Raw genomic sequence first — 70,161 nt, forward strand, 5'->3', positions numbered from 1 at the left:
GGACTTTGATCACTTACAGAATCTCTTACGTTGTTGGTGGTGCCGATAAGTGCTGTCCAGTCAGTTCTGATTCATAGCAATCTTGTATAGGGTTTCCAAGCTGCAGCTGGTGAATTTGAACTGCCAACCTTATGGTTCGCAGTCCAGTACAGATCTCACAGTGCCTCACCAAGAGTCCAGAATCACTTTTTTTTCCTTTTTTTTTCAGAATCACTTTTGTGGGTTTTTTTGTTTTGTTTTGTTTGGAAGGTGCTTTACACAGGTGAAAACTGAGATCAAGGGACAGGATAACAAACAAGAAGTCTAGCATGGAGAAAGGAGGACACACTAAAAAGTGGGAACAGGATGAGGTAGGCAGTATCTGTCAGACTGAACGTTTTATTTCAGCAGACATCCCTCCCTGACTTTGAAAAAACACACAAGGTGGAAGGGGGGAAGAGCGCGGGGGGTCAACATGTCATCACACCCAACAAGGAGCAAAACTCTCTTCCAAAAACTCAAGGCCCCTTCTGAGGCGACACTTGGGACTCTGTGCTAGCTTCTAGACAGGGAGGAGCTGAGTTTTCTAACATTGTTAAGAAAAAAATCTATCAAAGATATTCATTCTCACAGAGGCGAGGGTTGGGTCCTCAGAACTTGTTTAAAACAGATAATTGAGACCCACCCCAAACTTACTGATTCTTTAGGTCTAGGGTGGACCCTGAGAATTTACATTTCTAACATATTCTCAGGTGATGTTGATGCTGGTCTGGGCCCATATTTGGTCTATAAAGGAAGAAAACTTGTGATTTGTTCCTCAAATTGCCATCTGACCACACAGTCTCCTCCTCTCCCTACTTTCTACTGACCAACAAATTCTACCAATTAATGTGATAACTATGTTCTAAAGTCTTGCTAGATGCCACACACTATGATAAATACTTTATAAGAATTGTATCATTTAATTACCACAATAACCCAGGGAAGTAGGGTATCATTATAACCTACATTTTACAGATGAAAAATCTGAGGTGGTTGCTGTGGGCCACCGAATCGGTTGTAACACAGTGACCATGTATAGGGTTTTGAGGTTTTAAATCTTCATGGAAGCAGGAAGCCTCATCTTTCTCCCACAGAGTGGCTGGTAGGTCTGAACCATGGACCTTGTGGTTTGCGTATGGAGCCACTGTGATCTCAAGAAACCGAAGTTGTTGTTAAGTGCCAGCGAATTAGTTCCAACTCATAGCGACCCTATACAGGGTTTCCAAGGGGAGGCTGGTGAACCTGAACCAACAATATTGTGGTTCAAACTGACCTGTTAGAACTATGATAGCCACTTTGTGTCTCACACCCAGAGTCTTTGCATATTAACTACTCCTCATCTCACACCTGAACTAACAGGGAAGGCCCTTTTGCCTCGCTTGGCCTTAAGTGAGAGAGACATCAATAGTGAAGTTCTCCACTGCCCACTGCCAGTAAGTCTGTTCTGACTCCCAGCAACCCTGTGGGACATAGTAGAATTGCTCCATAGGATTCTTGAGGCTGAGAGCGACTGGCGGATTCCAACCACCAGCTTTTCAGTTAGTAGCCCAATACTTAGCGTACTGCACCATTCTTTGCCGGAAATCCTTCAGTGGTTCACCATGGCTTATAGGATGTTATACATTCTTTAACTGAGCCTTCAAAGACCCTCATTATCTGGTCCCAGTGCACTTTACCTGCCTTATGCCTACTATCTCCAGGTAATTCCCATTTCCCCTAATACTTCTCTTTAGTTTATGCTTTTGCAATGTTCTCACCTCTGCCTGAACTGCCCTCGTGTAAACTCAGCCTTCAAGATCTACCTTGTCACTACTGCTTAAATTCTTCCAGAGTCCTGGTGTGGTGCTGTATAAGCACTGGACTGGTAACCATAAGGTTGGCAGTTCAAACCCACCAGCCACTCCTTGGAAATCCTTTACAGGATCGCTATGAGTTGGAATGGACTCGAAGTCACTTCAACAACAACAATGGATTCTCACCTGCCATGTGGGAGACCCAGGATTGGTTCTCAGCCAGTGTACCTCATGTGCAGCCATAACCTACCTATCAATGGAAACTGTGTCTGCTGTGATGCTGGACAGGTTTCAGTGGAGCTTCCCGACTAAGGACTATGAAGAAAGGTCTGGTGATCTACTTTCAAAAATCAACCAAAAAACGAATCTTCTTCCATGTAAACTATCACATAACTCACAATAAAACATTCAAAATAAAAAATCAACCAATCTGAATGGTCGATCTTACAGTCCCAGAGTAGAGGACCCTGGGACCACCAAGGGAGAAGACTGGGAGCCGAGTGTGGTACCCTACCCAGAGAAGCAGCAATGTCAGATATGGAGACAGAGATGAGGACATGGAGAGATGGAGCAGCTGAGGATTCTAGACTCATGGCGGCCGGGGGCAGTGTGTGCCCTTTGGCTGTTTGAATGATTGTATATTCCTGAGTGTTTTGGTGCACATTCAAAACAAAACCAAAAATCAACCAATGAAAACCTTATGGCTCACAACCAACCAGGGAGATGGAACAGGACAGGACATTTCCTCCCATTGGGCATATCATGAATTAGGGACTGACTTGATGGCAGCTAACATTATGGTGGTGGTAGTGTGCCGTGGAGTCAGTTCCTACTCATAGTGACCCTGTATAGGGTTTCCAAGGCAGTAAATCTTTACAGGAGCAGACGCCTCGTCTTTCTCCCGCAGAATGGCTGGTAGTTTCGGACTGCTGACCTTGAGGTTAGCAGTCCGCGACTCATAACCACTATGCTGCCAGAGCGCCTTCCTAACATACTATCACCAAACTAAAGGTCAAGGTAAATACCTTCTCTTAGTATACCCAGGCAGCTCATTTGCTCATCCAAATAAGTGTTAAGTGCCTACTTTGTACCAGAGACAGTTCTAGGTGCTTGTTGTTATGTGCCGTGGAGTCGGTTCCGACCCATGGCGACCCTGTACAGGGTTTCCGAGGCTGCAAATCTTTACAGGAGCAGACAGCCTCATCTTTCCCTCGCAGAGCCGCTGTTAGTATTAACTGCTGACCTTGAGGTTCGCAGCCCAACTCGTAATCACTACGCTACCAGAGCTCCTTAATTGTTACGGTGAATAGATTTAAATGCTGTTAACTGTTGGTATATGGAAGGGATTGCAACCATGTAGTGAATGAAGCAAAGTGTGTTTAGATGCTTAGAGTAGTGAAAAACAGATATAATTACCATCCTCATGAAACTTACATGCTAGTGGGGGTGAACAAGGCAAATTACATGTTTGTTGTTGTTAAGTGCCGTTGAGTACATATTTTGTTGTTGTTGCTGTTAAGTACCGTCGAGTCGGTTCCGACCCATAGCGACCCTATATAGGGTTTCCAAGGAGCAACTGGTGAGCTTGAACCACTGACCCTGTAGTTCAAATGGCTTTGCAGTCTGGCGCCTTAACCCACAGCACCACACCAGGACTCCTTAGATGGTACCAAATACAAAGAAAAGTAAAATAGGGAAGTGGGAGAGGGAGTTTACACGGGACAGCCAGAGGTCTCACTGAGGTAACTTTTAGTAAAAACAGGAGGAAGTCATGTGGCTGGGTAGCTGAAGGAAGAGTGACCCACTTGGAGGGGACAGCAAGTGCAAGAACCTGAGCAGACACAGGCCAGGTTGTTTTTTTTTTATTAAATGTTTTATTGTGAATGATGTGATAGTTTACATGGGAGAACATTAGTTTTACATTCATTCTATCATATATTGTCTCTCATTGCCATGGTTACAATCCCCTCCATGCAATCCTTCCCCCGTACTCCCCAGGTCTTCAGCACACAGTCGCTCTCCCTCTCTGGATCTAAAGTCTCCAGCTGCTCCATCTCTCCACGTCATCATCTCTGCCTCCATTTTAGGCATCACTGCTTCTCTGGGTAGGGTCCCGCTCTCTGCTCTTCTCCCTTGATGGTCCTAGGGACCTCCGCTCCTAGACTGAAAAGTTAATCACTCCCCTCCTTGCTATAAAACGTCTACCTTTACATTTCCAACCCTCACAATCAGTCCTGATAACAATTATTCACTATTGTATCACAAGAGACCAGTCTGCATTTCATTGCATCAGCCCCGCCTAGACAGATTGAATACTACTCACTGGAGATTCTACCTTCCTCCATGCCCTCTGGATCTAGGTTTCCTCTTGAAAGCTTGTAAGCCAGTCACTTCTTGCCTTTGTAGCCCCCCACCCCCCATTTTGGGTAGCCAATGTCCAAGTTACCCCAGGCCAGGTGTTTTTAAGGGACAAGGAAGCCAGAATGGCAGCAGTGGAGTGAATAAGGAGGCTACTAGTACCGGGAAGCCCGATCCTATATGCCACTAAGACTTTGCTCCAAATGAGATAGGAAGCCATAGAAGGTTTTAAGCAAAGAACATGATATCATTTATGACTTATCAGGATCTACTGTGTTGAGAATAGATTTACCTGGAAGAAGGCAAAGGTTGAAACCGAGACATCAGTTACAAGATTACTGGAATAAAAAAGTGAGACAAAAAGCCATACTCAAGTTGTGGTTTAGACCAAGCTGTAAGCTTTGAAGGTGTTGGATTTGGGGTATTTTGAAAGGCAGCAGAATAGGCTTGACTGTCTGGAGTGAGACAAAGAGGTTCACTGTCAAGGAAAGCAGGATTTGGGTGCAAGTTTGAAATGCCTACTAGATATCCAAATGAGTATGCAGACTTTCCAGTTGGATATATTTTATAGTTAGAGGATGTGTTCACGAAGCCAATATAAATTTGGTATTGAAGTGATCACCATATTGTGTATATGTTCTCCCCATTTCCCTTGGTATTCCTAAACCTGGTGGTGGTGGTGGTTATATGCTGTCAGGTCACTTTTGACTCATAGGTTTCCAAGGCTGTAAATCTTTATGGAAGCAGAGAGTCTTATCACTATCCTGTGGAGTTGCTGGTGCATTCAAACTGCTGACCTTGTAGTTAGCAGCCCAAGGCATAACCCACTAGCTAAAAGAGCTCCTTCTTAAGCTCAATACTTCCTTTATACATCCTGGTGGAAGAGAGCTGAGGTTTTCTTAACATAGTCACACCTATTTGCTTCACATTGCCAGTACTTTATATTTTGGACTTTCAGGGTGGAGATAGTTTTTTGTGTTTGTTTTTAAACTTTGTATTGTGACTTGAGTAAAACTTTACAAAGCAGATCATCAGTTTTACATTCAACAAATGAAACACTTCATTTGCTCAATGACTGCAATCACCTCAAATGTAACATCACTTATCCCACTTCCTCCTTATGGTTCTTGTTTCTACTACTCTTCTTTCCTAACTCTTAGGAACTTTCTCCTTAGGTAAATGCTGCCTTTTTCTTTTTTTAAAATCTCAAACGCTGCCCATTTTATAGTATGCATACGTCACGAATGTTGTTGTTTCCCCTATGTATCTACTGCTTGGCTGTAAGGTAAGCTAAGCAATAGACCCGAAGGGTGACCAACGGTCATACTCTCAGTTTCATCAGTCTCTTTCTGTCCGATAAACTTGGTCTTTTTTATCATTTTGAGTTTTGTTCCACATTTTTCCCACTCTATTCAAGATCTTCTAATGTGATCCCTTTTAGAGCAGTTGGTAGTAGAGCCAGGCATCATCTTGTTTGTCTGTTCTCAGGGTCATGGATACTGATGTTCATGTGGTCCATTAGTCCACTGGACTAAGAGTTTCCATGTGTCTTCAATTTTCATAATTCTTTTTTCCTCTGGACAGGAAGTGACCAATAGGTACACTTTAGATGGCTGCTCATGAGCTTTCAACACTTGTAGTTTCTCACTAACGTGGGATGTAGAACATTGTCTTTGTGAACTGTGTTATGCCAATTAACCATGGTGCCCCCCCCCCCCGAGACTATGGTCCTGAGCCCCCAGACCCAGAAACTTATTCCCTCAAACTAATGTCTAAGTTTTCATAACTTTGCCTTCTGTATGCTCCACCTCATTCATGGATATATTTGCACCATATGGAAATACCCATGTACAAATTGTTAAGGGCTGTGGAGTCAGTTCCAATTCATAATGACCCTGTATAGGGTTTCTGAGGCTTTCAAATCTTTGCGGGAACAGAAAGTCTTAAGCGTTCGCCTGTGGAACAGCTAGTGGGCTCGAACCGCTGACCTTGTGGTTTGCAGTGCTTATATAGGTAGCCACTACACACTCCTCATGCACAAATATCCTCTGTCAAATCTTCATATATATAAAACAGTATTTACCTCTGTTGCCTTTAACTTTTGCACTCCTCCCTGTCGGGAGACCGTTTTAATTAGAGAGTTTCACAATAGGCTAAAGAATGTTAAGTCTTCCCATCTATACACACATTAAAAACAGCACATCATATAAGAGAAAACAATAAATAGAAAAATTGTCCACATGGAATTCTGAGAGCAAAACGACTTACTGGCTAAAAGTTACTGGAAATCGGACATACACACAACGAAAATAAAAAATAGGAACAAGTGGTCAACATTGGAGAATACCCTCAAGTATTCCTACACCTGGTAAAGCTACAAATCTCTTCATGAGCTTCCAGACGATGCTTAAGAGTGACTTAGGAAGGTTGGGGAGATGTCCTTTGGGAAAGACCTATTGGTAATACTTCATTCATCCCAGTGATGGAACTTCTCCTTTGGCAGCAAACATGGGTTTCCCTCCCTCTAGGAACCAGAGATACCTCCGTTTCTAGTTTGGACTCCTTAAAGACAAAGAACTTTCTCTCCACACTTGTGTGGATTGTTGGGGTATGTAGGGGGTGAAGGGTTCTACTCTCCTGAAACACACACAATCCCAAACTGGAGGCATCGGGGGCTGTGGGAATGTGTGGCCTCCGCAACCGCTCCTCTCTCCGCCCCCCCGCGTGGGCCCGGCCTGTTGCCAAGGGAAGGGGACGCCCAGCGCAGGCTGCGTACGTGGAGTGCTCAGCACACTTCCATGCTGGGGGAATCTGTCTTCTGGAGCCCCCTTCCTCCCTCTTAACGCTATCCTTCTCTCTCGGCTGCGTTTTCCCAGCGAGCCCTCGCATTCTCTATCTTACCCGTCGCCGCCCTCGCCTCCCCCCTAGCCCCTCCCCCAACTCACTCCTCCCTCGGCAGCCCACCTTCACCCAACTCCTCCGTCGGCTGGCTCCTTGGTTCTCGCCCCTTATCCCCGGCCTCCCCGCGCCGACCCCCGCGCCCCAGGCCCCTGCAACCACCACCTCCTGCCCCCCCGACAGGCGGCAGTGGCCCCTTTCACAATAGCGCGGCCCGCCTCCCGGTTCGCTCCCGCCCGCTTCCCTTCCGGCGCATGCGCCCTCCGGTTGGCGGCGGCTGCGGCGGTGGCGGCTCCGAGAGGCTCCGTTTTTTTAAAGGGAAACGCTGAGGCGCTGGGGGTGACTGTGGGGGAGGGGTACCCCGACCTGCGGAGACCCCCGGGGGAGGCGACAGACCCCCCCCTCCCGGAGTAGGAGGGCTTTGGGCGGGCCCATACCCCCCACCCCTTCCTAAGGAGGAGGGGGGAAAATGGAGGCTCGGGGCGGCTAAGGCGAGCTCCGGGGCGGGGGGCCGGGGCGGGGAAGGGGGGTGTGGGGTGGGGAGACGAGGCGGGCCTGGCCGGGCCAGGGGGGGCCGAAGCGAGCTCCGGGGATGAGCTCGGGGGCGGCTGGGTGCGAGCTCCAGCCTCTAAGGCGAAGGCGAAGGCGGCGGCGGCGAGGCCCCCATGGGCTGGCGGCGGGCCTCAGCCGCGGCCTCCACTTCTCCGCACGCCTGCGGGATGGCGCCGGGGCCCCGGAGGAGCCGCGCTAGCCGAGGCCTGCTGCCGCGCTGCTGAGGCGAGCCCGCCAAACTCCCCTCCCCCTCCTCCGTCCTCGACCCCCCGCACCTCGCCCCTTCCCCACCCCCTCCTCCGTCTCCGTCCCCGGCGCCGCTCCGGACCACTATGACCATGAGATCCGCAGTGTTCAAGGCGGCCGCGGCCCCTGCCGGCGGCAACCCTGAGCAGCGACTGGACTACGAGCGGGCTGCGGCGCTGGGCGGGCCGGAGGACGAGCCCGGGGCGGCTGAAGCCCACTTCCTCCCCCGGCACCGTAAGCTCAAGGAGCCGGGGCCCCCGCTGGCCTCCTCCCAGGGCGGGAGCCCCGCGCCCTCCCCGGCCGGCTGCGGCGGCAAGGGCCGGAGCTTGTTGCTCCCGGCCGGGGCCGCCCCGGGGCAGCAGGAAGAGAGCTGGGGCGGCTCAGTGCCCTTGCCTTGCCCTCCCCCGGCCACCAAACAAGCCGGCATTGGGGGGGAGCCCGCGGCCGCCGGCGCTGGCTGCAGCCCCCGGCCCAAGTATCAGGCGGTGCTGCCCATTCAGACGGGCTCTCTCGTGGCGGCGGCCAAAGAGCCTACGCCCTGGGCTGGGGACAAGGGGGGGGCAACTCCCCCAGCTGCAACCGCCTCGGACCCGGCGGGACCCCCTCCACTACCTCTGCCCGGGCCACCACCCCTCGCGCCCACCGCCACCGCCGGCACCCTGGCGGCCAGCGAGGGCAGATGGAAGAGTATGAGGAAGAGCCCTCTCGGGGGTGGCGGCGGCTCGGGAGCCTCCAGTCAGGCCGCCTGCCTCAAACAGATCCTTCTGCTGCAATTGGACCTCATCGAGCAGCAGCAGCAGCAGCTGCAGGCCAAGGAAAAGGAGATCGAGGAGCTGAAGTCGGAGAGAGACACGGTACGGGAGGGGTTAACCTTCGTCCCGGCCGAAGAGCGAGTTGTGCGCATGCTCGGGGGAGGGGGCCCGGAGGAGGTTAAGGGACCCCCTTGGTTAGGGGTAAAGGAGGTCGGCTACTAGCAAAGGAATATCTTAGGGACAGGGCCCTTGATTTAGTGAGCCCAATTCGCCGCCACGCTGGGTTGGAGGGAAGGGTTAAAGGGCAGCCTCCTAGTGGAGGGGAAGGGAGGGTTCAGATGCCAAAGGGTTAATTTAAAATGACAGCCCCAGACGGTGGGAAAAGAGGTTGAGAGTGGGGAAAGGACGTGACCTGTGAAGGGTTAAAACGGACAGGGTGGGGTGCATCTGTGATGGCTGTAGATAAGGGGTTAAACTGAGCTGGCTGCATTTAAAAAAAAAAAGAAAAAAGAAAAAAGCATGGAAGGCAGGGATCCAGCAGCTGTGGCCCCAGGCACTGCAGCAGCATCTTCTGAGAAAGGGGACAGGAGTAGGCCGTTTAGTGGACAGAACAGGAGTGGTGAATCCAGTGCAGCCCAGTTCAGTCTTCTCCAGTGCTGCTGGGAGAGCATCACTGCCTTTGCTGATGGTCCTCACTGGGAATCTGAGTTAGAAAAACATCATCACACTGATAGGTCCCTTGTAGAAGCCTAAGGGCAGGCTTGGGGTTTGAAGATAGCATCAGGGGATAGTAAACTTAATAAAGGTATTAATTAAATAGACCTCCCCCAATCCATGTATTAGAATCTTAAGGTAGTTGGCAAGTCATTTATTATTTCTTTGTATTTCATAAAAGCATGACTACATAGGCTTGTTTTGACTGCAGCAGTAGTTAAAGGCACCTCGGCATTCAGACATCTCCTTCCAGAAAACAGGAAAGCTGGGGTAGTGGGGTATGCGGGTGCTAGCTTGGTAACAGTCCGGCATACCTGACAGCTGCCTAAAAATAAACATGGTTTCTACAATTGTGTTCAAGCTGCAGCAGTCAGTTTCTCCCTCTCTGGCGTCGCGGGCGCCAAGGGCTGAACGAGGGAGCAGAGGGCTCTTCATTTTGTTTTCTTTCCAAATGAATCTCGGGCAGTGGCTGTTTTCGTGGAGAGAGATCGCAGTCTGCAAGGTGGAATGGGAGCTGGGGCAGGTCTCATGAAAACATCTCATGGTGTTGATTTGTGGAAGTTACTCAACATGGAGGTGGCACTGCTCAGCTACTGTACTGCAGTCTAGGGGTGTGATGGTACTGTAATTACAACACATCATATTCTTGCATGGGGTGGGGGGAGGCTGGAAGAGAAGGACCAGTGAAGGGGAAGATACCAAGGAAATGTCACCCACAAACCGTGGTTAAGTAATGTTGAAGCTGCGAATCAAACCAGTATCAGGAGATGACATGAGAGTTATGGCTGACAGAGGGGGCTCTCTACTGATTGTGGAGGTTTTTGCTCAGGTCCTGAGACCCTTTGCAGGCTTTCCTAGACAGGAAAAGTGGGGTGAGTTAAGGATAGCATGTCACTCTGAACTTGGCATTCACTGCTTCTGTTCTGTATTGCAGTCTTAGTGTTGCTCAAGCTTATTTCTCTTATTCTCTGTGTTGTTTGGCCTCTATTGAAATCTGTGTAGCTAAATGGATATCATGAAGGCATTACTATTCCTATGTCACTCAGATAAAATTCTTGTTATAGGATAGAAGTAGCACAGTCGACACCTTGTCTCAGAACATTTTATGATGAAGGTTTGAAAAGAATATAGCTCCATTTTCTGTTTGATTATGTAGTTCTGTCTGAAATTGAATGACAGGAATTACAGGTTTAATCAATATTTGATAACTAGGTATAATTATTTTTTGTTATTTCAAATGCAAAGCAATATACATGTGTCCTGATCTTTTGGATTTATGAGTACTGGTTTGTATTTTTCCAAGTAGAGCATTCATTGTTTTAGGAGTCTCCCTCACACCTCTTTCAAATAACACCGCAATCCCTAGTGACACTGTAGTGAGCTTTTAATTCTTTCTTAACATACTCTCTGGACCTTACCTTTGTGTATTGACTAAGGGTCTATTACACATACATGTTCCCGCTCATGTCTGCTAAATGAGCATCAGATATTTAGATACCTGAATACTGGTCATTTTTTGTGTATTGAGTTTTGGAGTGGAAGTGGAAAGGCTAGGATTTGGAGAACCTTAGGGCCTCCTAAAAGAAACTCCCAAACTGACTTGGAGTCACATGGTTAGCAGTACCAGAGACCATGCGATTAAAAGACATACTGTAGCCCCTCTCAATAGAGAGAATCTTTTTTTTTGAAGAAGGAGCTACAAATTCCCCATGCCCTTCTCCATTTAATTTAACTTTTAAAGTTAAATGATGGTATACCTTGCCTTCTGTGTCGTGTTTAAGGAAAATTATTAATGTCTGCCTTTTAAAAATACGATAAATGATATGATATGACTGAGGGAAAGACTGCTGGTTCCTAAATAGGACTCAGTACCTGTATTTTAATATGTGCCTATGTGTGTGTGTGTGTGTGTGTGTGTTAAGTCTGCATTTTGCCACTCTCTCCTCTAGCTCCTTGCTCGGATTGAACGTATGGAAAGGCGGATGCAGCTGGTAAAGAAGGATAACGAGAAAGAAAGGCACAAGTTGTTTCAGGGCTTTGAAACTGAAGAGAGAGAGGAAACCGGGCTATCAGAGAAAATTAAACTGGAGTGCCAGCCGGAGCTTTCCGAGACATCTCAGGCTCTGCCTCCCAAGCCTTTCTCCTGTGGGCGGAGTGGAAAGGGACACAAAAGGTGTGCTGATAACTTCATTACACTGCCTGGACATGAGAGGGACACACATTACCAGTGACAGAGAATAGCAGGTTGGGATTTATGAACTGGGTGCTATAAGCAACCTTATGCTGAATTATGAAGATACCATGCTGAGAAAAGTATCCTGAAACCTTGCTTAGGTGGTAAAACTTGGTTAGGAACATTTTGGTCAGAGTAGTAAGTACATCATAAAGAGAATAGGCAACAAATGTGACAGCTGGTTTTGTCACAGAAAACTAAAGCAATTCTCTTTAAGTTGTTGTTCAGTGCTATTAAGTCGGTTCTGACCCATAGCAACTCTGTGTAGGGTTTCTGAGGAGCAGCTGGTAAACTTGAACTGGCGCCCTTTCAGTTCACACCGACTTTGCAGTCCAGCACATTAACCCTCAGCGCCGTACCAAGTTAGGAAGTGTTCAGTTCCTTCACTGTGTTAGGCATTTAGCAGATGTTAAAAAGTAAGATAACTGACCTGGGATTGAAAGAGATTATCCTAGCTGTAAAGAGGGGCATTCATTTTGAGAACTCTAATACAATAAAAAATATGTAGATACAAACTAAATTTTGTAGGATTCAGAGATATTACGGATTACTCTAGCATGGCACTTAACAACAACTAGGAGCTCTAGTAGCATAGTGGTTACAAATCGGGCTGCGAACCACAAGGTCAGCAGTTTGAAACTACCAGCTGTTCCACGGGAGAAAGATGAGGCTTTCTGTTCCTGTAAAGATTTATAACCTTGGAAACCCTGTACAGGGTCGCGTTGAGTCGGAACCGACTCCATGGCATATAACCACCACCACCACCACCAAGGATTACTCTGAATTAGAATGTGAGGGAAAAAAAAACTTTTAAAAAGGAGTTGGATCTTGAAAAAGAAGTGTAGAATTTAGGTTAGTGAGCAAAGGAGATGGCATTCTAGGGATGTCTTGTGAGGAAGGGAGAGGAGAGAAAGTCTGCAGACTACAAGAAAAATGAAATGGAGAATGTAGTTAGCACGATTCAGGTTTTGGCGGGTAGAAATAGACTGGTCTCTGGTTGACAGGAGTGAAGGAAATAAACCACAGAGTAGTGAGTGGCACCACATCTTAGCTAAAATACCTTTAATCTAGTAGGTGATAGAACACGATTAGAGGTTTTTAAACATGAAAACTCATTTGTTCAGCAAATATTTACTAAGGGCCTGTTATATATACTGTTAAGCATGTTCCCACATATGTCTGCCAAATGAGCATCAGATATTTAGGTATCTGGATACTGGTCATTTTGGGACAAGAGAACAAGCTAATTCTTTTGACCCAAAATCAAACCAGAATTAATTCAAGAGTTGATCACTTTTAAAACATTTTCTTCCCTATTCAATAGGAAATCCCCATTTGGAAGTACAGAAAGAAAGACTCCTGTTAAAAAGCTGGCTCCTGAATTTTCAAAAGTCAAAACAAAAACACCTAAGCACTCTCCCATTAAAGAGGAGCCTTGTGGTTCCTTTTCTGAAACTGTTTGTAAACGTGAATTGAGGAGCCAAGAAACTCCAGAAAAGCCCCGGTCTTCAGTGGACACCCCTCCAAGACTCTCCACTCCCCAGAAGGGACCCAGCACTCATCCCAAGGAGAAAGCCTTCTCAAGTGAGATAGAAGATTTGCCGTACCTTTCCACCACAGAAATGTATTTGTGTCGTTGGCACCAGCCTCCCCCATCACCGTTACCATTACGGGAATCCTCTCCAAAGAAGGAGGAGACTGTAGCAAGTAAGGCATAGAGAACACTTGCTCTTATACCCTAGTGGTGGCGGTCAAGCTAACAAGTTTGAAAATGCCTTTGGCATTTTTTTAAAAGTGCAATCAATAAAGCAGAGTTCTGTCAAGAATGAGTAAGTTAACAGCCAGAGACAGACACTGTGCAGGCATTGCAAATAGATGGAATTACAGCAAAATGTGCTCAATGTATTTGCCTGCTTACAACACTGGGAGATGTGTTTGCCAGTAAGTTGCTCATCACAAGAGCACCAGACTTGGGGGTGTAATCTCCGGCAACTTGCATGCCCTCTGAAAAAAGGGTTTTCTGTGCTGTGAAATGCATAGAACTTATACTTTGCCGTGCACGACTGTTCCTGCAATTGATATTGTGTGAAATCTGGGAGGGTGGTCTTTGGGTGTTCTCAGGGGCCAATGGTAATTTTGGGTTTGGGGAGCCAGGTTGGGTGGGGAATTTCACCTGGGCCTCCACTCTTTAACTATATAAACATTTATCTGTATCTCTTTGTCCCGGTCTGGGGGGCAGGAGGAATCTGCCAAAGACCAACAGTCTTACTTATCTTACTATACTTCACAAAGGTTCTAAAATGTGAAGAGTTTATTTGGATTGCAGTAGCCCATTGGTTGTTCATATATTTAAATAAAATGGTCTACAAACTATTTTTCAAACAATAAGGACTATCTTGGGATATCTGAGCTGCTTGGGGAGGGTGTGGGGTATGGGACCTTGATCTTCATTCCCTTTTTTTCTTTATGGCTTCCACACAAGAGATGCTTCCATTATTTCCTGCATCAACCAGTAACGGGATTGTGCCTTCAATCATGTTAGTCTGTGACAGTCACTGTGGGGACTCCAGGGTGATGGTGGGGAGTCTTTTTGGCTAGAGCTGCGGTGCTCAGTTTCTACCCTGTGTCTTGCCCTAGCCGGGATGGGGATGGGAATCCATTCCAATAAGACAAGACTATTCTCCAGACTTTGTTTTGCTGTTCTGGTGACAAAATTAAGTGGGGGAAGGTAGATTACTCTTCTTAATTATCTAAAAATTCATTAGCCCTCATACTTGGAGTACATGAGATAGACCAGGATCCTGATCTCGGTTCAGGTTTTTTGTTGGTTCAGTCAGTTGAACAGGTTCATCCTTAATGGTTAACCTTCTTGCTGCCATGGCAATGCTGTGTAACAACTTCAGAGAAACCGTGAAGCAACTTCCCATCCGGGATTGGGAAATGGCTTGGTCCAGAGCTGTTCTGTGTGACTGGCTGTTTTTTGAAAATCTTACTTGCTTTAGTACAGAAAATTCTAAACATTTCTGAGATTGTGGGTATAGCAGTAAAAGGAGTCTGACTGGGGGGATCTCAGCCCTTTGAGAAGTCCAAGTTTTGAATAAATGTATGAATCCTTATTCTTGACATCCCTATCTCAAGAGGAAGTCTTCAATGGCTTATTCTAAGGAAGCCAAAGGCTTTGTGCATGTTGTTCAGGTTGGACCAGCAAGGTAGTTTGTTTGGAGGGAGGAGGGAGCTGTCTATGAAGACTATATATGTAAGTTTTGAGAACACTGATCTTTTATTTGAAAAATAGGGTCAACTTTTACTCACCTGCCATGTTCTGAGTTTAAGGTTTGATATCCTTGGCCATCAACTGTTGCAGGGAAACCACCCTAAATAATGAAGAAAAGAAGTCGTCTCAGTGTAAAAAAAAAAGTGGTGGGCTTATTTTCTTTTCTTTTGTCTGTTGTTCCCTCTTCCCCTCCCCCAGAGAGAAATTCTCAAAAGAACAACTCAAAAACAAAATGGCTTCCTAGTGAGAACTTCAGTACTGATCCTTTCCTCCATTTTGGGTATGGGCTTTTTTTCTTTTTACACTGAGATGATTCTTCTTTCCTGCATTATTTAGGGTGTCTGATGCCATCAAGTGTTGCAGGAGAAACTTCAGTCTTGGCTGGTGAGTAGAATAGGAATTGTGCTGGCCGGGTTTCGGGTGGAGGTTGGTGGGCTGGTGGATGGTTGGGAGCTGTACTTCTCATCAGTTGAATGTGGGAGAGTGAGGTTCCATGGTACTTGAATACACTACTGTAGACTTCAAAATGACAACAAATTTCAGTTGTTTTTCAGGAACCACAATAGCATCCATTATATGAATTGTCAGGTATTGGCTTAGGGTTTTTTGTGATCCTGAGTTTGGCAGACTGCAATGGCATTTTAGGCTCTTGTATACCATAGTAAGAACACTGAATATGGCTTCAGGTGAGGCCATAGAATGGATTCCTAGGTCTTGGTAACCTTGTGAGAGAGACCTCTTTCCTAAGTGAATAGTTAAAAGGGTTGTATGACCTTGGATTTAAGGGTGGTTCCACCCCTCCTCCCTCTTCTTGTTTTTTTCTTTCCAGTTCCTTCTTGGAGGGACCATTCAGTAGAGCCTCTAAGGGACCCAAATCCTTCAGACCTTTTGGAGGTAGGTACCAAGAGCTGTCAGTGGACGAGAGTAAGAGACCAACTAGAACGTGTGTAATTTGAATATTGTCATAGTAACTATTCAGATGGGTTACATAAAATTTTAAGGCCAGAAAGGAACTTGAGAGATTATATAGTCCAAGTCCTCTTTCATTTTATAGATGAGAAAATTGAGGTCTGGACTAGCCGAGGGATTTATTGAAAAATACATAGCTAGATCATACTTAAAACAAGTGGATCTTATGCCAACCAAAAAAACTTAACATGTAACAAACACTCAGCTACAAAATTATATTCCAAGCTGGTTTGGTGATTAAAAGGTTTGTATTTATTTTAAAATTAGACACTTATAAAATATATGGCAGTGGTGAGGGAAGGGTTTATGGTAGCCTCTAGGTTTGTTTCTGCTTGATGAGCTTTTACCTTGGAAAGTTTTGAGATTTGGAGGTTTTAAGTAGGCAGGTCTGGAGAAGAGACCCTGCATTGTGTTGATCCTGTCACAGGAGGTTCATATTAGTGTCGTCAGAACTCAGGTTCAGTTAAACCTGAAGGTGAAAGAGTTTACATTCCTAGCAGTTAGAAATGAGTTAGTATACACATATGTGACATGGTGGTAAAGAGCTTATCAGCTGCTCTTCTTTACACAGAACCTGGATGACAGTGTGTTTTCAAAGCGACATGCAAAACTGGAGCTGGATGAGAAGAGAAGGAAAAGGTAGGCCAGAGATGTCCATCTTGGGAACAAATGAGCCCTGGGACCACGATCTCTCTCTCTTCCACACTGTGGAGAGTCCTCAGACTCTTACCACTTTTAAATTACTGCCTCCCCTATTGGTAGTATATCTTAGCTTGGAGTGGTGCTTGTAAGTAACATGTTTGGCTACCTTTTCTCTGTATATGTCTTTTTTCGGTTCCACTCTCTGTGGAACACCAACATAGGATCTGAACTGTTAGATTTAAATAGGTCTTTGCTAACCAGGCAGGCAGGAGTCCTGGTGTGGTGCTGTTAATGCGCTTGACTGCAAAGTCGGTTTGAACCACAAGGTCAGTGGTTCAAGCTCACCAGCTACTCCTTGGAAATCCTATAGTGGGTCACTGTGATTTGGAATCAGCTCCATGGCACTTAACAACAAGCAGGCAGGCAGTTCTTTTGGCCTCCATCTAGTGGAGTCAGCAAGGTCTTAACTAGTGTCTGGATTGTGTGCATTGCTTTTATAGAGCAGGTTTTCAGTAATGTTGGATTTGTTTGTTTTGTGTGGCTTATTTTTCCCAGATGGGATATTCAGAGGATCAGGGAACAAAGAATTTTACAGCGACTGCAGCTCAGAATGTATAAAAAGAAAGGAATTCAGGAATCTGAGCCTGAGGTTACCTCATTTTTCCCTGAGCCAGATGATGGTAAGTTTCATTTGTCTAATCTGTCTTTATAAAGGTGGGTTTTTCAAAGAAGCAAAAGGGTGTAAGACTCCAGGATACAACTTGCTTTGAATAACTGAATTATTGTATTTTGGAGCAGGTAGAGTTGCTAGGAATTTTCTGTCCATAGCACTAACAAGGTCCCATTTGACTTTCTTTCGTAGTTGAAAGTTTGATGATTACCCCCTTCTTGCCCGTTGTAGCATTTGGACGACCATTACCAAAATTAATTCCACAGTAAGTATAAATAAAGTTCTCCCCTTTCCATCTCAGGTAGCTTGTACCTCCCTTTCAGACGTTATGAAACCCTAGATGTGTAGGGTGTCCTGGTGTGGTACTGCAGGATAATGCACTGAACCGCAAGGTCAGCGGTTCAAATTCACCAGCCACTCCTCAGAAACCCTAGCCAGGAGTTGCTATAAGTTGGAACAGAGTTGGCACCGACTCATAGTGACAACCTGTGTTTTGAGTTATAAATAGATTATTCGGTATCTTAGTGGCACATTGTTACTCAAGCTTTAAGGCAGGAAAGTTGTTCCAAACTTGAGACTCAGGAGATAGGGCTATAAGTAGTGAGGGGCATAGTGATCCTTTTGGAGTTACGAACATGTCCATACTGAATCCCTTTTAGTCTTGCAAACTAATTTCCTTATCCTTTCTTTTTTTGCCAGAAATTTTGAGTTGCCATGGTTGGATGAGCGTAGCCGATGCAGGTTGGAGATTCAGAAGAAGCAAACACCTCACCGGACCTGTAGGAAATAGCTATGCTGGCAAGAGACCTCTGTCTTCAGATAGTTGTAGCATGCCATTCCCAAAGAGTGGCAGAGACCTGTCTATGTGTCCTGTGTCTTCACGTATGTCATCATTCCCTGAGAATACCTTTCCGTACTCCCTTGATTTTGGTTTTGTTTTTGTCACTCTGATTCCACAAAAGCTCTTTTATTGGACTAATTGTGAATTATGGAGGGTGATTAGGGTTGCTTTTTCCTTTTGGAGGGAATGAGCTCCTAAGCTAAATTTATCGGATGGCAGATTTGAAAGTGTTAGGGATCTGTCACTATACATTTGCCTTTGGAAAGTGCTCTCTTCATTGTACTTGTGGAAGAGGAAGCAACCCCTGCATTTAAAGCTGTGCCTTTATGGCACTCTTCTCGTCCTGGTATACCCTTCCCTATAGTTTTGGGTATAGTGGTTTTTACCCTAAAACAAAACAAAATCTCACCATGAGTTTAAGAACCAGATGAGGAATAACAAATGAAGTGATGAAGCAAGTCATCCTCACAGAGTAGAAAAGAGACTGGAGAATTTGTAGATAAATGTCTGAAAAGATCATTCTCTTGAAACTATTCTGTGATGTAGCCATGTGGGGAGGGATGTTTGGCTGTTACTCTTTTCTTAGTTAATTGGTAACTGAATTTCTTTCCCCTTCCCTCAAAAAACAAAATTTTTGGAAAACGTAATGAGGATGGTTAATTTCAGACTAAGTTATGGCTCTGAACAAAAGCAGTTGGCATTTAGGGGTAGCATGCCAGAACCTGTATAGATGTCCTTGTGTCACATCACTTCTCAAGTATTCCTTGTTGGACTTTATACTTTTAGCTGAGCTCTTGGTGATGGGGTAGAGGTTTAGGGGGGGGTGGGGGTGGAAATATGTGCTTCATTTGGCTGGCAAATGTCTACATCTTGTAACAAACAGATGTACCTAATGAGCTTCTCTATTCACTTTGTAAAAATGCATTTGTATGTGTACCATCTTGGGGTTTTTCTTCCCCTGTTTTGTTTAAAAAATAATAATAATAATAAGTATCAGGACCGTACTCCCAGGCCACTTTGGTCTCAGTTTAAGATCCCTGTAACTATCTGGAAGAAAAATATAGCCAAGACCTCTGGTCTTAAATATATAGGAATTGCCTTTCATTAGTCTCCAGGACTATTGTGTGAAAACAAGTAGGGGTCTAATCTCCTAGAAGGTAGGGGCTTTTGTCCTTAAAGAGAATATGTCCCCAGATCATTAGCACTTTTAGAGGAGAAGCCAAGGTATGTAGGGTGTGTGGCCGGCCCATCAGTGGAGCAAGAGAAATGGGATACCATTGTGGGAAGAGAAGAAAAGTTCCTCAGGGGCCTCCCACTGCTTCAGCTTTCTGTGAGATGTTCATCTGTGCTCCCTGAGTTTGACTTCTAGAAGAATTATTCCGGCAGCACATGTAGTATTCTTGGATGATCTTGCTGCTCTTATTTCTTTTTGTGTGTGTGTTTGTGTTCATTGGTAACTCCATCTGCTTAGGAGAGTGGGCTCTCCGCAAGGGAACCTGCTGTGAACTTCAATGCAGCAAGGATGTAGAGAGAAATAGGACTTAATCCACTAGGGGCTCTCATCTCACACCTTAAGGAAAGGAAGGAGATTTCTTGAAAAATTAGGCCAGATTTTCTTTGTTCTGCATCATTTTAATATGGCAAGCATTTTAGCTTTCCTACTCTGACCTCTGTTATATTCCTTCATAATATGCTCAGAAAGACCAACCAGTGTCTTTATTCTTGATCCCTCTCAGTATTTTTTTTTTTTTTTTTTTTTCAGCATTTGTTAGATTCCTAAGTTTGGAAATGGGTTAGCAAATTAAATCTTCATGTGTACACCCTTCCCAGGGGACACCCCAGGTTCTGAACTTGAGTTAGACTGAGAGGAATCCATGAGGTGCTAGCTGGCCAGACTTAAGTGGATTTGATTTCCTTGACTTTCCTTCTCCCTGAGGACCTCTTACTTTATTGTCCCCTCTTTTAGATCAAATATCTTTTGATTTGGATATTTTTAAGTTTGTTGAGGAGGAGGTTGGAGAGTAGGTTAGCAAAGTTCCAAAAGCAAAATTACAGTGTGTTAGAGTGTGTGGGGGGGAATTAGTCTTATTTCCCTACATGGGATACAACACTGTGAAATTCAATCTTCAACTGAAAGCCCTGCAGTTCTCCTAAAACATAGTTCTTTGTTTATCTTTCTTTAACCAAGTTTAAGCTAGTGTTAATAAATTAAAAAGAGAAATTGCTTGTCTGTCTACTTCAGCTTTGTTTTATGCCCATTTCATATTGTTGTCTGTGTTGTAATTCATACTTTTGATACATTTCTGATGTGTAAAATTGGTTGTCTTGTAAATATCTTATAAAGAGTTCAATTGTAAATAAACTATTGTGGCTGTTAATTTTTTTGAATTTGTTTCACTTTATTCGATTTACTGGGAAACCTTAAACATTCTGCATGTAATTTTAAAAGATTAGAAAAAAATCCATTTTCACAATATGTTATTAAGTGCCATCCAGTCGGTTCTGACCCACAGTGACCCTGTATAGGGTTTCCAAGGAGCAGCTGGTGTGCTTGAAACACTGATCTTCTGGTTCAAACTGACTATGCAGTCCAGTGCATTTACCCACAGTGCCACAGCAGGACTGCATCAGTAAAACAGAGAAACATGTTTTCCCTTTCATTTAAACTACTTGCTTTCATATGTTTCCCTTCCTTTTCCTCAGTCTCTTCAATAGTTAAAGACTGCTATCTCAAGGCCTCTTTTCATGTTAAACATTTGTAACTTTTGATTATTACTCAAAAGGAAGGATTTTGAATTTTTCTGTTTGCTCTGAGTGAACATTTTGCCCATGTCCATTTAAAATTTGGGCCCAGACCAAACAACTGAAGGGCAAAGTGATGGCCTATCACCTTCCTTATGAGACACTAAACTTGGCAGTCTTGTTTCTACCGATTTAGCTTGTGATCAATAATAACCTCTAGGTCGTTTTTTTTAACATGCAATCATACGTCCTCCATTTTGAACTGGGACGGGTGGTTTTTGGGTTTGCATTACAAGTTGTCACATTTAGCCACTGGCCTAGCCTTTTGTGATATTTGTGTCTAAATTCTAGCTCTGTAAGCCTTTAGTTGCATATTGTCTGTACTTTTGATTAGCATCAGTATCCTCAATCATATCATTTATAAAAACAGGACCATCCTGTGCATTAATACATGTTAAGTACCGTTGACCCATAGCCACCCTGTATAGGGTTTCCAAGGAGCAGCTGGTGAGCTTGAACCACTGACCTTGCAGTTCAAACGACTTTGTAGTCTGACGCCTTAGCTTACGGTGCCACACCAGGACTCCAATTAATATATACTAAACTTTATATATATTAATATATTAATACTGGAGGACTTTTAACATATTAATGCGCATTCCTCTAGGTACACTAATATCACATAACTTGAATGTCCTTATGGTCAAGTTCCCTGCAGACAGCCCCTTAACTTCAATGGCTAGTGTGGCAAATCTGACGCAGCACAACAGCTTTCGAGATCTACCTTGATTTGTGATTTTCCCACGCAAACGAATGCAGTAAAATGATCAGCCTCAAACCTAAGTAAAAACGAGACACAGATACAGAAATCTTGAAAATGAGGCTGTGACAGCTTGCCGCCTTCTCGGACAGTCCAAAATGGCCGGGCGAGGAAACGGGGGTAGCTGCCCGCATCCAGCTCCCCTTGTCCTGGCCTGGCCTGTCCTGAGAAATCGGGAACCGAGTTAAGCTCCCCGCACGCCCTATCACCATACGTAATCCCACTCACACGCAAACGTGCCGCAGGGCGCTGGCTCCGCCCCGGCCCCGCCCCCTGGAAAGAGGAGGCGCAAACGGCGCCCGTGAAGCATGCCGGGACTTCATCTCGAGCCTCCCAGCTGTCCCTGCGACGGGCGCGGTGCGTAAGGAGCTGACCGGCTGCGGCCGTTCTCCGTAAGATGGCGGACCGGCGGCGGCGGCAGCGCGCATCGCAGGACACCGAGGACGAGGAGTCTGGTGCTTCGGGTTCTGACAGTGGAGGGTCGCCGGCGCGGGGTGGCGGGAGCTGCATCGGCAACGTTGGAGGCGGAGGCAGCGGCTCTCTTCCATCCCAGCGCGGAAGCCGGGTCGGGGCCCTCCATCTGCGGCGGGTGGAGAGCGGGGGTGCCAAAAGCGCCGAGGAATCGGAGTGTGTGAGTCCACGTTTGTGGGGCGGGCCGCGACCGGGCGGCCTGGGGTGAGGCTAGAGGCGGGGTGGAGACGATGGGTATCTGAGAGTTGACGGCAGATGCTGGGGTATGTTGTGCTGAAGAGTAGTTATCCTAGTGCGGGTTTGTGCATCGGGGTCCCAAAGGAAGGGGAGGGCATGGGGATTTCTGGAAGGAGGGTGTAGCCGCGGCGGGTGCAAAGTGGATGCCTATTCACACCTTAGAGCTGGAGATGACGAGAAAAACAAGCAAACACCTCCCTTACTTGCTACTAGTTAAAGGTGCAATTTACCCCGTTTCTCTTTTCAACCATTTTATTTAGCGTCTTCGTCTTCCCACTCTCGTTTCTTTATTGGGGTCTCCACTTAGAAAATCCAGAATTAACTCATATTTTCTCCATTCCTTCAGGAGAGTGAAGATGGCATTGAGGGCGATGGTGAGTAGCATCTTTCACCCCACCATGACAAGAGTTGTTAACCTATAAACTCAGGTCACCTGTCCAACTGCGAACATTCTTACAGATGGTTAGGGATTTCGAGGAGGGGCTGCAGGGTGGCTCTTCTGTAGTACTATTCTTAAGAGCTTGTGTTTTTAGCAGTATATCTTGGGAAAGATCATATCACAGAGCCTTTGTATCCTCCTTTGTAAAATTTTATTAACCTCAAAGGTTGTTGTCAGAATCAGATGAGAATTTGAGCTTGACCCACAACATAGCAAGCTGGCAAGAAATGTAATTATAATTTTGTCGCACTTTTTTCTTCACATATTTCTCTTTTCCTTCAGCTGTTCTCTCAGATTATGAAAGTGCCGAAGACTCAGAAGTAAGTATAATAACTTTTTTTTCCTATGGTGCTGATGGGAAAATGTATTTTTATAAACCTAGACACCTTGGGTGCAAAAGCACAGTGATGGACTTGCTGCTCATTTTTCATTTGTGCTTCTGTAAAATGGTTACAAAAGGTATTCTTAGACTAAGGGAAACTGGAGGCGATCTTTTTATGTAACTGTAGCGTAGTGGTTACGAATCTGGCTGCTAACCTCAAGGTCAGCAGTTCGAAACTACCAGCTGTTCCATGGGAGAAAGATGAGGTGTTCTGCTCCGGGAAAGATGTGCAGCCTTGGAAACCCTGTGTAGAGTCACTATGAGTTGGAACCGACTCCAGGGTACTTAACAACAGCATGTTATATTGGCTTCTTTTCCTATTTGAAGAAAATCAAAGTTCTAAATAAGATAATGGAATATCCTACTGTCTTTCAAGGGTATATAGTAGTTCATTTCATGCTGCCTATGTAGAAAAAGCCAGCCAGTTGGATGGGATTTCCAAGTTTATGTAAAGATGCAGAAAGGGCAGGATTGATCAGTGGTTTTGTGCCAAAAACATCTCTACTTGTAAGATGAGGTTTTCACTATTTCTTGAGGCAAAAGTCAATTTCCTTTTGGAAGACTTTTGTGAGTTTGCCTGTCTTGATTGTATAAACTATTAGACATGCCATCAGAGTGGCTGTTTCCTGTTATTCTTGAGTAGATTTTTTTAAGTGTTGAATTTTGATAATAGGTTACATACAGGGAGAATTGCATCATGGATCAAGGGTTTTCTGATAAATTTCAGAACTGGATTGCTAACCACAAAGCTGTTGGTTCAAATCCACCAGTCATACCTCAGAAACCCCATACAGAGTCTCTGAGTCAGAACTGACGTGATGGCACTTAACAACAATGATTACATCTAAGACTTTCTGTTAAACTCTAGCGATGCAGTTGTGAACACTTTAACAAAATTCCTATCTTTACGGATTTTCTGACTTAGTAGGAAAGTCAGGCACATGTTCAGGCAGTCATAGGACATTGTAACAACTGCTGAGATAGGATTAAGTAAAGTATTATGACCGGGCACTACTCCTCTCTTAGTCTGGAAAGGCTAAGACCTGAAAATAAATTGGAGTTTGCTCAGCAAAACATGTTGTAGGCATTGAGAACAACAGGTGAGAAAGCCCAGAGGCAGGAAGAAAAGTAAACACTTGGAAACTGAAAATAGTTTGAAGCATTGTTGAGGCAGAGTTCTAGAAATAAAGGTGAATGCTGAGCCAGGGCCTTACTTGTTCCTTATCTTTATTAAGTATCTGCCCTGGGCTGCATGAAAGTCAGTTGTGGTTCTTTTCTTGTGGAGTTTCAATTCTGGGTCAGAGGGGGGAAAACAGTTAAGAAAGTAATTCCTTGGTAGGAGGAGGGAGAAAAGAGAGTCATTGCTTATGTTCAAGGTGATGGAAAATTTTGGAAATGGATAGTGATGATAGGTTGTACAGCAGGATGAATGTAGTTAATGGCAGTGAACTGTACGTGTTAGTAAGTATTGTTATTCACTAAGAAAGGGAAAGTTTTCAAGAAGGAAGGTGGTAGGTTAATTTTTGGATGTTTTGAGATTAAGAAACCTGTGAGACTTTCAAATGGAAATGTCTAGTATATATCATCTGAAATTTAGAAAAGAGGTCTAGATCTACCCTGTCTAGTATGATAGCCACCAGCCACATGTGGCTATTTGAAATAATAATAAATTTTAGTTCCTTAATTGTCCTATCCACATTTCAAGTGCTTAGTAACCACACGTGACCAGTGGCTACTGTATTGGACAGCACAGATAAGAACATTTCTGTCATCCAGAAGTACTATTGGACAACAAGGTCTAGATTAGAGAAAGATATTTGATATCCAGACTTTCATAATTCCTTGTATTTTTTAGTTACCAACTGAATATACATAAAATGCTGTGGTTTAGTCTTGTCCGTTTCTTAAAATTTTATCTATCCTTTAAGTCTTTTAATCCATATATATTTGTTTCCTATCCCTTTTCTTTACGACTGATCTACTGACAAGATTTTAATGATTGCATGTTTCTTTGTACAATTCAGCACATTCTTCTGTCCTTTGCATTTCTTGTGAATTCATATTTCCAGGCCCATGAGACGATGGTGTGAAACAAAAATTTTATATTGAACAAAACTGATTCTTAATTTTATATCTCTTAAAGTCACCTGCTGTTTTTATCTAGATGTCCAAAGGATTTTTTTTCCTTTAAAGCTGAGTAGTTATAACTTGACTTGGTGTGCGCTGCCCTGTGTCAGGATTCGCATGCATTTGGTGTGTTTTCTAGAATGACGTAAAACTTCTGTTACCCAAATGCCTTTCTCTTTTATTCTTTTCTCTCATTTCTTCTTAATTTTTTTTCTCATTTCCACTTTTCTTAAGCCATTATTTGTTGTCTATTTACTCTTGTGTGTTCCTTCTAGTTTGGATGTTATATCTGAAATGATTTTTTCTTCCATTTTTAATTTCTTTCTGAGTTCTGTTATTTCATTTGTTTCTGAGTTTTTCTAATTCGGGTTGAATTAGATTGATGTTTTTCCATGCCTTAATGTCTTTGAGCTCATTTTAAAATAGAAGTGTAATTTTAACATGTGCATCTTACTGACATACTATACTACCAGGAGGCCTAGCAGTGTAATGGATTAGGAGTTGAACTGCCAAATGAGATGAAAAATTAGCCTGCTATCTTTGGTCAAATGTTTAATTAACTCACCCCTAATGTGATGGCATTGGGAGAAAGAAGAGACTTTATACTTCTGTAAAGATTTACAGCCTCAGAAACCCTATGGTAGGGTCGCTGTGAGTCAAAACTGATTCCACAGTATTTACCACCACTGCCACCAATGTGATGACGTGGTGCTGTGGACTGGCTAATGCGTTGGACTGCAGGGTCGGTTTGAACTGCAAGGTTGGCAGTTCAAACTCACCAGCCACTCCTCGGAAACCCTATACAGGGTTACTATGAGTTGGAACTGACTCGAAGGCACTTAACAACAAATGTGATGACTGGACTCCCATTGTGGCTGTGTAGTATCAGCACTGGACCTCGAACCACAGATTGACAAATCAAACCCACCAGCTGAACCTCGGAAGCCCTGTACAGTCAGAAACGACTCACTAGCACTTAACAACAACAATATGGTGGCTAGAACAGCTGTTGCCTTGTCAGGGCCAGACCAAATGGTTTTGTTGGCTATACAGGGTCGCTATGAGTTGAAACCAACTCCACAGCACGCAACCACCACAATTGTATGTAGCAGTGTTATCGTACTTTATTTTGTTATTAATATGTTTATATGGAATTTAACCTATATGCTTTTCTGTTACTTATTTGATGTAAAATTGTTTTCCTGATCATTTTGTTAGAAGCGTGGTTTGCAGTTGCTTTTTCTAAAATGAAGTGGCTGACTTTCACCACCTTTTTCTGTCCCTTATCTTGCCTTCACTCTTCTCTCTCTTCTCAGCACTTCCTTTTTTTCTGGGGGAGCCCTGGCAACCAGGTGAGAGTTCAAAGGGGTAGACTACTCCAACCCCTTACACCTTCCAACCACAGACCCCTTATACTTATGTGCTATTGGAGATGGCAAGACCCTTCATTTCAACTACTCTTCTTCCTTTTGCCGCTGGGCTTTTCCAGTGACGATCTCTTGATCTCTTCTTCTCAAGTCTTTTGGCTTCTCTCTGCTCTCGCCTGTAGATACCAATTGGTGCTATGTGGACCTTGTTGTTGTTATTGCTGTGCTCTTACCTGGCTTACATTTTGGAGCTTGTAGCCTGGTTTTCTGGTAAATGTTGTTCAAAGATTATTTTTTGCTTCTACCTTCTAGAAGGTCTGTCTTCCTGTGGCAATTTGGAGAGATTGAAAACTGTGCTGCTGCCACTTTCCCAGACTCCTCCAAAAACACTTTTTCAAAAAAACTAGCTATAAAGGGGAGACTTGAGAAGTGGTACCTGGAAAGAAGGCTGTGAGATGAAGACACAGTCTGGTGGTGGCGTAAAATTGGGAGAGGTCTGTGTATGATTAAAGATGAATGGGAAGGGACAAGTACAGAAAGAAATAGCAAGTGGTAGGTAATAAGTGTACTGGTTACCTTGACTGACTTCATGAGAAGACATAGAAACCAAACAAAGTTGAAGGAAACCATCATCCATTGTAAACAGAGGAAGAAAGGTTGGGGGTAAGAAAAGATGTGGAGAGGAAGCCCATATTCGTTATTCGATCTCTCTGTGATATAGGAGAAAAGGCATCTGCTGCAAGAAGTTGGTGGAGGTGTGGGTAGGAATTGCAAGATTGGAGGAGTTTGATTGATTGGGGTAAATGAGACTGGAGCTATGCAGGGAACCTTTGGAAGGATTGAGGTTGGAGGTGGCACTGAACTGTGAAGATGTGTAAATTTTTTTTTGTTAACCTCTTTCATGATGCTCAGTATCCTTTTTGTAGGCCTAGAGAAAACAGATGTTTGAGTTGATCCAGGCCATGTGAAGGTGGCTAGGGGGATGGATCCTAGAATCTACATAAAGAGGAAAGTGAAGGTGGGGAAGGCCTGATTGATAGGGAGAAGATAGAGAGGAGGTCAGAGGAGTGACTCGTACGAAGTTGGCGGCAGGGTGGCAATAACTGAGAAGACTGTTATGTACTGTTGATTTGATTTTTGACTCATAGTGACTCTATGGGACCAGATTGTCAGGGCTGTCTCCCACAGAACTGATGGCTGGGTTCAAACTAGAAACTTTGGGGTCAATAGCTGAATGGAAGGCTTAGCAGTTGTACCACCAAGGCTCCTTGATCAATTCTTTACCCTTCTTTACTCAAATTTAAGTCTTTAAAAATTGAAGCAGGTTTACTTATTAAAAGTTTTTTAAAAAGTGCTTCTGGAAAGGACTGTAGTGTAGAGTGTGGCCTTTGAAGATGGATGACTAAGTGGCCTTTGAAGATGGATGACTAAAGTGGAGATGAACTCAGTGCTCCAACTTCAGTGACACAGATATATAGAAGTATAACCAGGTGATAGGAGACTCGGAAGAGCAGGGGTTTCAAATGAGACTGGAGGAGTTTGGTCTGGAAGAGACATTTAAAAAGAGGAAGATACTGACTCCATCTCTTATTCTGAAGTATGTGGGGAATGAGAGAATGAGCACAAACCTCCACATGAGAATTCTGCAAGAGAAGCAGTTTCTTAAAAGTAAGGTAGGCCTGAGGGTTGGGAAGAGAGTTCACCAAGCAATGTGTAGAGTTTGTCTCCTGTAGCAAAAAGTTTCGATGACACCTCTGAGCCAAAGCAGTGTGACCCTAGGGTAGCGCCAAGGTTTTTGTTAGACTAGGCCCTGACTAATTTGGAGTCTCCTCAACACTATGCTATTTGTCACTTTCTGTCCTGCTCTGGAAACAAAATTAGTTTCTCATTTGGAATAAAAGAGTTGCCTGGTTTGACATTCCACCACAGACTAGAGGGGGTGGAGCATAAAACAAAGTTCCCTGATTAATCATACTGGTACTATTTTAAGATGCTTTAATTCAGTCAGTGTATGTGTGTGTGGGGTGGGGGGAGTGAATTTAGGTCACATGCACTTAGCAAGATTCCTGCAATTTCTCCTCCAAAACCTTCAGGGAATGTTGGATCAAGGAAAGAAGTATTTACCCGCCCACCCATCAACATTTTAGGAGAAGTAAAAACTCTATGTAATTGAGGAACATTGGAAGAATTAAGGGTAGTTGGTTGTTGAACTCTTGGTAAACACATAATTCTTACTATGGGTATAGGCAAGCAATCTTCCTTAGTTCTGTGGGTTTCCTACCAGTATCATATTTCTTGGAATCCTAACCCACAACACCTAGAGGCCAAAACATCCAGCTGCTGAGTGCTGGGGAAATATTAAGTTGGCTTGTTTGGTCCAATCAGGCAGCCTCAGCTCAGTTAGAACACTGGAAAGCTCACAAACAGAAAGTGAGAACTTCTCAGTGAATAAGGAAGACCATAGAAGAATTGATGTTTTTGAGTTATGGTGTTGGAGGAGAATATTGAAAGTGCCTTGGGCTGCCAAAAGAACCAACAACTGTGTTGGAAGAAGTACATCCAGACTGTTCCTTGGGGACCAGAATGGCCAAACTTCATCTCTCATACTTCAGACATATTGTCAGGAGGGACCAGTCACTGGAGAAGGATATCGTGTTTGGAAAAGTGGAGGGTCAGAGAAACATAGGAAGACGGCGCCCAGCGAGATGGATTGGCAAAGTGGCAGCATCAATGGGCTCAAGCGTGGCAACAATTGTGAGGTTGGCCCAGGATTGGGCAGTGTTTCGTTCTGTTGTGCACAGGGTCGCTATGAGTCTGTACCAACTGGATGGCACCTAACAATAACAGCATTTATTGAGGAATCTTGCATTAAGTGTATTTGACCAGATTCCTGGGGTCAACCTGGGTCTGAAGTTAAGAGACGACATTTCTGGCTTGGGTATGTGTTGAACTCAGTAAGAGAATAAGAAACCAGTGTACATGTATTTATTTATCTACCAGATAAATTTGTGCCCTGACATTGTTAAGTTCACTTTCCCTTGGTGTCATTACTTGGTATCTCTGTATCTCTGTAGGTCTCTAAACTCTCTCTCTAACCTCTTCCTCCTATGGGTTCAGATACTGAGAGGATAATCCTACTCTAAAGCTGGTCTCCTTATTATGAACCTTAGCTACTCCTTTTTTTTTTTTAAATCATTTTTCTGTTGATAGGCATTTAGACTGTCTCCATCTTTTTTGATGTGTTACTTGTAGACAGCATATTGAAGGATCCTGTTTTCTTATCCATTCTGTTTCCTCTGTCTCTTGACTGGTGCATTTAATCCATTTATATTTCAGTGTAATTCTTGATAGGTATGAATTGATTACTGTCATTTTTTTTGCTGTGTGTGTTTTTTTGTGGTGCAACTGGTTTCTTTGTTCCACATCATTTCCTTTGCTGAGTTCATTTTGTTTGTGAGTTTTCTTTACATTTTCAATTCTATTGTATTAATATTTACTAAATCTTTCTGATTTTCCTCTTTTTAAAATTTTGATGTGCAGGTGTATTAATTTTCTTTGAGTTCACTCTGTATTTATTAGTTTTTTTCTTCATTTAAAATAGTATTTTTATCTTGAAATCTACTTGACTTCCTCACCAAATTGTGTATATATAAAGAGTGCTCCTTGTAGAAATTTAAGGAAGAATATTATGTTTGAGGATTGTAATAAAAGATTGTCAAAATGTTTTCCTAAAGAATAGGAAATTAAACTACACCATTCAGATCTTACCTTCACAGCTGTCATGGGATTTTTTTCAGGGAGAAGAAGGGGAATACAGTGAAGATGAAAACTCTAAAGTAGAGCTGAAATCAGAAGCCAATGATGCTGCTAATTCATCAGCAAAAGAAGAGAAGGGAGAAGAAAAGCCTGATAATAAAGGCACGATCACTGGAGAGCGGCAGAGCGGGGATGGGCAGGTCAGTGCTCGCTAAAGGCCTCTGCCTTCGAACTGCAGTAGGGACCTTGGATGGACTTAGGAGACCTTTCTCTTCTTCTCTAGGAGAGCACAGAGCCTGTGGAGAACAAATTGGGGACGAAGGGCCCAAAGCATTTAGATGACGATGAAGATCGGAAGAACCCAGCATATATACCCCGGAAAGGGCTCTTCTTTGAGCATGATCTTCGAGGACAAACTCAGGAGGAGGAAGTTAGGTAATAGCCACGTGCTGCTGCTGCTAATATCTGTTAGTGATTTACTGCTTAACTTAATGCCAGACACTGTGCTAAGGGCTTATCTGTGCTATCTTATTTATTATTTTGAGGTCAGTATTGTGATTCTCTCTCTTATACAGATGAGGAAAATAAGCTTAGATTATTTGATAACTCTAGGTAGAATAGCTGGGATTCGTTTCCCGGCAGTCTGTGCTCTCATCATTGTCACACTTCCCCCGCCTTTCTGTATCTAAAGCTCAGGGACTCTGAGGTATGAAGTACTCACATAAATTGCCTCATACGGGATACCAGATCATTTCTTTTCCTGTTGTATGTGAGCCCAGCAGGCTTGGCAGTGTTATGATTTACTCTTGTTTTGGGGGAGGCCAGTTTTGTAGAATGAGAATACACAAGGTTCCCAGTGTCTTCTTCCCTGACCCCTGTTGTTTCATGAATAGCTCTCCTTGGCAGCTTCTGCCAATCTTTTGGTTTTGGTTTTGTCCAGACCCAAGGGGCGTCAGCGGAAGCTATGGAAGGATGAGGGTCGCTGGGAGCATGACAAGTTCCGGGAGGATGAACAGGCTCCCAAGTCCCGACAGGAGCTCATTGCTCTTTATGGCTATGACATTCGCTCAGCTCACAATCCTGATGACATCAAACCCCGAAGAATTCGGAAACCCAGGTAAAGAAATTTTGAAGCCTAGACTGTTGATATTTTTAGAAAGAATCTTCCTGCTTTTCTCACTCTGTTCTTGCCAGTAATTGAGAGGCTGAGGGATCTGGGAAGTCTCCCTAACCCTCAGTTTATATCTCTGGTAGTTCCTTTTGTTATTTTATTTTTAAGACTTTCTTCATCCCCCTTTTTTAGATTTGGGAGCCCTCCACAAAGAGATCCAAACTGGATTGGTGAGCGGCCAAACAAGTCCCATCGCCACCAGGGTCCCGGGGGTACCCTGCCACCAAGGACATTTATTAACAGGAATGCTGCAGGTACTGGCCGAATGTCTACACCCAGGAATTACTCTCGATCTGGGGGCTTCAAGGAAGGCCGTGCTAGTTTTAGGCCTGTAGAGACTGGTGGGCCACATGGTGGCCGGTCTGGTGAGACTCTGAAGCATGAGACTAGTTACCGGTCCCGGCGGCTGGAACAAGCTCATCTGAGAGATCCTTCCCCAGAAGCCGATGCTCAAGTGCATGGCAATCCTGAAAAGGAAGAGGCCGCCTTAGAGACATCAACTCCTGCTCCTGACACTGTACCTCCAGCTCCTGACAGGCCCATTGAAAAGAAATCCTATTCCCGGGCAAGAAGAACCAGAACCAAAGCTGGAGATGCAGTCAAGATTGCAGACGAGGTGCCTCCTCCACCTGAAGGACTAACCCCGGCACCATCAGTCCCAGAAACTACCCCTCCTCCACCTGCTAAGACTGGAAACTGGGAACCTCCAGTGGATTCTACTACAGGTGGACTTGAGCAAGATGTGGCACAACTAAATATATCAGAACAGAATTGGACTCCAGGGCAGCCTTCATTCCTGCCACCACGGGAACTTCGGGGTAGGTATTCTATGGTTGGAGCTAGCTCATTCCACTTTGTTTCATTGAGTTTAGGTGCATGGACTTGTTTCTCTCTGGGATGAGGTGTCTGACATATATCTGCCTTTTCATTAACTGTGAGAAAGAGATGGATTCGTAGGTATATACTTAGCCATAGTGCTTAGAACTTTTAATCTATTGCCCAAGACTATCCCACTACTTTGTCTACATTACCTGATATCAACACTGAGTTCCTGTGACTTTTAAACATTTGAAATGTGGCCAGAGTAACTGAGGAACTGAAATTTTTGTTGTTAACTAATTAAAATCCACATGTGTCTATTGCCTGTCTCATATTGGACAGCATAGTTCTAAAGACTAGGATCTATCTACCACCTCATTTGGCCATTCTGCTTTTACCTTCCGCTAACCAGAATTAATTTTCTGAAATCTGGCTTAAATTTAGATAGGAGATTCTCCTAAAGACTGGGAATTTCAGTATACTTTTCTAATGTGTGATTGATTTTAGAGCACCAAAAACCAACCAGTGAACCCAAACTGGGCCAAGTGTGGCTCCCTGAATAGTGGAGTATTTCTTCTACTAATATACCATAGGAAGACAGTCTCTAGAGCATTCCTTTTTATCCAAAGTCATTTTTAGTCAAATAGAAATCTCTCCCCAAACTTCCAGTCCAGGTCTCTGAATAGGGTGTAATCGGATCCACTTCTTCCTTGTTCATTTGTTAGAAACTCTGGGACTGAGGTTTTTCAATGTGTTTGATACTAAATTACAGCCTCCTAGGGATTTTATACAGGGGCATATTTCATGGGAGAAATTAGAACATGAGTGTTCTCACTGAAATCATTTTATTTATTTTTTTTGTGGGTGAAGGTTTATAGAGCAGATCAGTTTTGCGTTCAGTAGTTTAGCCACATTTTGTTTCATCTCATGGATTGCAGTCCCTACAGTGAAACACCTTGTGTTTCCTGTTTCCATTCTTCCTCCTTTGTTAACCCATCTGAACTTTCTCCTTGGGCAAATACTGCCCTTCTGATCATCCATCTATTTTTCAGTGTAGTTTGTTCAATGATTATATTTCTGTATTAAGGTAGTGGGCTGGGAGGGTAAATTTCTAAATACTGGATGACCTATTTGAGTCCCACTCCTGTCGTGTTTCCTCTTCATCCATGACTCTTTTGGTGGTGTATTCCAGGTGTGCCCAACCACATCCACATGGGAGCCGGACCACCACCGCAGTTTAACCGGATGGAAGAAATGGTACCGAGGGACAAGGGGTAGACACAGAAGGGGGCTACATGTTATAGTTTATTCACTCTTAAAACCAATAAGATCTTGAAGTTAGTTTTCCTATTGATTACCTATCTTTTCATTTTTATTTTTTAATCTCAGGTAAGGTAGAGGGTTTAGATTCAAGCTAATAAAAATTGAGTTTTAATTCATTTGGTGAATTATTATGAAAAAACCTGCCACATATCAAGTAAATGTTTGGCAGCACCTAAAGGAGGGTAGGACTAGATCTGAAGTCCTCTTACTCAGGCCTTTAACTTTATCTCAGGGCGTCCAGGGTGGTCGAGCCAAACGCTACTCATCACAGCGACAAAGACCTGTGCCAGAGCCTCCCGCGCCCCCCGTACATATCAGTATCATGGAAGGGCATTACTATGATCCACGTGAGTGTTGTCTTGTTGGGATTGACTGCATACCTTTCTTGACGGGTAAAGTGAACTATGAGGGGACTTCAGAAAGTTCATGTAAAAATTCTATTATCTTTCCATTCCATTTTTCCACCAATTTTTTGAAGTTCTGTCAGTTTTCCTTCGGACATCTCACATTGGTTATCAAACGGTGTCTGGTTGCTCTTTTCTTCACAAAGGAAATTGAAAACATCTCTTAAAGGGCTTGGGGGACACAGTGACTTTTCCACGTGATTTGAAGAGTGAGGATTTCTGACAGTTCCAATGTGATATTTTGCAGTGCAGTTCCAAGGACCAATCTATACCCATGGTGACAGCCCTGCCTCACTGCCTCCTCAGGGCATGATTGTGCAGCCAGAAATGCATCTTCCCCACCCAGGTATGCTTGGCTCCTCTGCGAATGTGTGGTGGGGGCTTCATAAACCCCATCCTTCTGAGCTTTGTGCTGTTTGCCTGGGAGGTTGGCTTCTGTGGCTGTTCCAGCCACAAATTCCTCCTGGGTCTGTCCTAGCCTCTTTATGCTGAGCAGCCCAGCTAGGTTAGGAATGGTGTTATCTTTATTTCAGATGGTGTGATTTTTCCCTTTTCCAGGTTTACATCCCCACCAGACACCAACGCCTTTGCCCAATCCAGGCCTCTATCCCCCACCAGTGTCCATGTCTCCAGGACAGCCACCACCGCAGCAGTTGCTTGCTCCTACTTACTTTTCTGCCCCAGGCGTCATGAATTTTGGTAATCCTAGTTACCCTTATGCTCCAGGGACACTGCCTCCCCCACCACCGCCTCATCTGTATCCTAACACACAGGTGAGAGGACAGATCTTTCTGGATACATATCTCTTAAGTCAAATAGGAATGGAGGATGGGGGGAGATAGAGAAAATGTCAGTGCCATTGATTTTCATGTAGCGCCAGGATGCGTCTTGGTGGTTAGAAGCTGGAAATGCAGCGTATGTAATGCTCACATCTGTTCACTTCAGCTTCTGTAATGGTGTGTTTGGCCCATCATAACCCTGGTGGTGCGATGGGCTAAAATCCATCGGTTGCACCAGAGGAGAAAGGTGAGGCTGCCAGCTCCCGTGAGGATTTATAGGCTCTAAAACCCTAAGGAGCAGTTAGTTTACCGTATCTTACAGCATTGCTTTGAGTCAGAAGTAACTCGAGGGCAGTGGGTCGGGTCCTTCAAGGTGGGCACATCTGCTGTTGATTTAAGTGCATAAAGAAGCTGCATTATACTCTTCACAGCCCTACCCCCTTCCTGATTAACTTCCAGCTGGTTGGCCCTTGGTATCTGGAGTGTCATCACGGAGCGCAGCCCCTTGCATTTGTCAGTTGCTGGTAGGAATTAAGAGAAAACTGGGCAGTACTTAGAAGTGAGACTCAGAGCAACAGATTAAGGCAGAAATGAATAGTCACGTTATTTTTAACGGGAACAGCTTAGAGATTTAAAAATGATAAATTCACTAATACTGTTCTTTGTGATTGAATAATGTTTCCTGTTGATATTGTATGGACAAATTAGTTCCTTACTTTTTCTTATGATTTGTGGGGCCCCAGGCCCCATCACAGGTATATGGAGGTGTGACCTACTATAACCCTGCCCAGCAGCAGGTACAGCCGAAGCCCTCCCCACCCCGGAGGACTCCCCAACCAGTCACCATTAAGCCCCCCCCACCTGAGGTATGAGCCCCTCTCCATAGTTACGGTACATCCCTATATCAAGGGGCTTTAATTATTTCCCCAAAGGACTTCTCTTCTTTTTGTGTGTGCTTCTGTGGAACGCAGTCTTTTATGTGTGGCTTGATAATATATTTCAACTTTATTATTTCAGGTTGTAAGCAGGGGTTCCAGTTAATTTGAATTTGTGAATATTTTAAATCTAACATATAAAAGTAAGTATACAACTTACTGTGACTCTTAAAGCATTCTTAAAACTAATACACTTATTTGCTTAACAAGTAAGCCAAATTACCTTATGTATGATTTAAGTTGTAATCATGAGATATCTCAGGGGAGACTTAAAAGGAGTCCTGAAATTTGCCAGTTTCTTTGTTTTGTTGTTGCATTGAGTAGGGTTGAAGTAGAAACCATTGTTAATTTTACAGAATTTCATTTGTGAAATGGCAAAGGAAAAATATAGGAAGTACTTTAACTTGATCAAGAAAAGGGGACGTCTAATCTTGAGGTGCTATAGCAGAGCGAATTCTGAAGATATGGATTTTGCTGCTTTGTGTCTCTCTTTTTCTTTTTTTTCAAAGACAGGTGCTCTAGAAATACCTGTAAATGCCAGAAGGCCCACTAACATTCGTTGGTCCTTTCCTTTTCCCCACCCTTGTCAGAACTGCAGAGGTGGAACTCAGGCGAGAAGACAAATTCAGCTGGCTGTCTACTACCAGGAGGGCTTCAAGATACAGGGTGGCTCCCATAAGCGAGTGGCTGAAGGAGGAGGACCCCTGCCTTCCTCTGAGGCCAGGCTCTGTTGGAAAGAGGGAAAAGCAAGAAGACTCCCTCCCACTTCCACTCTATTTGGCTTGCCTGAGCTTAGGGAAGGAGAAATCCAGACAGCCTGGGCTTCTGAGTCTAGGTCTAGAAGCCCATATCTTTGGTTCTACTTCACTTTCTCCCAGGAAATTCAAGTGTTCTGCTCCCAGGGAAGCTCTTTTCTGTTTTGTTTCTAAGAATGTTCATTTTTAAATCCTGGCTTGCTTTCTAAAATGAATTTTTTTTTTATCTGTTTCTTTTTGCTTCTTCTTTTTCTCTGTGTCTTTTAAGTGAAATGAGTTCGTTCTGTTGGTTTGCTAGCTCCTCTGGATTCCCTTTTGGTTTTTCTTTACATCCTAGATAGTTGAGATTATTGTACCAGCCAGCCTCCCCCTACCAAGTCCTTGTCTTATTCTTCTGTATGTGTGGATTCCCTTCAGTGCTCTGACCCTGTGGAAGAGTAGCTGTCTGTACAGAGTGTCACATTGTGGAGAAAGCAAAGTAGATGGGTAGGAGCTTTTTCTGAGCTGTCAGTCCCTGTGCTCCTGTGGTCTTCAGTCTTCTACTGAGGATAGTCTACTGTGGAGCACATGGAAAACCAGGTGCTTTTGTGAGAAAGGGAGGATGAGTGAGAGCCTTTTGCGCCTTAGGGCTTTGTATTCACACAGTCCTCAGGGCTCAGTCTTTGAGGTAAGTGGAAATAGAGGGCTCTGCTTCTCTTCTATCTATCCCTCCTCTCCTTTTCAGTTGCTGTGGACCAGTGCATCTCTCTAGAGGCAAGTATTATCCAGCAAGCAATCTACCCTCAGCTTCGTAGTTGCTGTTCTCTGTGTTTTTCCTGCTACAAGTGTTTTAGATGATAACACCTTATTTCCCCTCATACTCTCCTATTCTATTCCTGTCCTTGCAAACAGAAATATGTACCGCACCTGGGTGTAAGACCTAATGAAGCTAGTCACCCTCTGGGCAAAGGCTCTTCCTTTCCCTTCCTTCCTTCCTTCCTTCCTTCACCCTTACTGCCTTTGCCGAAGAGATTTCCATTGCAGCAGCATTTGTTTCTCCCAGAGGCAACTTGGCTGCTGTCCCTATCCTTCTACAGAACCTGGGGAAGAAGGTGGCATCTGTATTTCTCTCCCAAGAATGTCACTGTATGTTTCTCTTCCTTCTCTTGGGCAGCTGAGTCACAGGTGTCTGGGGTGTGGAGGAAGAGAGGCACTTGAGCTGTAACCCCCAAGGAGGAGAAAAAAAATCTTTTTAGGGGTAACTAATGGCCATGCCTTTTGTAGGTTGTCCCCTTTGCCTTAAACCTGAAGATATTTCCTCAAGCCTGTGGGCAGTATGCCCAGATTCCCAGACCTTAAGACACTGTGACAGTTGTCTCTGTCAGTCCCTGTGTTTAGTTGCAAGGATTTCTCCATGTGTGTTGTTTGTTTTTGTTACTGTTTTAAAGGGTGCACATTTGTGATCAGCATTGTGACTTGGAGATAATAAAATTTAGACTGTAAACTTGACACTGTGCTTGGGTCTTAATTTGTTAGGGAGTTGATTATGGGGATTTTCGAATCCCACCGTCCCCCAACATCACAGCTTGAGGCTGCTAAGACTTACGAAATGGAAGCCCAGAGAAGTATGGAATCCCTATGAGACCCTAAGTGGGTCTATATGCCATACCCGTGATCTTTCCTAATTTGACATTCCTGGTGTGGAGCTGTGGGTTAATGCGCCAGACTGCAAAGCCGTTTGAACTGCAAGGTTGGTAGTTTTAGGCTCACCAACTGCTCCTTGGAAACCCTATACAGGGTCACTATGGGTCAGAACCGACTCGACGGCACTCAACAACAACAGCATTGCCACATAAAACCAGAGAGACAAACCCACTGCCATTGAGCTAATTCCAACTCATTGTGACCATTTAGGACAGTGGAGTCCTGATGTGGCACTGTAGGATAAGGTTGGCGGTTCAAACCCACCAGCTGCTCTTCGGAAACCCAATTCAGGGCCGCTATGAGTCAGAGCCAACTTGGAAATTGGGGACAAAAAGCTTAACTGAGAGCCCAACTTGTGGCCTTCTAGGAAATTGGGTTATCACAGGGTCACCTAAGGCTCATCTGTCACTGCCCCTTAAGTTCCCCTTCTTTCTGCACACTGAGACACAAGCTGGGAGGACACTTAACAGGGTTTCCTAGGCTGTACATTTTTATGAAAGTAGATTACCTCATTTTTTTGAAGAGTGGCTGGTGGACTGAAACTACTGACCTTTGTGTTAGCAGTCCAATGCTTAATCTGCTGTGCCACCAAGACATTGCCACACAGACACCAGAATATTCTGGAGTCCCTTTGACTGGAGGTGTCGGGGACACAAGCTAGTGAGATATTACTGTCCCTTATGCAGGGTAATGAGCCACCAGCTGTTAAACTGCCAGGTTCTGGATGAGGCAGTTAAAGGTGTCTGGTACTAAAGTATTAGGGATCACAGTCTAAGGGAGATGATCCTATTTTAGTACTAGGAAAGCCTAGGGGAAATGGAAAAGCCACCAACTGTGGCTCATGCTGCTATCTACCTAGGTCACTTGGTTCCTGGTGCTGACAGGGCAATGGCCAGCTTTGAGCTGATTGTTTCCTCAGGGGCTGGGGTGGGGTGGAAGTCCTGATGTGGGAGAGCAATTGAGTGTTATGTGGAGCTGGCAGCACCTCTTTTGAGGTCTCCGATACTCACACTGGGCAGAGGCATGGTGCATCTTAAAATGACATGAAACTCCCCAATACCCCTTTTACTGGAGTACCATACCCGATCTCCATCCTTAATTCTTTAAATCCTGTCAGGTTGTTACCCCTCTTTTTCCCCATGGTGTGATGGGTAACTTTGTGTCTGGCCTCCTAGGGTCATGCAAAGAATGGCAGCCAGCTTTGAGGGTGGGTTGCTGGCAGGAGGAATAAAAGTGTAAGAGATGCTTCCCCCTCACCCCTGCCTCTTGCTTCTCCAGTCCTGCAGTTAGATCCCATTGCTCTCTCTGTTGCCCTGGTAACGAGCTCAGTTAAGAAGAAACTCAAGCTCAGCAAAGCCCCTAGGTTCTCTCTGCCCTCCCAGCTTGCGTCCCGGTGTGCAGAAAGAAGGGGAGCAAAAGGGGCAGTGACAGATAAGCCTTAGGTGACCCTGTAATTGCTCAATTTCCTAGAAGTCCATGAGTTGGGCTTTCAGTTAAGCTTTTTGTGCCCATCTTCCAACAGTCATTTTTCACAACATCTTCCTTTATTTCTTCCATGATACAGTGCGGATGCCTGCTAACCCTCCGTCCCCTCAGGATCAGCACACAGGCTTGCTGTCCTTGTACTCACAGCATTGACTTGGCATCCCAAAGTTGTCTCCAAGCATCTGCAGCCCACTTGGGTTGGGTTGTCCCAAGGACAGTGATCCTAAATCCTAGCTATTAGAAGCAATCACCTAGGGACTTACTGTAGGGTGTGTCTTGAGTCAATCTTTTTTGAGATAGAAAAGAGATTAAGTAAGCAAGGGAAGCAAGAGCTAGGGGAAGAGAGATGCCAAACCACAGAAAGATTGTCCAGGTGCAGAAGCCCAGAGACATGGACTCTGCAGAGTTGACAGTACTGCCCTAAGAGCTGGCACCCTCAGTTTGGACTTTCTAGCCTTCCAGATTGTGAGAAAATACATTTCTATTTGTTAAAGGTGGTGGTGGTGGTTGTATGTCAGTCTTTACAGGAGCAGAAAGCCTCTTGTTGACTCCCTTGGAGCAACTGGTAGATTTGAACTAGACTGGGTATCAGGGCTCCTTATTTGTTCGAGGGGGAAAACAATCACCTGGGGAGTTTTTCAAACATATCCTATGCCTTGGCCCCACCTGAGTCTGATTTTCTTGTTTTGGGGTGGGGCCAGAGCAGCAGTGTTTTTGAAAAGTTCCCTGAGGTTCTGTTGTACAGTCAGGGTGAGAATCGCTGTTACTCTCCTAGGACCAGGACCTGGTGCAGCTCTCCTCTCTCTCGATTCAAGGTCTCCATCCTCTTGAGTAGTTGGAGGGGTCCTGTTGCCCACACTTCCAGTTTCCAGAAGTCTCTATCCCTTTTATTTCCATGCCCCATACCCTTCACACTCCTCCCCAATTCTTCACCCTTCCTAACCGACAATCCCAAATCCTGCCCAGAGAGGAGGTTACCAAGGCAACCGGCTTAATCTGGTAACTGTGGCATGTGCTAGGAGAGGAGCCCTCCCCTCTACTCCTTTGGTTCATAAAACACTGCCTGAGGAACTCCAAGCTCGCTATCTAGCCAGTTCCCTTTTGCAACCTGGGGCTGCTGGGGTGTCTTATAAAGAGAGCCCACAAAACCTGATACACCTTTGTCTAGCTTCTTAGCCAAAACTGTGCTCTTCTTTCTACTGATCTCTCTTCAAATCCACAAACAGATGGGTGTGCAAAGCTCTTTCTGTGAACACATGTTCTAGCATACATGGGAGCAGATATACACAGTGACACATGGCTAGCACACACCCTATCCTGATCTACCACCACTCCCAGTCTGTAGCATTCCTGCCCCCACTGGTCCTGGTTGGTGCACAGTAAACAGGGGTGGAGTCCTGTCCAAGGAACCTCAACCCACCTGGAACCTGGTGCAATTCCCTCACATTGTAATCATGACCTGGATGTGCTCACACCAAATGTGTCCTTAGCTTTCTGGGGGCAGTGTTCCCTTGGGGATAGAAAGCTCTTGCTACAGAAATCAGGAATAAGGATTATTATTTTTTTAAATGGAGATTTGTACCACTTTCTTACTCCATGGCTAGGGTAGCTCTAGGCTTTCTGGTACTATGCCTGATGGTGTTGATTAGCAGGTCAGGGGCTTGTCACCCATCTCTATGGCATGAGTTCTTCCTGCTGCCAACTGGGCAGAGGTGCCCTTGTGCTCTTGGTCTCCTCCCCTTCTGCCTACTATCTCCTCTCCTCACCCCAGTTAGACCTGCCACAGCCTGCTGCTCCTTGCTTGACTCCTACATGCCTGCCAGAACCTGTCTCTCACAGGTCAGGCCTGCACCACCTATTGTGCCCTCCCAGAGAAGGCACATGGGCACCACCCCCAAAGTCAATGCCAATCCACCCATGAGGCCTTCCCAAGCCTTCTTACTGAAGGAAGATAAAGGGCATGTATTCCTGCGAGTACGGCAACTGGACACTGTCGAGTTTGGGAATGAGGGGCACCCAGTTAACAACCCTAGGTCTCACCCGGATAAGGCAAAGAGTGCTTTGGCTCTTAAAGATGATACTGAGTCTGAGTCTCTCCGTGTAAGGCTCGAAGGCAGGAAGCCCTCTCCATTGGTAAATCACTACCTCACATTTGCCCATCAGTTCTGGATGTTCCTTTCCGTCCACTCAAGCTCAAAACCCACCCATTCAGCCCCTGACTCTTTTTCACCGTAAGCTGCAGCTCCCAAGCCCACACCTCACACGGCAAGGGGGGCGGGCCCAGGGAGAATGGGGCGGGGAGTAGGCGGGGCCGGGAGGAGGGGCGTGGTTTCAGTTCTGCCACCTTCCCTGAACCAGGAGCGCAGCCGCCGCCGCCGCTGCCGCCGCCACCGCGTCCTCTCAGTCCTGCGCTCCGCCCGCTGCCTCTGCCGCCGCAGCCCGGCCCAGGAGAGCAGAGCCGGGGGCATTGGCCCCGCAGCCTGCCCACCCTCCGGGCCGCGTGCCTGCTGCAGCTGGCATGGGGGGCTACTGAAGCGCGCACTCCTCCCCTCTGGCACTTGCCCCGACCACTGGCCACTGGCCTCCGGCCAGCGAGCCTCGGGCACCTCTGGCCCCCCGTCCAGCGCCTGGCACATCCCTCCGTTCTGCCCCTCCGGCTCTGAGCATCGTGTCCCCGCCCCCCCCGCCCGCGCCTGGGACACCTGGGTCCCCCGGCGGCCCCAAGGAGGGGGGCGGGGGGGGTATGAAGCCGCTGGAGAAATTCTTGAAGAAGCAGACGTCGCAGCTGGCGGGGCGAACGGTGGCGGGAGGTCCCGGCGGGGGTCCAGGGAGCTGCGGTGGACCTGGAGGGGGTGGAGGACCTGGCGGGGGCGGCGGTCCAGCAGGAGGACCGCGGCCGCTGCAGCGGCGTCAGAGCGTGTCTCGGCTGCTGCTCCCAGCTTTCCTCCGGGAGCCCCCCGCCGAGCCAGGGCTGGAGCCGCCCCCAGAGGAAGAAGGGGGCGAGCCCGTGGGGGTCGTGGAGGAACCAGGCAGTGGGGGGCCCTGCTGGCTGCAACTGGAGGAGGTGCCTGGGCCCGGGCCGCTTGGGGGAGGGGGACCCCTGCGCTCCCCTTCCTCGTACTCCTCAGATGAGCTATCCCCTGGAGAGCCCCTGACTTCGCCGCCTTGGGCCCCCCTGGGCGCACCGGAGCGACCAGACAATCTTCTGAATCGGGTTCTCGAGCGGCTGACCGGAGGGGGCACCAGGGACAGCTCCGCCTCAGGTAAGGAGTCTGCTGGCTCACCCTTCCCTTGTGGGGGAGTTGCAGCCTGCTTCCCCTTCCTTGCCCATGGGTGGTGGGGTGGCCCTATGCTGGAGCCTGAGTAGGGGGTTGAGTGGTAAGTGTAAAGGATAGGCACAGACCCTCCATCAGAAGAGAAGGGTAGTACCCACCTTCCTCCCTGTAGCAACCTCACCTTTGATTGGAGAGCTAAGCCTCTTCCTCTTTCCCTATGGACATTCAGTTCAGACTTCCATGGGTTCCTGATGTTGTTCACTCCCTCCTATGGCCCCAAATTAGGGCCTGCCTGACATGCTAAGATGGAAGCTGCCCAGAGCAGCCCATGCTACCCTCCAGAGGTACCCAAAGACTTGGAAGATCTTCCAGGGGCCCCTGATTCTATCTAGAAGCCCAGAATGCAGGCTGGCCAACTTGGTAGGGCAGTGCCAAAGAGGCATAGGGCAAAGGGGATGCATTGTCGTTAGTGGCTTGAGGAGATAGGATGGGGGTTGGCCTGTGTTTGTGGGACGAGAGGTGTCTATGGGCAGGCATCAGGGCCCTGCAGCCTCTGAGGGGTCCAGGCCTCTCCAACTCCCAACCTTCCGGTGTCAGGCCTCAGCACGCGGCCTCTTTAAAAAATAATAACCACACCCTGAGAGGCTTATTCCCTAAATGATGATGCCATTTCACCATTCTCCACCAACACCCTAGTAAGGGGCTTTTGAGGAAACTGTGGCTCCAAATTACTGGTTAATGACTGAGGTAGATAACCTAAGGGTCTTTTTGAAAAAATCCAGCCCCTTACCATCTTGTCGGTTCAAACTCATAGTGACCCCATAAGACAGAGTAGAACTGGCCCATAGGGTTTCCAAGACTGTAAATCTTTATGGAAGCAGATTGCTACATAGTTCTCCCAAAGAGCAGCTGGCAGGTTCGAACTGCCGACCTTTCGATTAGCATCTGAGCTCCTAATGACTGTGCCACCAGGGTTCCTTAAGGGGATTTAGCTGTAGGCATTTCACTAAACCCAGGAAGGTTTAGGGCTGGGAGCCCTGGTTGAGGGCCTGAAGGTGGGAGGAAGGGTCACACTTAACTCTCAGCCCTCTGCAGGGAGCCCTAATCAGGTGTGTGGAGTGGGGCTTCACTCCTCTAGATTTTTCTGGAGACCTGGGTCCCTTCCTTTGGCTCAGGCTGCAGTTGCCCTGGGGAGCTGACACCTTTTGGATTTAATTAGAAAAAATATCAGACACACACACAGCTCTCCTAACCATAACTTCCCGCCTACACCACACACCCTGTTTCTCTATGACACATTCCCTGGGGAGGCTGTGCTTTGGACCAGAGCCTGCCTTGGAACAGACAGACGCCAAAATGTAGCCCCCACATCAGCCTCTCCCCCATTCTGCCCCATGTTCCTCTGCCTCTGTTCTGGCCTACCTCCTCTGTGAGAGAGCGTCTAGGAGGGCTTCCAGGCATCCCGATTCCTTGTCCCTATCCCTGGAGGCGGGGGTCAGAGACTGACTCTTTATGAGCACAGCTGGTAGAGAGGAAGAGAATGTCATTCTCCTTCCACAGGGGTCTGGTGCCACAGATTTTTTTTTTTTTTGCTCAGCCTCCCCAGGAGTAAGGCTACTGAGTTGATAGTCACCCATATTTTCTGGTCAGGCAGACTGGATCCCTAGAGTTATGGTGTAGGGGAACTTGAACCAATCCCAGAATGAACTGAATCAACATAGCCTGCCACTCTGTATTTCCCAATATAACCAATATTACACAGCTTTCTTAGTTTCCTGCGAGGGTGTGTGATATTACAGAAGATATCTCAACCCTAGCAGAAGCCACTCAAACTCCTAAGCAGCCCCACCTGACTATTAGGGTCTTTCCTGACACTCTGCTTGCCTCAAGCATGGTGGTGGTGGTTATGTGCCGTGGAGCTGGTTCCGACTCATAGTGACCCTGTACAGGGTTTCCGAGGCTGTAAATCTTTACGGGAGCAGAAGGGGGAAAACAGAGTCAGGCGCTTGGGTTCTTACTCCAACTCCAAGCAAGTCTCTCCTAGCTCTGGGTCTCAGTTTCTCATTTTTGAAATGAAATAGTTGCAGTAGACGATCTTGCTTTGGTTCTCCTCTTCCACCTTCATGGCTAGAATTGGAGGCCAAGGAATGGTGATCCAAGGACCATCAGAAGCCTTGGTTTTGTCCTAGGGAAATGCCTAAGGACCTGGCCCTAACCTGTCCCAATGAGGACACCTGGCTCCTACCCTGCACCCTGCTTCTCTGTGTGTGCCAGGCGGTCCTGCCCCACCCAAGGGCTGACTGCAAGTCAGGACGACCTTGTACCTGGCTGACTGGCTGAGCCAGGCCCAGGCTCAGACAGGGGTGTGGAGGGGAGAAGGGGGGTGAGAAGAGCCACTCCCCTCTACCCTCCCATCATTAACCCTACCATCTCTGGGCACCCAGAGGACAAGAAGATTTCTGTTTAAAGCTTAGGATCAAAGAGATGGTAGTTGTTCCCTCTCTCTTTTAATGGGGCTGGTTCTTACCTGCCTAGCAGGAACTCAAAGCTGTTAAGTTCGGAGTGGGAAGGGAAGGAGAGACTTCCTGAGACATACACACATACTGTCAGCCCTCTGTGTTTAGAAGTCCTCTCTCTAGAGATCCTTCTGTAGCCTCCCTCTTATTTTGGGCAGGTCTCAAGATTGGTGCATTATCTGACCAGCTTCCCATAGTGATCAAAGGGTGCCCCTCTTTTCCCTCCAGCTGCCTTGGCAGCTGCCAACTCCACCCCCACAGCGGCTGCCCAGAGCCTTCAAATGTGTGTATGTGTGTGTGTGTGAGAGAGAGAGAGAAAGAGAGAGAGAGAGAGAGAGCACATGTGTGCTTGTATGGAGTAGGTGATTGGAGCTCCAGCCTGGCTAAAGATAACTCACCTCAGAGGCGAGAGAGAGGTTGGTGGGTTTCTAATCTGACCCTGGAAGAACTCGCCTGACCTCAATGGTTCCCATTGACCTCCACAGATATCCTGCTGGATGACATTGTCCTCACCCACTCTCTCTTCCTCCCCACGGAGAAATTTCTGCAGGAGCTACACCAGTAATATCCTTTTGTGAAGCTTACAAAGGGGAGGTCAGGAGGGACCTCCCTCCTCCCCAAGTGCCATCAAAGCCTATGCCCTTCCCCAGAAAATACACCTGGGTCTCAGTCCCAGTTTTTCTACTCACCAACTATGTGACCTTGTACAGAAAACCTAACATTCTGAGGCTTTAGTGTCCTCTTCTATAAAATGGGGATAAATAACACCTGCCTCGCTGTTGTGAAGGTCAATCTGATAGTAGATGTGGGAGTGCTTTGGAGATTGCAGATCCCTGTACAAATGTAAGGTATTATTATTCTATTAAGAGTGCCTCTCTCCCCACTGAGTGACTGCCCTAAACATCTGGTTACCCAGTGAGTTATTACCAGGTCTGATGTAAACAGGAGGTCATGGCTGTGCTGTAGTAGGGTCTGCTAGAGACAAACCATTGGCTGTGCTATTCATAGGGTCTTATGTAAGCAGAGGGTCTCTCCCTGAGTTACTTTAGGACCTGATTATATGAGGAGGCTTCAAAAAGTTCATGGAAAAATGAAATTCAAAGCGATGGCATTTTTCCATGAACTTTTTGAAACCCTCTTGTAAATGTCAGGCCACTGAGTTAGGTATCCTATGCTCTTACAAACATCAGCCCTTATGCACTGAGGTGTATGGTAAGGTTTGGTGTAATTTATCAGCCCATGATGAACTCCAGGGCCTGGGCTGGCTAGACATTGGACGAGTATCCTCAAGTGAAGGTCTGACATCTGGGAGTTGTAGTCAAGTAGTCAAGTGGGTGCCATCCCTAATTACTCTGAGTAAAAACCTGGCTTGGGCATGAAGGTGTCTTGACTCCAGACACCTCTGGACCTTTTTCCCTGGCCCCAAGACTAGAAACTATTTGGAAGCAAACAGCTTCCCATCTCCCCTTCCATCTTCCTCCAGTTTGCCTCCTTAAGGTTTTTCCTTAACCTTGGGGTCAGCTTTGTTCTGGCAGGAGGAATGGAGGGTCCTGAGGGGTTGGGCCGGAAGCAGGCCTGTCTAGCCATGCTCCTGCATTTCTTGGACACCTACCAAGGGCTGCTGCAGGAAGAAGAAGGGGCTGGCTGCATCATCAAGGTGGGCCTGGGGAAAAGGAAGCTGGGTAAGCAGGTTCTGGAAGCCATGCTTTTTCCTCCATGAAGGAAAAGATGCCAGTGAGCCTTCTCTTATACTGGGTTTCCTTGAAGGCATGGAGGCCTTGTCCAGGGGTAAGACCCCTGCCTTCACCTTCTTTCTCCTGCCCTCCCCAGGATCTGTACCTGCTGATTATGAAGGATGAGTCCCTTTACCAGGACCTCCGAGAAGAAACACTGCGGTTGCATCAGCTTGTGGAGACAGTCGAGCTAAAGTGAGGGGGACTGGTTATGGGAGGGGTCAGGAAGCAAAACCTTCTCTGTTACAGAGGCTGCCTCTGGCCTTTTAGTTTTCTTGCATTCCCTTTCTCTCACCGTAGATGGTAGGTCATTCCATCATCATCTACAGTCATTCTTCTGTCCATCTGCTCATTCATTGGTCTGTCAGTCCAGCAGTGGTAAACGTTTAGTAACCTGCACTTCAGAAAAAAGAGCCCGCATTGGTAGCTTTTGCCAATTCCCATAATGCAAATTCTCTCATCATGATGGATTTCAAGAGATCAACATGACATCACTGAATGTGGAATTGAGAAGAGACACGCAGTAGCAAGCCATTGGATAGTATTTCCAACATACAAATACAGTAGGCATAAATAACCTCAAGAACGTAGGTGATAGTAAAATAAAGAGGAAGCTTACTATTTTTATAATAACTTATCTAACTGTAATGTATATGTACATGAAGATCTGGTGTAGAATAAGCACTATACCACTAACCACAAAGTTAGCGGTTCAAACCCACCAGTCGCTTCTTGGAAACCCTATACAGAGTCACTATGAGTCAGAACTGACTCAGTGACAAACAACAACAATGCATTTGTACAGTGAAACTGCCGACAGCAGTACTAGGGCTACCTTGTTTTTCTTGGTCTCTCAGATTTTCCGCCTTTGATGAGGCGAAATCTTACCACTCTTCTATTGCTTGTTTTTAGTGGAAAATACTTGCGTTATCCTTCTCTGACGGTTTCCACGTTTTACAGGGTCCAGCTTTCACAGGTTTTACTGATATAAATATATTTAAAAAGGTATATATGTATGTATGCCCCACTTTACGTACCTGGTCAGGCCTCCCTGAGAGTGCTGAAAGGAAAGTTTGAACCCAAATACCTTGTCCCTTGCTTTAGGCCCTCAATCTGGGCCTGCCAGCATTTAGAGCCTCCTAGGTTTAATGAGACGCTGCAGCTAGAGACCCTTAAGGAGCCCTGGTGGTGCAGTGATTAAGCACTCGCTGCCATGACAACCTTGGAAGCCTTATGGGGCAGTGCTACTCTGCCTTACTACAGGGTCACTATGAGTCGGAATTGACAGCAAATAGTTATGTATATATGTTTATGGGGGGTGGGCTTCAAAAAGTTCATGGAAAAATGAAATAAAAATAGCAGTTTTTCATGTACTTTTTGAAGCCTCCTTCCTGCGTGGCACAAAGAATTACGCACTGACAACTAGTTGACAGGCTGGTAGTTCAAAACCACTCAGAGGTACCTCAGAGACAGGTATGGGGAGCTGCTGCTGGAAGGTCACAGCCTTGAAAACCCTATCGGACAGTTCTGCTTTGCCCACCTGGAACCACCAGAAGTCTGAACCAACTGGACAACATAGTGGGTACTGGAGGGTAAGCACCACTAACCAAAAGGTTGGCGACCCTGTGTAGGGTTCCAAGGAGCAGCTCATGGCTTTGAGCCACCAACCTTGCATTTACCAAGCCAGTGCTTATCCTACAGTGCCACCCCAGGACTCCATAGATATAAGACTATAACAATAACATCCTCACAATGAGACCAAGAAATACCATCCTGATAAATGGAGAAAAGATTGAAGTCATCTTGCTTGGATCCACAGTCAGCACTCATGGAAGCAGCAGTCAAGGAATCAAGTGACGTATTACATTAGGCAAACCTGCTGTACAAGACCTCTGTAAAGTAGTGAAGACAAAGATCAGTTTGAGAATTAAGGTGCACCTGACACAAACCATGGTATTTTCAACAGCTTCACATGCATGTGATAGTTGGACAAGGAATAAGGAAGACCATAGAAGAACTGATGCATTTGAGTTGTGGTCTTGCAGAGAACATTGAAAGTACCATGACCTGTTAGAAGAACAAACAAATCTGTGTTAGAAAAAGTACAGCCAGACTGCTCCTTAGAAGCCAGGATGTCAAGAATTTGTCTCTTTGGACATGTTTTCAGGAAGGACCAGTCCCTAGAGGACATCATGCTTGGTAAAGTGGAGGGTCAGTGTGAAAGAGGAAGACCCCCAATGAGATGGATTGGTACAGTGGCACAGTAATGGGCTCAAGCATAGCAATGACTGTGCGGATGGTACAGAACTGGGCAGTGTTTTATTCTGTTGTTTAGAAAGTTGCTATGAGTCAAAACCAACTTGACAGCACCTGACAACAACATACTAATAACATTTATAGGGATCATTGTGTCTCTGTGTAAGTACAAGGTCAGTAGTTTCAGTTCACTGGCTGCTCTGTGGGAGAAAAATGAGAGTTTCTGCTCTCATAAAGATATACAGTCTCAGAAACTCCATAAAAGGCCATTGTAACTTGGAACCAACTTGACAGCACATAACAGTAACATACTACAACTTAGTAATAGATAGATAGATAGATAGATAGATAGATAGATAGATGGTAACATAATGATTAGGAGTCGGGCTGCTAACCTCAAGGTCAGCAGTTTGACACTACCATTCGTTCCATGGGAGAAAGAAGAGGCTTTCTGCTTCTGTAAAGATTTACAGCCTCAGAAACCCTATGCAGGGTCGCGATGAGTCGGAACCAACTCCATGGCACACTACCATCACCACCAGCTGTATATGGAGTCCTAGTGTGGCGCTGAGGGACAATGCATCAGACTGCAAAGCTGTTTGAACTGTAAGGTCAGTGGTTCAAGCTCACCAGCTGCTCCTAGCTATGGGTCGGAATCAACTCGACGGCACTGAACAACAACATATATGTATATATATATATATATATAAAACATATATATACTAATAATACATACATAAACTGGTAACATAGATATAGAGATATAGCTATAATTTTTAAATTAAGGCATTCTGGTGGTGCAATGGTTACAAGCACTTGGTTACTAACTGCCGTGTAGCATTGTGCTTCTGTAAAGATATACAGTCTTGGAACTCTTACGAGGCAGTGCTACTCTGCTCCACGTCAGAATAGACTTGATGGCAGTGGGTTTGATGGCACAATGGCTAAGTGCTTGGGCTACTAACCAAAAAGTCTACAGTTCAAACTCACCAGCTGCTCTATGGGAGAAAAGACATGGTGATTAGTCCCATAAAGATTTCAGCCTAGGAAACCCCATGAGGGCAGTTCTACTCCATTCTGTAGAGTCTCTATGAGAAGCTGGGTTCTATGAAGAAAAATGTGGTATCAGGATTGGAGGAAGATTCATTAACAACCTGCGATATACAAATGATGCAGCCTTGCTGAAAGTGAAAAGGACTTAAAATACTGATGAAAATAAAAGATCACAGTCTTCAGTATGGGTTACACATCATTGTAAAGAAAGCCAAAATCCTCACTACGGGGCCAATAAATAACATCATGATAAATGGAGAAAAGATTGACGTTGTCAAAGACTTAATTTTCCTTGGTTCCACTATCAACACCCAATGAAACAGTCAAGAAATCAAATGATGTATTGCATTAGGTAGATAAGTCAGCTGTACACCTCTTTGCAGTGTCCAAGAGCAAAGATGTCAGTTTGAGAATTAAGGTGCACCTGACCCAAGCCATGGTATTTTCAATAGCTTCATATGCATGTGAAAGCTGGACAATGAATAAGGAAGACTGTGGAAGAATTGATCATTTGAGTTATGGTGTTAGAGAAGACTATTAGTACCATGAAGTATTAGAAGAACAAACAAATCTGTGTTGAGAGAAATACAGCCAGAATGTTCCTTAGAATCCAGGTGGCAAGATTTCATCTCTCCTACTTCAAAATATGAAGGAGCTCTGGTAGTGTAGTGGTTATGGATCAGGCTACGAACCTTAAGGTCAGCAATTCGAAACTACCAGCTGTTCCATGGGAGAAAGATGAGGCTTTCTGCTCCCGTAAAGATGTATAGCCTCAGAAACCCTGTGTAGGGTCGCTATGAGTCGGAACCGTCTCCATGACACATCACAATGACCTCGACTTTGAAATATTATCAGGAGGAACCAATCCCTGGAGAAGGACATCATGTTTGGAAAAGTGAAGGGTCAGCATAAAAGAGGAAGACCCCAATGAGATAGATTTGCACAGTAGCAGTAAAAATGGGCTGAAGTTTAACATCGATGTGAGGATGGGGCAGGACCAAGCAGTGTTTCGTTGTGTTGTACATAAAGTCACTATGTGTCAGAACCAACTGGGCAGCACCTAACAACTATCACTCAGCACTCAATAACAACAAATATTTTTAATTACTGTGTTTAACAACCAGTTAACAAAATTCTCCTCAATTTAATAGTGAACTCTCATGAATCAATGTGAGCCAGTATCAGGACACCACAGTGTTGATCTGTCCATCCATCCAACCATCCACCCCTCTAGCTCTGTTTTCTCCCTCTCCATCCCCATAGCCACAATCCTTTCGGCCTCTTTGTCCTCTCACCTGGATTCTTGCCACAGCTTGTGGTCCTCTCTTAACACTGACATCAGACAGGTCTTTCAAACATACAAAATGACATCATGCCCCCTTGTTTCAAAAACACTCATGGGTCCCCTTCCATGAGGCAAAGTTGCAATGTCCCAGCCCAGCATTCGTACTTCTTCCCCTTCAGCTGGTCCTTTCTATCTCGTCTCCCTCCAGTCATGACTGTCCTTGTACCACCCATAATTCTTTGAGCTCTTGTGTTTCCCAATTATGTGGGGAAATTCCATTATCTTTTCATTCCATTTTCCCACAAACTTTTTGAAGTCTCAGACCCCTCATATATTACCCACCACAGAATGCCCTTCTCCTAGCTTCTTTTTTCCTGTTATTTTACCAGGCTCAGGTCAAATATCATCTTTCAGAGAAAGCTTCCCAGCCTTCTTCTTTGGAATAACTTCCTCCCTCCCACTTGCAGACATAGCTCTCCTTGTTATATCACCTAACACATGCTGCCTGGTGTTAGAAGTAGCTGGATGCACGTCTGTCTCCCTCCCAGACTGTGAAGTTCTTGTTGACAAATTCAGCAATTATCTATTGACCTACTACCATGGGCCAAGTACTATGTTAGGCCCTGGGGTATTAAAATTTTTCAGTAAGAACCAACCCAAGACCTCAAGAGCTATCAGTCTTGTAGATAAGATAAGCATGTACATATTTTCCTGATGTTTTACAAAGTTCAGGTAAGAAATGGATCTTCCTTGGCAGGTGAGGCAGGTCAGAGAATTCATGGAAGATGTGGTGTTGAATTTAGATCACTTGGATAGTTGTTCTAGGCTAGTCATTGTCCTCTCTTCTGACACCTCCCCCTGTTAACCACTTTCCGAACTTGGTGCTGGTGTATCTCAGACTCCATTCTGATGTCCCTGCTGGAGGCTGCCTGCCTGGCATTCCATATCCTGGCAGGGTTTGCTGATGCCCAGCTCTGTCCATGCAGAACTCCAGAGGAGAGTCAGCCACCCAACAAGCAGGTGAAGCCACTCTTCCGCCACTTTCGCCGAATAGACTCCTGTCTGCAGACTCGGGTGGCCTTTCGGGGCTCCGATGAGAGTGAGTGTGGACATTAATGGGACAGGGCTTCCTGAGTGACTCAGGGAGTTCCTTCGAGGCATCTGGTTTCGGGGCATCCTTGGCAGAGTCTGTCTACCTGGTGCAGCCAGCCCTTTTCATAGCATCTTCTCCAGAGAGGAAATCATTTCAGGCTGGAAGCAGGGTGGGGTGGGGACCAGAGGTGTCCTGGGGGGGACTGTACTACTGCTGTCACTCTGCCTTCTGATGAACAGCCATCGTCCTGTCTTTGTCCAGTCTTCTGCCGGGTCTATATGCCTGACCACTCCTACGTGACCATACGCAGCCGTCTCTCAGCATCTGTGCAAGACATTCTGGGCTCCGTGACAGAGAAATTGCAGTACTCAGAGGAGCCTGCAGGGCGGGAGGATTCCCTCATCCTGGTGGCTGTGGCCTCCTCAGGAGGTGAGAGTCAGGAAGAGCTGGGCAGCAGCCAAGTGAGGAGACACTTAGAAGCCCAGTGCTCCGGGGAAGGGTGAAGATTAAATTCTAGGCTCTTGATATTCAAAGTGTGGTCCTGGGACCAGCAGCAGGTGCATCACCTGGGAGCTTATTAAAGATGCAGCATCTCCAAGCCCACCCCAGACTGCTGAGTTCTGATCTGCAGTTTAACAAGATCCCCAGGTGATTCTTGTGTACTTTAAAGTTGGAGAGCACTGATTCAGAACACCTGTGTTCTAGTCTGGGCACAGCCTCTCACTCACCTTGGGATCATGTTATGGTCCTTTAACCTTCCTGGGCATCTAAGGATACAACATTTTTGAGGCTAAAGACACAAAGTGGACCTCTAACTTCTAGGTCAGGGGTGAGGAACCTTTTTTCTACCAAAATTTATAACATAATTCCTAGGCCATACAAAATCATCAATTTAAAAATGAGCCTGCTATATTTGGTCAGACATTGAACTCACCCCTAATGTGATGGCTGGAACTGTGGTTGCCTTGACAGAGCCAGACAGATGATGAAGGTAGCTGTCCCTAAGGTGGGACAAACATACCTCTCCTGACTCTCCAGTGCCTCAGGGCGGAGAGAATGAGGGAACTGTGAAAGAACTTTGGGAGTAAAAGGAGGATATAAATGCAAAGAGATCATTATTTGAAAAATTTCAAACAAATTTGGCACAGACTGGTGATGAGTCTCGTTAACCTAGAGTATCAGTCTGGAGTGAGGAATTTCTTGATGGAGTGGCAAAAGTGGCTGGGGGTATATGTGGAGGGGGCTGGTCCAAGTGGTTGGGGGTATATGGACTGAACTGGTCTAGGTGACTAGGGCAGTGTGTGGAGGGAACTGGTCCAGGTGATGTGTGTGGGTGTAGGGGATCAGTCCAGGTGACTAGGGATGTATGAAGGGAGCTGGTTTAGGTGGCTGGGGCAGTGTGTGGAGGGGACCAGTCCAAGTGGCTTGGGGGTGTGTGAAGGGGACTGGTCTGTGTGGTTTGGGCTGAGGCTGAGCAGCTTGTCCTCCTGCAGAGAAGGTCCTCCTGCAGCCCACTGAAGATTGTGTGTTCACCACGCTGGGCATCAACAGCCACCTATTTGCCTGCACACGGGATAGCTACGAGACCCTGGTGAGAACTTCACAAGGCCTTAGGGGAGCTATGGGCAGTCCCTCACTCTGCCGGTCATCAAGAGCCCAGCCCCTGTGCTCATGCCTGCCACCAGGTGCCCCTTCCCGAGGAGATCCAGGTCTCCCCTGGTGACACGGAGATCCACCGAGTGGAGCCGGAGGACGTTGCCAACCACCTTACTGCATTCCACTGGGAGCTGTTCCGATGTGTACATGAGGTGAGGCTGAAGCTGAGTGAGGCTGGGCTGGGCTGGGGATCTGGAGGGAGAAATGTGTCCTTTGGAGGCTGACTTTGCAGTAGAATGTACCTGGTTAGAAGGGCCCTAATGGTGTCATGGTTACGTGTTTGGTTGCTAACTAGAACCTTGACTGCTCGAGCCTGCCCAGTGGCTTTGTGGAAGAAAGACTGGTGGTCTCTTCCTGTAAAGATTACAGCCTAGGGAGCAGTTCTCCTTGTCTCATGGGGTCACTGTGAGTGGAAAACTGACTAGAGGGCACCTAACAACAGCAAGACCTGGTTAGAATACTCTTGGAGGGCCTGCCAGCAGTCACTCACTCAGCATGCCCAGGGCCCATCTGGCCTAACCCTCTCTAAGACCTTGTCCCCTCAGCTGTCCAATGGCAGAGAGAGGAACCCTAGAGCAGGGTTGTACCTGACCCAGGTTAATAAAATATTCACTATTAAAGAAATAAAGCAACAATAATAATATCTACCACATGGTTATCTTATGGATAAATCAGCCATAAAGCTGGTAGCCAGGTGCCTAGCACCCAGTTCAATACATGATCTAGAGTATTATTAATGTTGACTTCCCTCCCACCCCCATCTCTGTTGCATCCTGTCCTGTCCTTGTTTTTCTATTTTTCCAACCCTTCCGCCCCCACCCTCCTGCCTCTCCTCCTCACCACCTCCCATTTGCCCACCCACACACTCGCCGCCCTGGCGGCCCTGGGCGCAGCTGGAGTTCGTGGATTATGTGTTCCACGGGGAGCGCGGCCGCCGGGAGACGGCCAACCTGGAGCTGCTGCTTCAGCGCTGCAGCGAGGTCACCCACTGGGTGGCCACCGAAGTGCTGCTCTGCGAGTCCCCAGGCAAGCGCGCGCAGCTGCTCAAGAAGTTCATCAAGATCGGGGCTATGTGAGTGCGGCTGGCTGCCGGAGCTGAGCGCGGGAGCGGAGGCGGGTGGTGCCGCCGCGCTGCTCCTAACCGCGCCTCCCGCCCCCGCAGCTGCAAGCAGAACCAGGACCTGCTGTCCTTCTATGCGGTGGTCATGGGGCTGGACAACGCTGCGGTCAGCCGCCTGCGGCTCACCTGGGAGGTGATGAGACTCCTTTCCTTTCTCCACTTCCACCTGCGCTGGCCCAGCCATCCCACCTCAGGGATTTTAGCCGCCACCTTCAGTCTTGGTATCACCCCAGTGCGACCTCTGGAGGCTGCTGCTGGCCTATAGGAAAACTTTGTGCCAGTTGGAAGGAGGCGCCCTATTCCTATTCTGGCAGATACAACCCCAGGACACGTAGCGACTGGACCTTGTGTTTGTGCAGATTAGTGAAAATCCTGCACCCTAGAGCGGGGGCAGGCAGCCCTAGAGCAGGTAGCAGACGTGGCTGGAGAAGTTGGGCTGGATTTCAGCAAACCCTCAGTGGAGCCCTCCCTGTGTAAGGCACATACAGAGGCTTCACTTCCCCCAGAATAATGGAGCGCTGTGCCAAACCTGGCCAGGGGCTGACCCTACGTCCTACCCTCTGGAAGACACTCAGCCCCTTTCTGCCTCCAATACTGGGGGATTAGTCAGAAGTCTCAGTGAAACCTAAGGAGCTCATCTCTGATAATTCCTTCTCCTTCCTTCAAACTCTGCAGAAGCTGCCAGGGAAATTCAAGAACTTGTTTCGGAAATTCGAGAACCTGACAGTGAGTGGGTTTGATGCATTATCTTTCCCTGGACTTGCACTGCAGAGACCGTCTGTTCTCATAAACCTTCTTTCTTAAGTTTCCCTTTCAAAGCTTTTAGCATGAGGGACCCTTGGCCCTGTTGGGAGGGGAAGGATGGGAGGATCGGTGCCCTGTTTTCCCTGGAGTAGAGGGGAGAGCAGTCAGGCCTCCTCCCATACCCTCAACTAGACATCCATAATACTCTAATCTGGGTGTGTTGCCAGGGCAGAGGGATGAAGGAGGGAGTGGAGATAACCTTTGGGGTACACTGGGTCTAGTGTATCCTACTTCTGTGGGGTGCTAGGACCCCTGCAGGAATCACAAAAGCTACCGAGAAGTGATCTCCAAAATGAAGCCCCCTGTGATTCCCTTCGTGCCTCTAATCCTCAAAGGTGAGGAGTGTTCCCTCCCAAATCATGAATCTCCCCTCCATGTTCTTAATCCCAGGCTCCAGTCTCTTGGCCATTTCCTAACCCCCCATCCTTCTCCATCATAGCTCTGGGTGCTCACCTGGAGAGGAGCTCCCCAGCTTGAGTGGGTTTTGGTTGAGTGGGTTTTGGTTGAAGGGAGGGGTCCCCTTTGGACCTCTGCTCGGATCTTTTCCTCACTTGTGACTCTCTCCCTGTTCTCTAGACCTGACATTCCTACATGAGGGCAGTAAGACCCTTGTTGATGGTTTGGTGAACATTGAGAAGCTGGTGAGTGGCGCTGCCAACCCCCGGCCCCCTGAGTGAGGGGCTGGCGTCCTCCTCCTCTTTCCTGGCACCTCCCTAAAGATAGCAGCCTTCCTCCAGGATGCCCAGCTTGCCTAACAGACTTCTGTCTTCTCTGGAGGCATCACTGTGGCAACCCACCCACTGGTGGCAAAGCTGACAGGCAGTTTGGGGGCAACTCTACCTCCCCCCACCTGGCACCCTGATACACCCCCTTCTTTGGTCTTTCAGAGACTCTCCAGAGTTGGGGACTGGAGGGAATAAAACTAATAGGGTTGGGGGGATGGAGGAGAGGAAGTCTGAGGGGGGAGTGTCTTTTTGTGCCCTTTCCTGGATTCATTTTTTATCTCCCAGCATTCAGTGGCTGAAAAAGTGAGGACAATCCGTAAATACCGGAGCCGTCCCCTTTGTGAGTACCCAGGGTTCTGAGAGCATACAGGAAGAGCCTTGACTGAGAGGGAGGGTTTGGGAGAGAACTTCCTGCTCAAATATTCCTGTCTTGAAGTTTGTCAGCTCTCCCCAAATACACCCTACCCCGAATGTCTCTCCCAGCCCTCACCCTTCTCCTCTGCTTGTCTGTCCCTTCTTATACCCCCAGGCCTGGATATGGAGGCGTCCCCTCATCACCTGCAGACCAAGGCCTACGTACGCCAATTCCAGGTCATCGACAACCAGAACCTCCTTTTCGAGCTCTCCTACAAGTTAGAGGCCAATAGTCAATGAGAACGGAGGTGCTGGTCAGCCCCACACCGGGTCCATCGGCGCCTGGTACTAAGCACTTTGCACGCTGTCCCAAGTTACATCTGCCATTTTTCCCCTGGAGCAACCATCCCTTCCCATGGGAACGAGTTGGACGGACTTAACCTTCAGACTCATAAGCCTGTTCATTCTGCTGAAGTTCGCATCCCTTTGTTCCTTCAGGCCTAAACCACACTTGGGTTTCAACCCTTACCCGGGAAAGGGGGCAGAAAGCTCCTTCCTCTGTCCTTTCCCATCGAGGGTTTTTCTGAAGAGTATGTTTCAAACCTCCTCTTCCTAAGCAAGCTGCCTACCCTCCTGTCTCTCAGAGCAGAATTGTGGGAGTGATTGACAGCCTTCATCTCTACCACCTGTCTGCTTCTCTCTGGTCAGGGCTGGGACCCCTGGATGTCCTCCTTTGGAATATTGTATTACTGTGTTTCTCTGTGTGCGCGTGTGTGTCCTCTTAGAAGGTGCAGGAGTGCATCTGGTGATAGAGGAGAAGTGTTGAATGTGCTGTTAGGGTCTTCTGTTTGGTGCTACCCTGTCGACTTTGCTTCTGGGACAGTGTGGGTATTTCCCCCACCCTACCACTCCCTGCTCAGCTCCTCCCTACACCCGCAGGAGCTCACACTTGCAGGTAAAGCTGCCCCTGAGGGCAAGGAGAAGGAGCATGAGGGAGAGGTTACCTGTCAACTCTTGTGGGGGGGCTCCCTTCCAGCCCTTCCGAAGGTCCCTGGGTGGGCTCCGGTAAGGGGCAAAGATGCTCAGGGAAACACAGGCCTAAGCTGCCCACAGGACCCTCCGTGTCCTTTGCAGTGGGGTGTGTGTGTGTGTGTGTGTGTGCAGTGGTAGCAGGAGTTGGGGTGACTTCTGTTCACACTACTGTTGTTTTTAAGGTATCTAATTGCTAAGTAGGAAGGGAATTGCCATCTCCCTTATGACTCCTGTTGGACACCAACAATATGGTCTCTGTCTCTCTCCCTGACTCCCCTTTTTTCTTCCCCATCAGAGCTGGGGTAGGGTGGGTCTGTATACTTGGGGCAGGCAGCCCCCAAAGTGGGGAGGGCGGGCAGCAGAGACTGTAAAGGCAAGATTGGACTCTGCTGGGATGCCTTTCCTACCTCTCTGTCTACTTCCTCAGCCATCCTGGGCAGCTACTGGGTGAGGTTTCCTGGAGCTCCGCCCCTCCTCTCCGCCCCTCCTCTTTCCCTTTCATAGGGGCGGCAGCTGCAGTAGCAGCAAAGGCAGCTGTTGCTTCTGCTCTGAGGGTGTATATATTTTTTACCAAAAGCTCTGGAATTGTACATTTATTTTTTAAAAACTCAGAGGGAAAGAGCCTGTATTATATGTAAACATTGTATCATAGATGATGTTGTACAGTCCCACTGTTCCTTTTATACAGCAATCTGTCTTGTTTCCACCACAAAAATGTCTATGGACGCCCGTCCCCTCCCCTCTCCCCCTTACTTACAGGACAGTGTAACATCTCTCCTGCTCCTTGTCTCCTCCCTGCCGAAGTGAAGCTGATGCACCTTCTTCCTCCTGCAGCTCCGAGCTGTCCACCCTTCCTCCTGATTCCTAAGTCATCTCACACCAGCTCCCATAACTGTCTTACAACACTGAGACCCACTGGTCCAGTCTTGGACCTAGCCCATCCCAAACTTTTTCCCCTACCCTGATGTCTCCTAGGGGTCTACAGGACCCCACCCCGGCCCCACAGCTTTAACACAGTGAACTATATGTACTGAACAGGCTCGGTTGTCATTGCAGAAATTTCTGGGCGTTGAAAAAGCTGATAAAGTCTATGAATCAACTCACCTACTGTTCTCCATTCTGCTCCTCAGAGGCTGGGGAAGGGTTGAGGGAGGGAAGAGGGGATAGCCTCCTGGCACTCCAGCCACTCAGCAGGTGACTTTGGGGCCTCAGGGGATTTGAAAATGTGGCTGAGAGGACAATGTGCCAACCATATTGAGGCATTTCACATAATGCCTGCAGCTTGGAAGAGTGAATGTTTTTGTTCTTATGTGTTCTAGATGGAATTCATAGACGATCTCACTTAATTCTGATTCTGTAAGATAGGAGTCCCTGGGTGGTGCAAATGGTTAATGCACTCAGGTTTGAGTCCATCTATCAAATGGTGTCTCAGAAAAAAGACTCCTCAAAAAGTCAGTCGGTATAACCCCTAAGGAGCACAGTTCTACTCTTACACATATGGAGCATGGAGTCATCATGCATGAGAAGCAACTCAATGGCAATTGGTTGGTTAAGAAGGAAGAGAGAGGCTCTGAGCATTCCCATAACATAAATACCACAGTGTGAGTGACCCACGCACGTACTTCAGCATAGGCCAGTCCACTTCCCATAGCAGACACAGTCTACTACCCACTGAGGGGGCTTTCTTACAGTCAGTACTTGTCAATATAAGAAGATATGGGGCCATCTAGAACCTACTGATGGGCTTTCATGGTCATCTAAGCTCCAGTAAAATTATATAACAGCTTCACATGAACCCATGATCTTCCCCCAGTCCACATCTCTTCCTCCCTCAACATTCCCCATCTCAGAAAATAGTCCTCTCATTCACCCAGTTTTTTAAGGTAAAAAGCTTGACACCCCTTTCTCTCATCCCTCATGTCAGCAGCAAGTCCTGTCAGCTACAATTCCAGAACATATCCTGAATTGGTTCATTTCCCAACGACTCTTCTGGTACAACTCAAATCCAAGTCACTTTAATGTCTTTCCTGGACAACCACACTACCCTCTCACCTGGTCTCCAGGCTTCTTTTCAAAACTTAGATTGTGTATGTTGTTGTTATGTGCTGTCAGATTGGTTCTGACTCATAGCAACCCTGTATAGCTAGGGTTCCCAAGAAGCAGCTGGTACGTTTGAACTACCAACCTTGTGGTTAGCAGTCCAATGTTTATCCTTATGCTACACCAAGACAACTAAGATTTAAAAACTGGCAATACCAAGTGCTAGGATTTGGAGCAATTAGACTTGTTTACATTGTGGTAGGAGTCTAAATTGGTGGAACCACTTTGGAAAACTCTTTGGCAATACTGCTGGAACAATATATTCTGACCTAGCATTTCCATTTCTAGGTATTTACCCAGTGCTTATATCCACCAAAAGACATGTACAATAATGATTGTTTTTGTTAAGTGCTGTTGAGTTGGTTCTGATTGACAGAGACCCTGTATAGGGTTTCCAAGGAGTGGCTGGTGGGTTTGAACTACTGACCTTTCAGTTGAAACTGACCTTGTGGCCCAGTGCTTATCCTACAGTGCTACACTAGGATTAGAGCAGCTTTATTCATGATAAAGAAATAGGTGTCTGGGAGAGAATAAATAGCCTTCAATAGATGAATGGACAAATTGTTGTAAAACACCCTCAAGTAGGTTCTGACTCATAGTGACCCTCTGCACAACAGAACAAAACACTGCCTGGTCCTATGCCATCCTCACAACTGTTGTTATAATTGACTCCATTGTTGCTATTGTGTCAATTCATCTTGTTGGGGGTCTTCCTCCTTTTCTGTGATCCTCCACTTTACCAAATACAACTGGTTCCTTTGGACAACATATCCAAAGTACGGGAGAGGAAGTCTTGCCATCTTCACTTAAAAGGAGCCTTCTGGCTACACTTCTCCCAAGACAGGTTTGTTTGTTCTCCTGGGAGTGCATGGTACTTTCAATATTCTTTTGCTAACACCATAATGCAGTGGTTCTTTATGGTGTATTCATAACCTTAAAGAAGAGGGTCAGCAAAAAGGAGGATAACCGCCAACAAGATGGACTGACACAATGGCATGAGCTCAAACAACAATTGTGAGGATGGCACGGGACCACAGTGTTTCATTCTGTTGTGTAGACGGTTGCTATGAGTCGGAACCAATTTGAGGGCACCTAACAACAACAACAGCAAGGAGCTGTGGTAGCGTAGTGGTTACAAATCGGGCTGTTTATCTCATGGTCAGCAGTTCAAAACTACCAGCAGTTCTGTGGGAGAAAGATGAGGCTTTCTGCTCTCGTAAAGATTTTCAGCCTCGGAAACCCTGTTGTTGTTGTTGTTAGGTGCCATCGAGTCGGCACCGACTTGTAGCAACCTTATGCACAGCAGAACAATACACTGCCCGATCCTGGGCCAACCTCACTACTGTTGCCACGTTTGAGTCCATCGATGCTACCACTTGGCCAGTCTATCTTATTGGGGGTCTTCCTCTTTTTCTCTGACCCTCCACTTTACCAAACATGGAAACCCTGTAGAGGGTCGCTATGAGTTAGAACCAACTCCACGGCACATAACAACAACAAATGTACACAATGGAAAAACGCCCTAGTGGCATATTGATTATGTGCTCAGCTGTTAACCAAACGATTGTTGTTTGAACCCTCCAGACTCTGCCAGAGAACGACCTAGTGATCTGCTACCACAAAGATTACAGCCTAGGAGACCCTATGGGGCAGTTTACTCTTTTCTAAAGGGTTGATATGGGTCATAGTCAATTTGATAGCACACAATAACAACATACAGTGGAATAGTGCATTGCACTACACAAGATTACTACCACCTGCATGAATTAATCTCACAGGTACAATATTGAGTGAAAAATCCAGACACAAAAGACTACATACTGTATGTTTTTGTCTAAGGAAGTTCAATAACAGACAAGATTAATCTATGGGGTTAAAAGTCAAAATAGGGGTTACTCAGTAGGGTGGGAGAGATTACTAATAAGGAGAATGAAGGAGTCCTCTGGGGTGATAGAAATGTTCTATCTCTTGGTGTAGGGAGTGATAGTTACAAGTCAGTGTCTTAGGCCAAGTTCTCTAGAGGAGCAAAACCAGTGAATTGCATATAAATAACCATAAGAGGAGCTTCAGAAAGGTTTTATTAAAATGGACTTAAGAAATCATAAAATTTTTCTATGAACTTTTTGAAGCCTCCTCATATTTTGTTGTTGTTAAATCCTGTCAAATCAGTTCTTATATAGTGACCCTCTGCACAACAGAAGGAACCACTACCCAGTTCTGGGCCATCTTCACAATTGTTAAGTTTGAGCCCATGGTGTTGCTACAATGTCTTCCTCTTTTTCACTGACCCTCCATTTTTCTAAGCATGATGATGTCCTTCTCCAGCCACAGGTTCCTCCTGATAACATGTCCAAAGTACAAGAAAGGAAGTCTTAGTATCCTGGCTTCTAAGGAGCATTCTGGCTGTACTTCTTCTAACACAGATTTGTTTGTTCTTTTGGCAGTCCATGCACTTTCAGTACTCTTCTCCAACATCATTACTCAAATGCATAGATTCTTCTTTGGCCTTGCTTATTTATTATCCAACTTTCAAATGCATATGAGGCAAATGAAAATACCATATATTTGGGTCAGGGCACCTCAGTCCTCAAACTGACATCTTTGGTCTTGAACACTTTATAGAGGTCTTTTACAACAGATTTGCCTAATGCAATACATCATTTGATTTCGTCATGACTGCTGCTTCCATGAGCATTGATATTTGGATCCAAGCAAAATGAAGTCTTTGACTTCAATCTTTTCTCTGTTTTTATTATGATGGTATTTATAGGTCCCGTTACGGGGATTTTTGTTTTCTTTATTTGAGGTGCAATCCATACTAAAAGCTGTGGTCTTTGTTCTTCATCAGTATTTTAAGTCCTTTTCACTTCCCGCATGCAAGCTTGTGTCATTTGAATATTGAAGATTATTAATGAGTCTTCTGCCAATCCTGATGCCACCTTCTTCTTCAGATAATTCAGCTTTTTGGATTATTTGCTCAACATACAAATTGAGTAAGTATGGCGAAAGGATACAACCCTGGCATATATGTCTCCTGATTTTAAACCATTCAGTATCCCCTTGTTCTATTCTAACAATAGCTTCTTAATGTATGTACAGGTTCCTCATAAGCACAATTAAGTTTTCTGGAATATCCATTCTTCGCAATGTTATCCATAGTTTGTTATAATCCACACAGTCAAATGCCTTTGCATAGTTAATAAAGCACAAGCAAACACCTTACATCAAGATCCACAGATGTAAGCACATCTTATGTTGACATCCTCTTTTGAATTCAGCTTGAATTTCTTGCAACTCCCTGTAAATGTATGGTTGCAACTGTTTTTAAATTATCTTCAGCAAAATTTTACTTGCATGTGCTATTAATTTTTCCATGATTTCTGCATTCCATATTCCCTCATAGATAGATTTATTTCAAAGAAATAGCTCAAACAGTTGTGGAGGCTTGCAAGTCCCAAATCCACGGGTCAGGTGTCAGGCTAGAAGCTTCTCCTGACACATGATTTCAGGGACTGATGAACCCCAAATCAGCAAATCAAACAGCAATCTGCTGGCTCAAGGAGCTGTAGGATCTTATGAACCTCAAAATCTGCAGGTCAGACATCAAGCTGCTAACTCAAGTCATAAGTTCCATGGGTCAGAGGATGACAAATTGCATGCAGGATTGAGAGAAAGAGAGGGAGGGAGGGAGAAACAGAGTGCTTTCAACTGATTGGTTTTCCACTGATTGATTGGCTGCTTACATCAGATCCCCAAATGGAGGATGGTTATATGGTTTTATATTTCACAAGATGGATTGGCCAAGTGGCAGCATTGATGGACTCAAGTGTGGCAATAGTAGTGAGGTTGGCCCAGGATCGGACAGTGTTTTGTTCTGCTGTGCTTATGGTCGCTATGAGTTGGGGCCGACTCAATGGCATCTAACGACAACAACAACATAGGTATTATTGTTGTTGTTTGGTGCCCTTGAGTTGGTTCTGACTCCTAAAGACCTAAATACAACAGAATGAAACAGTGCGCCAGCCTCACAATCGTGGTTATGTTTGAACCCATTGTTGCAGCCACTGTGTCAGTCCATATCATTGAGGGTCTTCCTCTTTTTTTTGTTGACCCTTACATTGCCAAACATGATGTCTTTCTTCAGGGACTGGTCCTTCCTATAATATGTCCCAATTACATGAGATGACATCTCACCATCCTCTCCTCTAAGGAACATCCTGGCTACACTTCTTACAAGACAGTAGTGATGTTACACCGCAATTAAAACAATTTAGATCATAATATTGCTCTGTTTTTAATAACACTTAGATTAAAAAGAAAAATCTTCCCCCAATCCCTTTTCCTATCCCACTCTTTCCTTGCTCACTTCACACTCACACTTGTGTCAGGAACTAACCCTTGCTGTTCCCTGAGCCTTCCCTGACAACCGTAGTGAAGAAAGCCCACCATACCTCTCACCCCCTATTCCATGATCCCCTTTATTTTCTCCAAAGCACTCATCACTACCTGACAGTGTAGATATTTCTTTTTGTATTTGCTTTTGTCTTCTCTCACCTGAATGTCAGCTCCACGAGTCTCTTGTTCACTCTCCAGTACTTGGCACAGGGAAGATACTCAATACATATTTAATGAATTAATAAATTGGGTTGGTTAAACCAGGAGCCGTAAGAGTGGGACAAGACACAAGATGATAAGTGCTCTAGGCATTAAGCCAAGGAGACTTACTTCTAGCCTGGGGGTTGGGGTGTGGGGTGGAAAGAGAGAGAATGAGAGAAAACTTCTAGAAGAGATGACCCAGGCCTTGAAGCTGGGATAGGTCAAAGTGAAGCAACGGAAAGTTCAGGGTGAGGGTGATGCATATATTGGGAAGTGGTCAGGAATTGGGCCTTGCTCAGCTCTAGGGGAGCCAGGAGTGTGGAGGCTGGACAGGTATTGCCCTGCTCAAAGAGTTATATCCTCAAGGACTCTACAACTTAGAGCAGGATTTCAGGGGAGCCAGCCCTGGTCTCTACTCTGCCCTCAGGAGGGCAGAGGAAGTGGTATGAAGTATCCCACTTATCTCCACCTCAGCCACCTTCAGGCCATTCAGTTTGCAGTCTTTCAGGTCTAATGTTAACAGTTGAATCTGATAATCAGCCAGTGAAAAGTCTATGTTCCCAGTGGTCCAATCAGCCAGTGATCCTGGGGGTGCTGTAGAACCACACAACCAGCTTTATGCTCCACTGTGCAATGGGCTGCCCTGAATCCATGGAGCCGCAGCAGCTAACAACAGCAACAACATTCTGACTCCACGGTGCACAGTTTGAACTACAGACCCAGGAGTTTGAATAGCCGAGAAATGTTCACTGGTGCTCACCAGAGGACAGTGGCTACCTAACTATGTTGTTAAGTGCTGTCAAGTTGGGTCCAACTCTTAGCGACCATAGAGTTTCCAAGGAGTGACTGGTGGGTTTGAATTGCCAACCTTGGGGTTAGCAGGCCAGTGCTTATCCCAGCGGCACACTACATTCCTACTTAACTATAACTAGGGTAATATCTTTGCTGTTCACCTGTGGGGAGATGATTGAGGGAACAGAGGGTAAAAGGGCTTTGTGAACTATGTGGGAGAGAGGACGCACTCACTTAGTATCACTGGGCCTCCTGGACTGGCCCAGCATTGAACAAAAGGGTGAGAAGAATTAGGAGTTGTCCACAACCAGTGCACTAAAATGCCCTCTAGAGGGCGTGCGTGTGTAGAGAGAGTGAAGAATTTAGGCAGTGTCCATTTAAACCACTAGGTGACACCACAGATTACTATCTCACCATGCATGTCCCTGGAGAAGAACATCATGCTTGGTAATGTGGAGAGTCAGTGAAAAAGAGAACCTCACCGAGATGAATTGGTACAGTGGCTCAAATGTAACAATTTGACGATGGCACAGGACTGGGCAGAATTTCATTCTGTTATGCATCAGGTGGTTATCAGTCAAAAACGACTCAACACCACCTAACAACAACCATACGCTTGGAAGGAGGCCCACCCAACAACACTGGAGGAAGACACCAAAGAACTGGAGCCATGTTAGAGCATTTCTTGGAGGAAATCTTGAAGCTTTTTAGTCACTAAGAGGATTAATTCTCAAGCATAAGTTGAATTGTTGTTATGTGCCATGGAGTCGGTTCCAACTCATAGTGACCCTGTACCGGGTTTCTGAGGCTGTAAATCTTTACGGGAGCAGAAAGCCTCATCTTTCTCTCGTGAAACAGCTGTTAGTTCCGAACTGCTGACCATGAGATTAGCAGGCCGATTTGTAACCACTACGCTACCAGAGCTCCTTATTGAATAGTTGACCCTAAAACATACCTTCAGGTTCTTTACTGGTTGTTTCCTATTTGACATTTGTTCTTGTTCTTAAACACCATAGAGTTAGTTCTAACTCATAGTGACTCTGTATAGGGTTTCTGAGGCTGTAAATCTTTGTGGGAGCACAAAGCAGAGTGGGTGGTTGGCTGAAACAGCTGACCTTGTGGTTCACAGTTCAATGTTATCCTACAGAGCCACGTTGTTGTTAAGTACCGCCGAGTCGATCCCGACCCATAGCCACTCTGTGTAGGGTTTCCTAGGAGCAGCTGGTGAGCTTGAACTGCTGACCTTACAGTTCAAATGGCTTTGCAGTCTGGCGCATTAACCCACAGCGCCACACTACAGAGCCATAGATGGCATCAAATTGGTTCTGACTCATAGCGATACTATGTACCACAGAATTAAAAGTTACTCTGCCCTGCACTATCCTTGCAAGCGATGCTAGGTTTGAGCCCATTGTTGCAACTACTGTGTCATGCCATCTCATTGAGGGTCTTCCTCTTTTTTTGTTGACCCTGTACCAAGCATGATATCTTTCCTTTTCCAGGGACCGGTCCCTTCTGATAACATGTCCAAAGTATGTGAAAAGAAGTCTCACCATCCTCACTCGCAAGGAGCATTCTGGCTCTACTTCTTCCAAGCCAGATTTGTTCATTCTTTTGGCAATCCTTGTTGTTAGATGCCGTCAAGCTGCCTCTCAAAGTGACCCTATGCACCTAGAGCAAAATACTACTGGGTCCATCACCATATTGTTATGTTTAAGTCCACTGTTGCTGCCCCTGCATCTATCTATCTATTGGGGTCTTCCTCTTTTCACTGACCCTCTACATCACCAAGCATGATGTCATTTTTCCAGGGACTGGTACCTCCTGATAACATGTCCAAATTATATGCGAGGAAATCTCACTATCCTTGCCTCAAAGGACATTCGGGCTGCATTTCTTGCAAAACAAATTTGTTTGTTCTTCCGGCAGTCTATGGCACTTTCAATATTCTTCACCAACACCATAATTTAAATGCATAAATTCTGCTCTGGTCTTCTTTATTCAATACTTTCACATGAATATATAGTGACTGAAAACACCATGGATTGGGTCAGACATGTCTTAGTCCTCAAAGTAACATTTTTTCTTTTTAACATTTTAAAGAGGTCTTTTGCAACAGATTAACCCAATGCAATATGTCTTTTAATTTTCTTGACATGTTTCCATGGGTGTTGATTGTGGATCCAAGTAAAATGAAATCCTTGACAACTTCAATCTTTTCTCAGTTTATCATGATGTTATTTATTGGTCCAGTTGTGAAAATTGTTTTCTTTATGATGAGGTGTAAACTTTACAGACGGTTGTATGTAGTCTAGATCTTCATCCGTAAGTGCTTCAAGTCCTCTTCACTTTCAACAAGAAAGGTTGTGTCATCTGCATAATGTAGGTTATTAATGAGTCTTCCTCCCATCTTGATGTCACATTCTTCTTCAAGTAGGCCAGCTTTTCAAAAAATCTGCTCAGCATATCACACAACACACATCTTTTCTGATTTTAAAACCTGCAGTATCCCCCTTGCTCTGTTAGTTTGAATGACTGCCTTTTGGCCTACATACAGGTTCCACATAAGCACAATCAGGTGTTCTGGAATTCCTCTTTTTCCCAATGTTATCTACAATGTGTTACGATCCACACAGTCAAATGCCTTTGCACAGTCAATAAAATACAAATAAACTTCTTTCTGATATTCTTTGCTTTCAGCCAAGACCCATCTGACATCAGCAATGATACACTTCATTCCACGTCCTCTTCTGAACTTGGTTTGAATTTCTGGCAGTGTACTGCTGGCAACCATTTAAAAATTATCTTTAGCAAGATTTTATTTGCATGTGATATTAATGATGTTGTTTGATAATTTCTGCATTCCATTGGATCACCTTTCATCGGAATGGGTATGTTTATGAATCTCTTCCAATTGGTTGAACAGGTAGCTGTCTTCCAAATTTCTCAGCAGACTAGTGTTTGTAGCACTTACATCAGTTTTTCGAAACGTTTCAATTGGTATTTCATCAATTCCTGGAGATTTGTTTTTTGTTAATGCCCCCAGTGCAGCTTGGACTTTTCCCTCAATACCATCAGTTCTGGATCATATGCTACCTCCTGAAATGGTTGAATGTTGACCAGTTTGTTTTAAACAGTGCCTCTGGTTGTTCCTTCCATCTTCTTTTGATGCTTCCTGCATTGTTCATTATTTTTCCCATGATTATTGCTGTTGTTTTATGACGTTGAGTCAGTTCTGACTCTAGCAAGCCTTATAAGGTTTCTGAGGAGTGGTTGGTAGGTTTGAACTGCTGATCTTTCCGTTGGAAGTCCAGTGCTTATCCTACAGTACCATACCATAGAATCATACAATATTGAAAGTTGAAGCTTTAATTTTTTTCCTCAATTCTCTCAGCTTAAGAAATGCTGAGCATGCCCTTCCTTTTGGTTTTCTAACTCCAGATCTTGCACATTTCATTATACTTTATTTTGTCTTCCTTAGCTGTTCTTTGAAAGTTTTTGCTCACCTCTTTTACTTCATCATTTCTTCTTTCGCTTTAATTACCCGACATTCAAGAGCCAGTTTTATAAACTATTCTGACATTCACTTTGGTCTTTTGTTTTCTGTATTTTAAATGACCTTTTGGTTTCTTCATGTATAATGTTCTTTATGTCATCTCACAACTCCTCTGGTCTTTGGTCATTAGTGTTCTATGAGTCAAATCTGTTTTTGAGATGGTCTCTAAATTCAGGTGAGATATACTCATTTGTATTTTGGCTCTCATGGACTTGTTTCTTCAGCTTCAATCTATAGGAGCAATTTATGGTTTGTTCCACAGTTGGCACTTGGCCTTGTTTTGGCTGATGATATTGAACTTCACTATCACCTCTTCGCACAGAGGTAGTTGATCTGATTTCTGCGTTTATGTTGTTGAAAAAGGTTTTTGCAATGAATAATTTGTCTTGCAAATTTCTGTCATGTGATACAGTTCAGGAACGGAGGTCCCTGGGACCATCAAGGGAGAAGAGCAGAGTGTGGGACCCTATCCAGAGAAGCAGTGACACCAGAGATGGAGGCAGAGATGATGATGTGGAGAGATGGAGCAGCTGGGGACTCTGGACTCAGGGATGGAG

The 70,161-nt window shown here is 45.7% G+C and overlaps 3 protein-coding genes across 5 annotated transcripts; all 3 read left to right on the forward strand.

Moving 5' to 3' along the window:
• The first annotated feature begins 7,879 nt into the window (after positions 1-7,879).
• Positions 7,880-20,341, forward strand: MSL1 (male-specific lethal 1 homolog (Drosophila)). Of its 2 annotated transcripts, XM_006832578.1 has the most exons (10): positions 7,880-8,102; positions 8,627-8,722; positions 11,284-11,507; positions 12,892-13,274; positions 15,178-15,225; positions 15,671-15,735; positions 16,382-16,449; positions 17,008-17,132; positions 17,315-17,387; positions 17,822-20,341. In XM_006832578.1, exons 3-10 carry the CDS (start codon positions 11,305-11,307, stop codon positions 17,910-17,912), a joined length of 1,056 nt encoding a protein of 351 aa, XP_006832641.1. In that variant the 5' UTR covers positions 7,880-8,102; positions 8,627-8,722; positions 11,284-11,304; the 3' UTR covers positions 17,913-20,341. The 2 variants fall into 2 exon arrangements, with proteins under 2 accessions (XP_006832641.1, XP_006832640.1); XM_006832577.1 differs by having other exon boundaries at positions 7,955-8,722; positions 17,822-18,391.
• A 1,581-nt stretch (positions 20,342-21,922) lies between these two features.
• Positions 21,923-35,841, forward strand: CASC3 (cancer susceptibility candidate 3). Its single transcript, XM_006832579.1, has 13 exons — positions 21,923-22,156; positions 22,580-22,607; positions 22,955-22,992; positions 30,346-30,504; positions 30,588-30,739; positions 31,245-31,421; positions 31,608-32,293; positions 33,487-33,551; positions 33,850-33,964; positions 34,269-34,367; positions 34,580-34,794; positions 35,544-35,666; positions 35,818-35,841. The coding sequence occupies exons 1-13, from the start codon at positions 21,923-21,925 to the stop codon at positions 35,839-35,841; spliced, it is 2,115 nt and encodes a 704-aa protein (XP_006832642.1).
• Positions 35,842-42,401: 6,560 nt separating this feature from the next.
• On the forward strand, positions 42,402-58,248 carry RAPGEFL1 (Rap guanine nucleotide exchange factor (GEF)-like 1). Of its 2 annotated transcripts, none has more exons than XM_006832581.1 (15): positions 42,402-42,921; positions 45,935-46,013; positions 46,971-47,106; positions 47,280-47,377; positions 52,763-52,875; positions 53,131-53,298; positions 54,363-54,460; positions 54,555-54,677; positions 55,419-55,597; positions 55,688-55,778; positions 56,321-56,371; positions 56,697-56,784; positions 57,026-57,090; positions 57,460-57,514; positions 57,704-58,248. In XM_006832581.1, exons 1-15 carry the CDS (start codon positions 42,402-42,404, stop codon positions 57,826-57,828), a joined length of 1,989 nt encoding a protein of 662 aa, XP_006832644.1. In that variant the 3' UTR covers positions 57,829-58,248. The 2 variants fall into 2 exon arrangements, with proteins under 2 accessions (XP_006832644.1, XP_006832643.1); XM_006832580.1 differs by having other exon boundaries at positions 45,935-46,010; positions 46,947-47,106.
• The last annotated feature ends 11,913 nt before the right edge of the window (positions 58,249-70,161 follow it).

The sequence above is a fragment of the Chrysochloris asiatica genome, unplaced genomic scaffold (assembly GCF_000296735.1).
Source record: "Chrysochloris asiatica unplaced genomic scaffold, ChrAsi1.0 scaffold00007, whole genome shotgun sequence".
Classification (NCBI taxonomy): domain Eukaryota; kingdom Metazoa; phylum Chordata; class Mammalia; order Afrosoricida; family Chrysochloridae; genus Chrysochloris; species Chrysochloris asiatica.

Bases quoted from the DNA above. Each gene is read 5' to 3' on its own strand.
- RAPGEFL1 (XM_006832580.1), top strand. From the start codon at position 42,402: ATGAAGCCGCTGGAGAAATTCTTGAAGAAGCAGACGTCGCAGCTGGCG. The intron at 55,779-56,320 runs GTGATGAGACTC...CAAACTCTGCAG, and splicing joins GCCTGCGGCTCACCTGGGAG to AAGCTGCCAGGGAAATTCAA. The intron at 57,515-57,703 runs GTGAGTACCCAG...TTATACCCCCAG, and splicing joins ATACCGGAGCCGTCCCCTTT to GCCTGGATATGGAGGCGTCC.
- CASC3 (XM_006832579.1), top strand. From the start codon at position 21,923: ATGGCGGACCGGCGGCGGCGGCAGCGCGCATCGCAGGACACCGAGGAC. The intron at 22,993-30,345 runs GTAAGTATAATA...GATTTTTTTCAG, and splicing joins AAAGTGCCGAAGACTCAGAA to GGAGAAGAAGGGGAATACAG. The intron at 33,552-33,849 runs GTACCGAGGGAC...ACTTTATCTCAG, and splicing joins TTAACCGGATGGAAGAAATG to GGCGTCCAGGGTGGTCGAGC.
- MSL1 (XM_006832577.1), top strand. From the start codon at position 7,955: ATGACCATGAGATCCGCAGTGTTCAAGGCGGCCGCGGCCCCTGCCGGC. The intron at 8,723-11,283 runs GTACGGGAGGGG...TCTCTCCTCTAG, and splicing joins TGAAGTCGGAGAGAGACACG to CTCCTTGCTCGGATTGAACG. The intron at 15,736-16,381 runs GTAGGTACCAAG...TTCTTTACACAG, and splicing joins ATCCTTCAGACCTTTTGGAG to AACCTGGATGACAGTGTGTT.